This window comes from Cydia pomonella, chromosome 24 (assembly GCF_033807575.1).
Source record: "Cydia pomonella isolate Wapato2018A chromosome 24, ilCydPomo1, whole genome shotgun sequence".
Lineage (NCBI taxonomy): Eukaryota > Metazoa > Arthropoda > Insecta > Lepidoptera > Tortricidae > Cydia > Cydia pomonella.
In genome coordinates this window covers 11,648,749-11,720,837 of record NC_084726.1, presented here as the reverse complement: position 1 = coordinate 11,720,837, position 72,089 = coordinate 11,648,749, and the positions used below count along the sequence as shown (strand labels likewise).

Below are 72,089 nucleotides of genomic sequence, written 5' to 3'. Positions count from 1 at the left end.
ATGGATGACCTCAAATTATTTGCACCAAATAGCCAAGATTTGTTGGAGCTACTGAAAGCCACCGAAGTCTTCAGTAGTGCCATCAACATGGAGTTTGGTGTCGATAAATGTGCGGTTATGCATGTACAGCGGGGGAAGGTTGTAAATTCAACAAATTTACAACTTTCTGAGACAATGTCTTTCAGATCTATCTCTGAATCAGAAACCTACAAATACCTTGGTATGTCACAGTCGTTGGGTATTGAGGACGAGGGTATTAGACAGTCGGTGAAGGAGCGCTTTTTCAGTCGGCTCACAAAAGTCCTTAACAGTCTTTTGTCAGGAGGCAACAAAGTGCGCGCCTTCAACGCCTGGGTAATGCCCCTACTCACATACTCCTTTGGCATACTAAGGTGGACTCAGACCGAGCTGGACGCCCTGGATCGGAGGGTCCGACTACTGCTCACCACACACCGTATGCTACACCCACGCTCGTCTGTTATGAGATTGTACATCCCACGGAAGTGTGGAGGTCGAGGCTTCCTAAATGCCAAAGATCTCCACAACCGCGAGGTGTGCAATCTCAGGAATTATTTCCTTAACAACGAGTGTGGGATGCATCGTGACGTGGTGGCAGTAGACAGGAACCTCACGCCGCTCTCCTTGGCAAACGAGAACTGGCGCAAACCTGTGGTACTAAGTACTGCGGATCGCAGGGCGGCATGGGAGAGTAAGGTGCTACACGGGCGGTTCTACAAGGCCCTCACGGGACCTGACGTGGACCTGCTCGCGTCGGTGAACTGGTTACGATTCGGGGACCTCTTCGGAGAAACCGAGGGTTTTGCCTGTGCAATTGCGGACGAAGTTATGATGACGAACAACTATCGGAAGTATATCCTGAAGGACGGTACGGTCGACATTTGTCGGGCATGCCGCCGTCCCGGAGAGTCACTCAGGCATATCATTTCCGGTTGTTCTCATCTTGCTAACGGTGAGTACTTGCACAGACATAATCTCGTAGCCAGAATTATTCACCAGCAACTTGCTCTTCTATACCGCCTTGTGGACCGCGAAGTACCGTACTACAAGTACTCACCTGCGCCAGTTCTCGAAAATGGTCGTGCCACGCTCTATTGGGATCGATCTATTATTACTGACAGGACTATTGTAGCCAATAAGCCTGACATCGTGATAATAGATCGATCGCAACGCCGGGCCGTGCTCGTCGATATCACCATCCCCCATGATGAGAATCTCGTGAAAGCCGAGAAGGACAAGTCCAGCAAGTACCTAGACTTGGCTCACGAGATAACCGCCATGTGGGATGTTGATTCGACGATCATTGTCCCAATAGTCGTTTCAGCGAACGGTCTCATAGCGAACAGTCTCGACCAACACCTTGAGAGACTCTCGCTAGGTGGTTGGATCAAGGGTCAGATGCAGAAGGCGGTGATCTTGGACACGGCGCGGATAGTGCGGCGGTTCCTCTCTCTGCAGCCCTGACCACCGGCAGCTTGGGCCCTGCCCCGCTGCTGGCGGCACACTAGGTTAAGTTTTTTACAATGTGTTTATATGTGTTTTGTATAGTATTTTTTGATGTATTTTTATATTTTACTTTTATATCCATATTGTAAAAAACATAACCTAAGAAGAAAGAGAAATAAAGATAATAATAATAATATAAAAGCCCTCTTGATTGTTCAAAAACTAATGAGAAAGTTGTATTTTATGCACATGTGGGGCAAAGTAATCAGATGCAAATTTAGTGTTGTTTCCTTATGTTGGCTGGAGAATTGATTTTTAAAATTATGATTTTGAATATTTAGTATTGCATAGTTAGTTAGTACTTTCTCGCATTGGTGAGGTGAAAATGTTTGTTTCACTCGGAGTCAAAGCTTGTGTACCTAACCCTCGTGCCTTGATACCCTCGCAAGGATTTCTCAAACCACTCGCTACGCTCGTGGTGTAAATTTGGAATCTTTCGCTTGCTCGGGTATCAATATTAGCACGAGGGGTTAAACAACAACTTTGCCACCTTGTTAAGACATCATCTACCGTCCCGTGGCGCCCTTATGAAGGGAATTGTGTTTTCCAATAAACTGATTAGTTTCTGTATAAATCAGAACCCCTAGTGTAAATTTATTCGATAGCGTGACGTGACGTACGCGTTTGCGTTAAGTCTCATTTTGTGTGGGATTTAGAAACAGCCCGCCAAACGGGACGGCTTGGAAACTCAAAATCCCATACAAAATACGTCACGTTTCGCTATCGAATATATTTACACTAGGGGTACAGTATATTACTATTGTTTCCTTAGCATTCAAAAATATCATAAACTGGAGAATTTAGAAAAGGTATCGCCATGGCAGGGTGGTCTATACTTGCCGCAAAACTAACTGGCCACTGAGATCATTATGCTATCTCCTTTACCCTTGTTAAGACCAACCAAGAGTGAAAGAGATGCCATTATGACCTGACCGGCCAGATAGTTTTGCGGATAGTATAGTGGTCAAGACGTAGCCGCGTAAGCTGAAGCCGGCCGGCCCGGCCACCGGATGGTTTAGTCACATTTTCTTTAGTATATAATAATAAATATTATAGGGACATTCTTACACAAATTGACTAAGCTCCACGGTAAGCCGAGAAGGCTTGTGTTGTGGGTACACAACGATATATATAATATACAAATATTTACATTCATAGAAAACATCCATGACTCAGGAACAAATATCTGTGCTCGTATATCAAATAAATGCCCTTACCGGGATTCGAACCCAGGTCCATCGGCTTCATAGGCAGGCTCACTACCCACTAAGCCAGACCAGTCGTCATATGACATCTGTTTCAGTGTATGATCAGTAAAAATAATGAAGTAAACCGCAATACACCAGAGCTCACAGAGCGGAGCAACTTCATAAAGTGCGTTATTTTTCCATCTTCCTCGTAAGTTTGCTTTACGCTAGGGTGCCCATACTGTAAGCAAAGATAAGGAAATGCACATTTTCGTAACGTATCATACTATGCGTCAAAAGGATCTAGCATTCTCTAATGCTGTACACACTCGTCGAGAGCCTCTCGCCCAGAGTCTCGTCACCACTCCGATCCAATTGGAAAATCGCGAGACGAGACAAGGACGAGCGAGACGATAAGGTACAAACTCGTTCTCGGCCTGTCTCTGTGTGTCTCTCCGAGTGTGTAGAGCCCGCATAATAGATTAACAAAAAGAAATAATACCGGGTGAGGCCTGTAGCACGATCAAACAATTTAAAGAGTGTACTCCTCAATGTGTTTGTTAATTTTAATTGCTATTTTTCATACAAATTAAGTATTTAGCTTCAATGTTCGCCATCAACAAAATTCGCAGTACAAGGCGACGTGTGACATGACACAGTGCCGCAATCTTGTTATCGGGTCATTCTCTTGATGTGTGCCTGCGATGCGTCTTATCACCGCCAAACCATACTAAAAGTATGAAAAGTTTGACGGAGTTGAGTCTGACCGCAGACATATAGTTTGAGAATGACCCTATTACAACTGTATGCTTTATGGGCTCATCTAGAGCATTGCAACTTCTTAAAGTACGTTATTTTTTCCATCTGACGACCTGTTGGCCTAGTGTTGTTCCTGAGTCATGGGTGTTTTCTATGTATATCAGTATATTTTTATCTATTTAAGTATGAATATCGTCGCTTAGTATCCATAGTACAAGTTTTGCTTAGTTTGGGGCTAGATCGAATGTAAGTTTGTCCCCAAATATTTATTTATTTATATTTATATCTCCTCCGTAAATTTGCTTTGTTCTAGAGTATTCATGCAATTACCAACCAAAACATAAATTGATGTTTAACTTTCAAGATCACTTTAATGGGACTTAATCACTTATAATAATTAATCGCGTGTAATCATAATTATCAACCACTCGAGTATGGTCAATTGGTCATTTTAGACATAAAAAAAAAAAAAAAGCGGCCAAGTGCGAGTCGGACTCGCGCATGAAGGGTTCCGTACCATTTATGACGTATTAAAAAAAATCTACTTACTAGATCTCGTTCAACATTTTACCACTTAGGACACACATTTTATTCTTTATTCTTTATTCTTTCTTTATTGCATCCATGGTTTGTACAGGTGTTACATACTCGTAGTAGTTGTGAGTTTCACATGGACCCTGATAGGGTACAGCAATAGTCTTAAATCTATGTTATGTACTTAATCGAGGTTTTATAACAATGGTTAGTTGATTTTATGCTATACTATTCTATACTAATTCCAATTTTAAATTTTATGTCGACAAATTCATTCACAACTAAGAGATAATATTATTGATAGTTAAAATTTTATATGCAATAAAATTGTAGTGTATATAATATTAATTTTAATAGTAATGTCAAAAAATAAAAAATAAAAAAATCTGATATCATGTAAAATATTAACAATAATGCGATGCGAAATATAGCGATGAATAGATATCTAATAACATTCGTCATTATTTTTATCATCCAAAAAATCATTAAGTTTATAATAGCATTTGTTAAGTAAAAAGTTCTTCAACTGTTTATTAAATTGTTTTTCTGAGGCCTGCAGTTTTATTTCGTCACTGATTTTATTATATATTTTTATTGCCATAATTTTTGGACTTGTTTTGTGTAGCTGTAGTTCTGATCGTTCGGGTGGCGCCAGGTTATGCTTGAATCTACTTTCATATCTCCGAGGTTTGTCGACCGATTTTGGGAAAATATGAGGATATTTTCTGACAAATTTACAAATTTCTAATATATAAATGGATGTCAAGGTCAGGATTTTAAATTTTATAAAATAGGGTTTACAACTGTCAGGTGCTGTTATATTTGCTAGTGTTCGTATGCATTTTTTTTGTAGTATAAATATATCTTCTATATCGGTACTGTTTCCCCATAGGATTATCCCGTAATTAAGCCACGAAAAGGCATATGCATAGTAAGCCATTAGAGCACATTCCAAATTCGTTGATTTTTTTAATTCTCTCAAAGCATATAAAAATGTCGAAAGTTTACTTGTAATTTTTTTTATATGTGCTTTCCAATTAATGTGCGTGTCAATATCCAAACCAAGGAGGGTGAAAGTATCTACACATTCTATAGTCAGTCCGTTGAAGGAGTAATTTATATCTAACGCAGTTTTTTGGTGTGGCCTAAATTGCATTATTTTGGTTTTTGAAAAATTTATTTCTAAATTATGGTCCGTCAACCAGTCAGTCAGTTTTGTCAGTATATTATTTATATTATTTTGCAGGTTTTGGTCGTTTTGATATGACATTAAAATCGAAATATCGTCGGCGAATAGTATACATAGGTCGTCCAGATTCCTAGGGAGATTATTTATATATATTAAAAATAATAAGCATCCGATACAAGATCCTTGGGGAATGGAATGCTGGACTGTTTCAGCGTCCGATTTAACATAATCGATCATTCCAGTTTGGTAGTCTAGGTGTTGTACTTCGACGTATTGTTTACGGTTCTCTAAATACGAGGTGAACCATTTATGCGCTGTACCTCTTATACCTATTTCATATAGCTTATCTAGGAGGATTTTGTATTGTACTCTGTCGTAGGCTTTCGACATATCTAGTAAAATACCGACCGCATATTGTTTGTCATTCAAAATATTTAGCACTTCTTGGATATATTTATATGTGGCCAGTACAGTTGAACGATTCCTTCGAAAACCATTCTGACTTTCATTAAAGATTGAGTATTTTTCGCAAAATGAGTTCAGACGTTTGCACATCGCTAGTTCGAAGATCTTTGATGAAGTTGGTAGTAGGACAATAGGTCTATAATTGTTGGGATCTGACTTAGCACCTTTTTTATGAATCGGCTTTATAATAGAAGTTTTTAATTTGTCAGGGAATATTCCATCAGAAAAGGACTGATTAACGAGCAGATAATACGGTAGGGTCAGTTCATCGGCACAGCTTCTAATTAATTTAGGCGGTAATTCATCGATGCCGTAACTACTTTTGTTTTTCATGTTTCGTATGATCGCCTTTATCTCACTCGGCTCGACCGGTCGCAAGTACATAGTGTTGAGTGTGCGTGGTCCCGGCCGCCCGCGCGGCACCTCTCCCCCGGTGACTCGCCCGACGGATGCAAAAAATGCATTGAATGCGTTTGCTACTTGTTTCGGGTCAGACGTAAGATTAGTATTGATCGCTAATTCAATATTGTGTTGTGGTCGTTTGATGATTTTGTTTGTGCGCTCCTTTATTATTCTCCACATGGTTATAGATACGTTCTCGGAATTTCGTAATGTTACTATATATTGATTCTTTTTAGATTGTGAAATAGCGCGTTTTAGTAATTTTGCATATTGTTTGTAGTGTCTTATGAGAGTTGGATTTTTTGTATAAGTAACTAAAGTTTTTAATAGCCTTTTATGTTTACATGATAATTTGATCCCTTTAGAAAGCCATTTTCTTTTAAGTTTTGACTTAAGTGTTATTAATATTTTTGGAATGCATTTATTTAGCGTTTCTTTTAATGTACTTTCGAAAATATGATAGTTTACGTTAACGTCATTGCTAGGTTGTAGTTTTTGCTTCCAATCTATTTTTTGTAGCTCTAATTTAAATTTCGACACGTTATACGTATTAAACGACCGCTTGTGTGTTTTCCAGACCATAAGATCCCTTTTTTGATTCTTATTTGTAAGTTTTGTGTGTAAAAGTGTGCCTTTATGGTCAGAAAATCCGAAATCATGGACGCGCGTGTTTAGGTATTTGTGTTTAAAATTTGTAAATATCAGGTCTAAACAAGTTGACGAAGTGTTTGTAACTCGTGTCGGTTCTTTGATATGCTGTGTGAAGTTATACTCTAGCATTAAATGTATAAGAGTTGAAGAACTTTTATTATTTTCTAATACATTAGTGTTAAGATCGCCTCCTAGTATAACCGATTTCTTATTATATTTTTTACTTAAATGTTCCAAAACCAATCTCAATTGTGTGTAAAAAGAATCAACATTTCTATTATTCCAATAAATTACAATAATGATTACATTTAACTTAATAAGTTCTATGGCAGCGATTTCAATGACATATTCGACCGAGTAATCCACAATATCCTTTCGCTCCTCGTACAGCAGGTTGTCCCGCAGTAGTATGCAAACGCCTCCGCCCGCGTAGTTCGCTCTGCAGTATGATGACGCGAGGACGTATCCTCCGATGTTAATGATTTCACTTTTTTCTTTCGACAGCCAAGATTCGGAAATGCAAAGTGCTTCGTACTGGTGTCTATTATCGCATTCTAGTAGTGACTCAAGTAACGGTATTTTATTGCTTAGGCTTTGCATATTTTGATATAATATATTAAGGTTGGTGTTATTGATTTTTTTAAGCGCCGGTGATGTTGCGAAATGAATGGTTATTTTGCTCGTTACGGGTATCTAGGCCGGGAGTGTTAGAAATAGTATTGTTTTGTGAACAAGCCGAGTCGAAGTCTTCATGGGTGCTATGTGCGGTCGATGGATAGTTCGCGTCTACGTTAATATTTTGTATCTCGTGATCTGGCGGGAATTGTGGTTCTAGGTGGGTGATTCTTCCGTTTACTACGAGCTTGTTATCACGGATAACAGCATGTTGACCGTTCTGTCGAGCTAATCGTAAATTCGATACTAGAAGCTTCCTATGCTCTAGTGCCTTTCCGGTTAAGTACTCAGAGATAGATATACCAGTGTTTTTAAAAAGCCACGAATTTTGTAGGACATATTTAGCCATTCTTTTACTGATTAATTCAATTTTCAGTGGCCTATTGGTCCTGCTATTTCTTCCTATTCTGGAAGTCTCTTCTATGTATCCAGTTAGATCGATGCCTAGGACATCGTGACATAGATATATAATACGGTTCTCAATATCAACCTCATGTTCATCGCGATATTCAGATAAGCCGTGCAAGACTATTATTTTACTATTATGTTCGTAGGTATCCTGCGATTTTTGATTTATTTGTTGATCCAGTTGGTTTAATTCTTGTTGGAGTGTAATATTTTTCCTTTCTAGGATTTTTATTTTACTTTCTATGTTCGTTATGCTACTTTTTATGCTAGTTTGCTCCGTAGTTATTTGGTTAGTGCATGAAGTAATGTCTGTCATTAGGTCGGCAATCGATTTATTTATCTCGAGTTGTATTGTGTTTTTGAGATCGTTAAGTATTGACTGGTTGTTTTCCCTAAGTTTAAAGTCCAGCAGTTTACTAATACTGTCGAGGGTAACGGGGCTCTCTTTACTAGAGTACACATTTGGTGGAGTTTTTAAAGTGTCCTGGGGTCCTGGGGTGGTATCTGTACGGTCGTGTACGGGATCATCGACTGACATTGTTGTGTCGTTTAGATTTAGTGCAACAGGTTTTCGAATTGGTGTATTATCATTTTTTGGCCGACGGGTAACATTATTGCACAATTCGCAGAGCCAGTTTTTTTCTAGTGTGAAATGGTTGGCCATATAATATGCAGAAGTCATGTTTAGGCAGGATTGGTGACAGTGTCTTCCGCATGCTGTGCATTTTATCATTTCGCTTGCATATTTAATTTCATGATCGCAAACAAGGCACTTCATCTTGCTTTGCTGTGTTTACCTTTCTGCTTGCTGTAGTTCGGCCAATCAGCGCAGAGGAGGGAAGATATCGGCGGTAGCTTTCGCTTTGGTAGAAGCGGGACAGGTGTATGATCGACCAATGGCGAGACAGTGTAATTTGTCGTTTGTTAGTTTTTAAGTCTATCACATCCGTTGGAGCACTTTAAACAACTATTTAAGCACTGATACTGCATATTTTAAGAATAATTTTCATGTTTTTTTAATAACTAGTCACTTAGCTTTCACTTGATATAACTTTTAGTGGGATTTTCTTAGGTTTTATAGCACTTTATAATTTAATTCGCGGGGCGCACGAATACAGGTGTAGTATCTATCGCTCTCGCTCCTACCAACTCTCGCTTTTACCACTTTAGAAGTGTCTCTTGCGCAAACTATTCAGTTTAGAAAAAAATGATATTAGAAACCTCAATATCATTTTTGAAGACCTATCCGTAGATACCCCACACGTATGGGTTTGATGAAAAAAAAAATATTTTTTATTTTATGACTTATTAAAAAAACTACTTACTAGATCTCGTTCAAACCAATTTTCGGTGGAAGTTTGCATGGTAATCTATATGATATATTTTTTTTAGATTTTTCATTCGGTTATTTTAGAAATTACGGGGGGGGGGACACACATTTTTTCACTTTGGAAGTGTCTCTCGCGCAAACTATTCAGTTTAGAAAAAAATGATATTAGAAACCTAAATATCATTTTTGAAGACCTATCCCTAGATACCCCACACGTATGGGTTTGATGAAAAAAAAATTATTTTTTAATTTTTATGACGTAATAAAAAAAAAACTACTAACTAGATCTCGTTCGAACCAATTTTCGGTGGAAGTTTGCATGGCAATGAATATCATATATTTTTTTTAGATTTTTCATTCTGTTATTTTAGAAGTTACGGGGGGGGGGACACACTTTTTACCACTTTGGAAGTGTCTCTCGCGCAAACTATTCAGTTTAGAAAAAAATGATATTAGAAACCTCAATATCATTTTTAAAGACCTATCCATAGATACCCCACACGTATGGGTTTGAAGAAAAAAGATTTTTTGAGTTTCAGTTCTAAATATGGGGAACCCCCAAAATTTATTGTTTTTTTTCTATTTTTGTGTAAACATCATAATGCGGTTCATAGGATACATCTACTTACCAAGTTTGAACAGTATAGCTTTTATAGTTTCGGAAAAAAGTGGCTGTGACAGAATCGGACAGACAGACGGACATGACGAATCTATAAGGGTTCCGTTTTTTGCCATGTGGCTACGGAACCCTAAAAAGGTGATATTTCTAGGTTCGAAAAATCCTTGCGAGGGTATCAAGGCACGAGGGTTACGTACACAAGCTTTGACTCCGAGTGAAACAAACATTTTCACCTCACCAATGCGAGGAAGTACTAACTATGCAATACCAAAGATTCAAAATCATATATATTAAAATCCTCTGTTTCTTGAGGATTAAATAAAATGTTACCTATTTAGGACGTGGTCACCCTACAAAACTCTCAGCCACTCGAGTATGGCCATTCCAGACATTTACAAACACGGAACCATAGCGGGAATACACATTTGTTTGATAACACTTCGCATTTTCAATGCAACTGGTATAAAACATATTTTATTTCTATTTTTATTGCTATTTCGCGCATTGAGCGACCACTGAGAACTCCGAAGGTACGAATAGCTATCGGTAGTAAATAGTGACCTCGAAGCTCTAGAATTAGATCCAATGACGACCCAGAATAGAACAAGCTGGCGAAAAGCGATTAGGAGAGCCGACCCCAACTGAACATGGGATAAGGCCGGAGAAATAAGAAGATTGCTATTTCGCGATGGTGGCAAATAGGTATAAGTCTTTTTACGAGGATATAGGAGTTAAGCATAAGCTTAAAGCTAACGTTATCGCTTGTCAGCAAGCAGGCCGTTTAACATCCTTTAATTATTTTATCTCGAATATAAATTTAACACCACAATACTACCGAAATTGCTACAAAATGTACGATATCTTATCATGACCCATTCCAAAAAATATCTTACAACCATAAGATAAAGATATTTTATTATTCAAGAAGGCATATTACAATGCGCTTATGAACTTCAAATAAAGCTACACCGGCTCTAACCCTACACCTCTGACCCGAGAAGATTTCATACTTTAATTAACCCAAAAATTTCGTATTCGCGACATATAATCATGTCGCGAGTCGCGAAAAACAGGAAAAAAGGAAAATGAATAAGGAAAACCTTATTCGCGAAGTATTTTGCAATTGCACCGGCACCTCAGGGTGTTTCCAACGCATTACGTTTTTAATGAATATGGAAGGGATGTAATTTGTACCGGTATTGGTAATATTTTGATACGTGTTTGTACCAGTAGTTTGAGGGCAATGTCTGGAGTTTAAGAGCTTATAAAAAGTCATACTGGTATACAGTATGTAACAAATATAGTGGGGATTCGTTTAAGAACATATTCACTAGGAAGACACAAATAGTAGAAAAAAAATTTTTTGACGCGAAAAAAAATTCCCCTTTATACAAATTAAACAACAATTTAGAAATAATTATGAGAACTTGTTTAATTACTGTAGAGTGCTCAGTGTATATGATAAGGCTAAAATGCCTGTAATACCTAACTACATAACATGTAAAAAACAATGAGTATGGTAATAGTCTTATTTATTACATACCAAAAACTCTGAACAGCTTTCCCTCCGATGTAATTAATAACATAATTAATAAACCAAACAATACTAAAACTATTGTTAAACAAGCACTGATTGATTTAAATGTGAAAAGACTCACTAACATTTAATTTTGTGGGTTGCATCCCCAGTTCCTTAGTCAAGAGAATCTTTAAAATGTGAGATTAGTACTAAGTATATATTTCTGTAATTGTTTGTGGAAATAAACAGTTTAAATTTTAACTTTTTTTTAAGGTGCAAAGTTTTTTCTCGTCAAAAAAATTGTTCGTCTATTTTTTCCTAATTAGAACTCGATAACGAATATGCAGTTAAACAGCTACCCACTATTTTTGTTACATCCTGTCCTGTATATCCCAACATTGTATCTATCGCTGAAATAGCAAATTTAATGATAACCGTGTTTTTTTGTCGTTTATAATTTCGAGCAAATTTAGAAAGCCTTAGTTCCAGTTGGGGTGGATCGTCAAATTAATTATGTAATTTTATTTCAACTCGATACATTTGCCTTTTGTTAGTCTTTTTATATAAAAGCTTACAAATATGATCATATAGGTACATATCCCATCTTTGCACCGCTCGGATAATATTACCCGCTTATTTTTCCGTTTATAATTTCGAACTAAAGTTATAAGGGGGAAAAAATAAAGTGGAAAAATTACTGCCTTGGGTGAGGCTTGAACTCACGGCCTCTGGATCGACACTCCAGCGCTCTGCCATCTGAGCCACCACGACCACATCCATAGCTAGGAAATTTCCAGAGGCCGTGAGTTCAAGTTTCAACCAAGGCAGTAATTTTTACCTCATTTAAATTTATTCTAAGCTTAATAGCATCATTGCAGATGTTTCTGCTTGTTAAACATTTATTTATTTTATTTATTTATTTAAACTTTATTGCACACATAAAGAAAAATGTACAAATGGCGAACTTAATGCCAAAAGGCATTCTCTACCAGTCAACCATTGGGTCAAACAGAGACATTTGTGTATGTTGGTGCAGGAAACAATAATAACAAATAATAAGGAAAAAATTAAACGTGAAGTCAAATAATATTAAAAATATATAAATAGTTAAATACTACTACTTATATAATGTATAAAAGATAGACTAATACATATAACTATGTACATATACATGATGGTGAACCTTATTTAAGTTCTTCTGACAGAAGATGCTTGCGAAGTAGTCGTTTGAAAACGGGTTTGCTTGGGGCTTGTCGAATAAAGAGAGGGAGGGAATTCCAGAGACGGATTGCCTCAACGGCGAAAGAGTTAGACATAAAACCAGTACGGTGAGAAGGAATCGAGAGTTTGAGAGAACGGGAGGAACGGAGTTCACATCCTGGACGGGGGGTGATGAAAGTGAATTTACGTTTAAGATAACCAGGGGAGGAAGGCTCGAACAAAATGGAGAATAAAATACTCAGGATTCTAAGGGACCTACGACGACGGATGGAGAGCCAATTTAGCTGACGGCGATAAAAAGAAACATGGTCGTATTTGCGAAGTCCGAAAATGAAACGTATGCATTAATTAAGTATGGGTAGCATATCGTTATTGGTGAATTCCAAATATGACTTGGAACTCCGGTAGCCGTCTCAGAAGTGTAACGTTCTTACGGTAGATGTCGCTAGGGTCCCCTAGACCCATATGATGGAAAAATTTGCTAGCTATGGTTGAGGCCTTGGTGGCTCAGAGGGCAGAGCACTGTAATATCGATCCAGAAGTCGTGAGTTCATGCCTCACCCAAGGCAGTAATTTTTCCAAATTTAAATTTATTCTAAGCTTAATAGCATCGTTTGCAGTTTCTGCTTATTACAAATTAATTTAAAGGGGAAAAATTGGATACAGATGGGGATGGATTCTCAAATTAATTATGTCCTCTTATTAGTGTAATAACCTAAAGACAGGTGTATGAAGTGTCAGTCACTTCTCTTTTGGTACCTAAGAGTTTTTATATAATAGATTACAAATATGACCATACCGGTACATATCCCAGCAATGCACCGCTCTAATAGCAAATATTAACCGCGTAGACATTTGAATGATAATTATTTCGAAAAAAGAATATGGCTTTTCTTGGATCCACTTGGAGGTGGATTCTCAAATTTATGATGTCATCTTATCATAATTAATACACTTGCCATTTTGTCAGATTTTTATATAAAAACTTACAAATATGGACAAACCGGAACGTAACCCAAAATAACAATGCTCGGATAATATATAGCGCATATTTTTAAGTTTTTAATTTCAAACAAATTCAACGGGGAAAGCCTTCGATCCAGTTGGGGGTGGATTCTCAAATAAATTATGTTACTTTATTGAACCTTCATACACATGTATTTTGATGAGACTTTTTATATAAAAACTTACAAATATGATCAAACCGGTACGTATCCCAACATCGTACCGCTCGAATAATATTAACCGCGTATGTTTCCGTTTATAATTTCGAACAAATTCAAAGGGGAAGCCATCCAGTTGGGGGTGGATTCTCAAATAAATTAAGTTAGTTTATTGAACCTTCATACACATATATTTTGATAAGACATTTTATATAAAAACTTACAAATATGATCAAACCGGTACATATCCCAACATCGTACCGCTCGAATAATATTAACCGCGTATGTTTCCGTTTATAATTTCGAACAAATTCAAAGGAGAAGCCATCCAGTTGGGGGTGGATTCTCAAATACTTTAAGTTATTTTATTGAACCTTCATACACATGTATTTTGATAAGACATTTTATATAAAAACTTACAAATATGATCAAACCGGTACATATCCCAACATCGTACCGCTCGAATAATATTAACCGCACATTTTTCCGTTTATAATTTCGAACAAATTCTAAGGGAAAAGCCATCCAGTTGGGGGTGGATTCTCAAATTAATTATGTCGCCGTGTAACGCTTGCCACTTGGCAAGAGCTGTTTGAATTTGGAGTTGGCAAAGATTTTACTATTATTTAATCCGGGCACGGGAGATGCGGCGACGTACGGAAGAAAATTGTGTCGAACAAGATGGTCATGTATATGTATTGTTTTGTATACGAGTATATAATTTATTGACAAACTTAATCTATTAAACTTAATATTCGCATCAAACAAAGTTTTCGTCGTATTTCATCATTAAAAAAAAAAATCTAATACCCGAGTTCCGATATATCGATATCGGTCCTTTTCAATTCCGGTATTCCGTGTACCGATCGATATTCCGGTATTTCGGGATTCCGAAATTTCGGTTTTCATGCCCTAATATGGGGTGATTCAGAACGTCAGTCAGATGTAACAAATTGTTATTAATCTTTTGTAATTTTGATATTTCTATTTTTTAGAAAGAAGCTAACAGAAGTTTAAGGTCTAACATACAAAATCGGTAACAATAAACGCAAAAATCAAAACGGTCAGACAAAGATAATATCTTTCTCATTCCGTTCCCAAAATTTCGTTACGACCAGTTTTGGAGGTGTAAAATGTCGAAAACGAAACCTCGATTTCTGAGATTTTTACGCAGGAATTCGCCTAAGCTCGCCTAAGTTCGCCTTTTGTACAGTGTGTGTTTATGTGCAATAAATAATAAATAAATAAGCTGCAGTTGTCCTTATCGCACTAATTATAGGAACCGCCCCAGTCACCGCGAAGGAGATATTTACCTAAACATCTCAAATCTGAGAAGGGTATCAGCTGGTTTTCTATTAACTTATTATAGTGGCGTTCGACTCTCTTGGCTGGTCTTAACAAGGGTAAAGGAGATAGCATTATGATTACATTCGCCAGTTAGTTTTGTGGCAAGTATACCTACTAATTTACTTACTGCTGTAGTGCAGCGGCCCGAAGTAGATCTCGGCCTCCGATACCAAACACCGCCATGCTTCTCTCCAAAGCCGTTTTTGTCCAGTCGACGGCGCCGAGTTCGCTAAGGTCTTTGTGCACTTCGTCTCTCCAGTGGTACAGTACTTGCTATCAGTGTTGGCCGAAAGTTAATTAGAATGGCCATTAATCATTACAAATTGAACCGTAAACTGTAACGGACGGTTACAGTTTACGGTTCAATTTGTAATGCTTAATTAGAATTGACCATTAACCGGTACAAATTGAACCGTAAGCCGTAACGGACAGTTGCAGTTTTCGGTTCAATTTGTAATGCTTAATTAGAATTGACCATTAACCAGTAGAAATTGAACCGTAAACCGTAACGGATAGTTGCAGTTTTCGGCTCAATTTGTAATACTTAATTAGAATTGACCATTAAACATTACAAATTGAACCATAAACCATAACAGACAGTTGCAGTTTTCGGTTCAATTTGTAATGTGTAATTAGATTTGACCATTAAAAATTACAAATTGAACCGTAAACCGTAACGGACAGTTGCAGTTTTTGGTTCAATTTGTAATGCTTAATTAGAATTGACCATTACTTACTTATTCCGTTAGCTCAGCGACCCAAAATGAGACTTGGCCTCCGACACAAGACGGCGCCACTTTTCTCGGTCCTGTGCGTCCTCTCGCCAATTGTCGACTCGAAGCTCGCGCAGATCCACCTCAACCATGTCGCTCCAACGATACCTACCAGAACCATTTGAACCGTAAAACGTAACGGACGGTTGCAGTTTACGGTTTCAATTTGTAATGGTTAATTATCAATTCTAATAAACGTTCGGCCAACACTGCTTGCTATACGTAGCAAGTATAGCATGGCAGAATATTTGCCCGTATATCCCCAACCCCAACTTCTAAGGAGAGAGCTATCCCGTGTTAGCCGCTTCCACAAAATTTACTGTGACGTACAAACGGCTTTATTGTTTGTTCTTATTTATCTGGCTGCGATATGGTTAATACGAGCGGAGATTTAAGGAAAATCTGAGACAAAGTTTCGTACAGTCATGTCTGAAAATATGGGTACGAAAAAAGTGCCAAATATATGTATACACGATCTTATTGCCCATGTATTAAGTTAGTGTATACATATTTTTGCCAATTTGTCTGTATCGATATTTTCAGACGTGACCATACCTACATTAATATAATCTTAAATATAGACTTTTACCTAGACCTACCTAGTTTTACTTAGGTCCATGGGGTCTTATCACGCACAAGTTTTTCTCAATTCAATTCAATTATATTACACAATATGACTAAGTCCAGGACCATCGGCTTTATATCACTACCCTCTAGGCCAGACCGGTTATCAAAACCTATAATTACCTACAATTTCACCCCGTAAATTATAAACAACCTGTATAAAAAACCATATTTCTCTTCTTCTTCTTCCTCGCGTTGTCCCGGCATTTTGCCACGGCTCATGGGAGCCTGGGGTCCGCTTGACAACTAATCCCAAGATTTGGCGTAGGCACTAATTTTTACGAAAGCGACTGCCATCTGACCTTCCAACCCAGAGGGTAAACAAGGCCTTGTTGGGATTAGTCCGGTTTCCTCACGATGTTTTCCTTCACCGAAAAGCAACTGGTAAATATCAAATGATATTTCGTACATAAGTTCCGAAAAACTCATTGGTACGAGCCGGGGTTTGAACCCGCGACCTCCGGATTGCAAGTCGCACGCTCTTACCGCTAGGCCACCAGCACTTCACATAAAAAAACCATATTTAAGTTCTTATTAATGTCTTAAAGATAAGTAGTAAATTGACCAAAGGATATAAAAAAAACATACTCCTGCGAAAGCTGCAACGGTCTCATTAGCACCGTTAAACGCGGTACTTGAACTTAGCTCATTCCAAAAAAGGAAGTTGTCAATTTATTTAAGTAACACTTGTTCCAAGCTAAGTCCAATTTTAAGGTCCTAATTTGATCTACCATTTTTGGAGGGAAACCGTTAAAAGAATGTCAAGTGTTAAAATTACTGTCAACTTCCTTTCAAATGTTAAAATAATGTTAGGAAATCGTTTTGTTGCTACATCGATGGTAGCCGATTGAATTTGACGTCCAACTTGAAATTCAAAGGTTGCGGGTTCAAATTCTGGCCTGTACCAATGAGTGTTTCGTAACTTATGTACGGAATCACTGAATATCATATGATATTTATGATTTAGCTTTTTGGTGAAGGAAAACATTACAGGGTAACCTGCATATATCCGGGACGAAATTCAAAGGCGTATGTGAAGTCCCCAGCCCGCATTGGGCTAGCGTGGGGACTATTGGTCAAGTCCTCACGCGCAATACATGAGGATAGTGACTAGCAATGGTCAGGGACCGGAAAACCCGTTCATTTGCCTTACCCGTTCGAATGGGTAACCCCTTCATATGATAAGCTAATCGTTTGGGTAACCCGTTCAACCGGTTACCCAACAATAATGATAACCCGTATTATTCAGATTAACCTAATCGTAACAAGTGGTTACCGCTTACAGGAGCTGATTCGGTTTGTGTTTTGCGTGTACTAACCGGTAACCTTTCGGTTTAGGGTAAGCCTTACCCCTCTCCCGCGCCTTTCCCCCGCCGCTGCGGCATCGCGGCAGAGATGGGCATTACGTAATAGATTCGATAGCTATATTGTAACTACCGACGTAAAAGTACTTTTCGTTAATGTTGACTTACTATATAGATGCTTATTTGTATCCGGTTTATAACAGGTTTTAGTAAGATGGCGGCCACACACTTTGTCATAAAAATCATCATTTTTAGGTTTTAGGGAGTTCCGATTTCGAAAATGATGACGATTTTGGAATCCAAGATGGCGGCAATGCAGTTGGTCATAAAAGTCGTCATGGATGTCGTTTTATACGTTTTAGGGAGTGCAGAATTCGAAAAAGATGACCATTTTGGAGTCCAAGATGGCGACCATGTACAATGTCATAAAAATCGTCATGGATGTCGATATGTAGGTTTGGATGGAGTCCAAGATGGTGACTATGTACTATGTCATAAAAATCGTCATGGATGTCGTTTTATAGGTTTTAGGGAGTGCAGATTTCGAAAATCATGACAATTTTGGAGTCCAAGATGGCGGCCATGCAATTCGTCATAAAAGTCTTCATGGATGTCGTTTTATAGGTTTTAAGGAGTGCGGATTTCGAAAATCATGGCTATTTTTGAATCCAAGATGGCGGCCATTAAATTTGTCATAAAAGTCGTCATGGATGTCGTTTTATACGTTTTAGGGAGTACAGATTTCGAAAAAGATGACCATTTTGGAGTCCAAGATGGGGACCATGAAATATGTCATAAAAATCGTCATGGATGACGTTATATAGGTTTTAGGGAGTGCGGATTTCGCAATTCATGACTATTTTGGAATCCAAGATGGCGGCCATGCAATTTGTCATAAAAGTCGTCATGGATGGAGTCCAAGATGGTGACCATGTACTATGTCGTAAAAATCGTCATGGATGTCGTTTTATAGGTTTTAGGGAGTGCGGATTTCGAAAATGATGACCATTTTGGAGTCCAAGATGGCGGCCATGCAATTTGTCATAAAAGTCTTCATGGATGTCGTTTTATAGGTTTTAGGGAGTGCGGATTTCGAAAATCATGACTATTTTGGAGTCCAAGATGGCGGCCATGCAATTTGTCATAAAAGTCTTCATGGATGTCGTTTTATAGGTTTTAGGGAGTGCGGATTTCGAAAATCATGGCTATTTTGGAATCCAAGATGGCGGCCTGGAAATTTGTCATAAAAGTCGTCATGGATGTCGTTTTATACGTTTTAGGGAGTACAGATTTCGAAAAAGATGACCATTTTGGAGTCCAAGATGGGGACCATGAAATATGTCATAAAAATCGTCATGGATGGCGTTATATAGGTTTTAGTGAGTGCGGATTTCGAAATTCATGACTATTTTGGAATCCAAGATGGCGGCCATGCAATTTGTCATAAAAGTCGTCATGGATGGAGTCCAAGATGGTGACCATGCAATTTGTCATAAAAGTCTTCATGGATGTCGTTTTATAGGTTTTATAGTGCAGAGTTCGAAAATGATGATAATTTTGGATTTCATGATGCCGACCATGAAATATGTCATAAAAATCGTCATAAATGTCGTTTTATAGGTTTTAGGGAGTGCCAATTTCATAAATGATGACCATTTTGAAATCCAAGGTGGCGGCCACACACTTTGTCATATAAGTCATCATGGATATCGTTTTTAGGTTTTACCGAATGCGTATTACGAAAGTCATGACTATTTTGGAATCGAAGATGGCGGCTATGCAACTTGTCATAAAAGTTGTCATGGATGTCGTTTTATAGGTTTTAGGGAATGTGGTTTTCAGAAATGATGAACCTCAACCATGTGTATCGTAAAGAACTCGTCAAGACATTTAAAATGAGCCTAAACTCGATAGCATTATCGGAAGTCATCGATGAGTTCCACTGACACCTTCCGATTCCACCATCAGACCCTCGCCACCATGTGTATCGTAAAGAACTCGTCAAGACCTATAAAATGTGCCCTAATTCGATAGCATTATTGTGAGCCATCTATGAGTTCCGCTGACACCTTCCGATTCCACCATCAGACCCTCGTCATCATGTGTATCGTAAAGAACTCTTCAAGACATTTAAAATGAGCCCAAACTCGATAGCATTACTAGTAGTTATCGATGAGTTCCATTAACACCTTCCGATTCCACCATCAGACCCTCGCCACCATGTGTATCGTAAAGAACTCGTCAAGACATTTAAAATGAGCCCAAACTCGATAGCATTACTAGTAGGTATCGATGAGTTTTATCGACACCTCCCCATTCCACCATCAGACCCTCGCCACCATGTGTATCGTAAAGAACTCGTGAAGACCTTTAAAATGAGCCCAAACTCGATAGCATTACTAGCAGTTATCGATGAGTTCCATCAACACCTTCCGATTCCACCATCAGACCCTCGCCACCATGTGTATCGTAAAGAACTCGTCAAGACATTTAAAATGAGCCCAAACTCGATAGCATTACTAGTAGGTATCGATGAGTTTTATCGACACCTCCCCATTCCACCATCAGACCCTCGCCACCATGTGTATCGTAAAGAACTCGTCAAGACCTTTAAAATGAGCCCAAACTCGATAGCATTACTAGTAGTTATCAATGAGTTCCACTGACACCTTCCGATTCCACCATCAGACCCTCGCCACCATGTGTATCGTAAAGAACTCGTCAAGACCTTTAAAATGAGCCCAAACTCGATGGCATTACTAGTAGTTATCGATGAGTTCCACTGACACCTTCCGATTCCACCATCAGACCCTCGCCACCATGTGTATCGTAAAGAACTCGTCAAGATATTTAAAATGAGCCCAAACTCGATAGCATTACTAGTAGTTATCGATGAGTTCCATCGACACCTTCCGATTCCACCATCAGACCCTCGCCACTATGTGTATCATAAAGAACTCGTCAAGACATTTAAAATGAGCCCAAACTCGATAGCATTACTAGTAGTTATCGATGAGTTCCATCGACACCTTCCGATTCCACCATCAGACCCTCTCCACCATGTGTATCGTAAAGAACTCGTCAAGACCTTTAAAATGAGCCCTAACTCGATAGCATTACTAGTAGTTATCAATGAGTTCCACTGACACCTTCCGAATCCACCATCAGACCCTCGCCACCATGTGTATCGTAAAAAACTCGTTAAGACCTTTAAAATGAGCCCAAACTCGATAGCATTACTAGTAGTTATCGATGAGTTCCATCGACACCTTCCGATTCCACCATCAAACCCTCGCCACTATGTGTATCATAAAGAACTCGTCAAGACATTTAAAATTAGACCAAACTCGATAGCATTACTAGTAGTTATCGATGAGTTCCATCGACACCTTCCGATTCCACCATCAGACCCTCTCCACCATGTGTATCGTAAAGAACTCGTCAAGACCTTTAAAATGAGCCCTAACTCGATAAAATTATTAGAAGCCATTGATGAGTTTCACTGACACAGGAGATGTGCACAGACAGCAAACGATAAAGAAAGTGACAATCATAGGAGTAATAGGTACTAAACAAAAATATACCAAAATCAATGCAACGCCTTACCATATTAGGTAATAGCATGTGTTTTGAAATCTACGTTGTGCGCTACTTGACTTAACGTACATTTTTGTTTGAATTAGCAATATTAGGTCGGCAAATTACAAAGCCTTTGACAAATACCGACTGCCGCCGCGCACTCGCACGTGCACGTAGGGAATGGAACCGCTGTGTTTCGCATCGAGCGCTACGTTAATAGACCATATGCAGTTTACGTAAAAGCTAAAACAGCTTGTTCGTATTTAATCAGCGCTTGAAGCGATAACCCTTTCCCGGGTTTTTAATATCGGTAAGCGCTAACCTGAATTAATTCAAATAAAAGGATTAGTTTCTTAACCGGTAAGCCAATCAAAAGCTTACCGAAATGAAGCGGTTTTTGGAACACAGCTTTACAATAACCCGGGTTTTTGAACGGGTTAGGGTAAGCGGGTCCGGTCCCTGGCAATGGTACGTATAATAGGTTTTTTTTATACTACGTCGTTGGCAAACAAGCATACGGCTCGCCTGATGGTAAGCAGTCACCGTAGCCTATGGACGCCTGCAATACCAGAGATATTACATGCGCGTTGCCAACCCTTTAAAATCCTGTATACTCCTTTTTAAAGAACCCCATACTGTAGCCCCTCGGGAAAACCTCGGCAGGAAGCTCATTCCACAGCCGAAGCGTCCGCGGGAGGAAATTCCTCTTAAACCGCACAGTACGCGTCCATTTAGGTTCTAGGGTGTGAGGATGAACACCCTGCCGACGGCGGGCGGTGCGGTGATAGAAAGCGGCCGTTGGCATCATGTCAAACAATTCTTCAGAGCACAGCCCATTGTACTCGCGGTAGAACACACACAAGGAGGCAAAGTCTCTCCTTAGACTCAATACCGCTTGTGAGTTTGGGATCGTCGATTCGTACAGCGCGCCTTTGGACTAAGTCGAATGGTCCAAGCTGGCATGCAGGTGCTCCTGCCCAAAGGTGACAGCAATACTCCATAAGGGGAATTACTATTATTTATTATATCAGTTCAGGGGCACCTTTGACCCTCAAAGTTAAAAATACTGGAGCCTAATTAGGGTTCCGTACCCAAAGGGTACAAACAGGAACATTACTAAGACTCCATCCATAAATCAGTTTGTCTGTATGTCTGTCTGTCACCAGGCTGTGATAGCTAGACAGTTGAAGCTGACGCCATCTTTAAAAAAAATTACAGTAGCCAACTCATAATCATAATCATACCATTATCAAAACTAGTATAACAATATCAATTTCAATTAAATTTCATCGGCGTTCGAATACACCCTCATAATGTTAAAACTAGGCACAAACTAACGTCTACGTACAAATTAAGCAAAACACAGACCGGGCACAAAGCTTTGGTATGCTTTGTGTACACGTTCACTAGGGGTGCGCTGTTTCGTACAACTATACATCGGCATCCGTATTTAATACTACAAAATATCCGCTTGACTTTTCATCCGTAACTTTGGCTAGTGTATTTGACATTAAACGATTTTTGTCTGTATATTTCTGTGGTTCAAGTGAATTTTAAACGAAGTGTACTAATGATTGGACATAATAGTCAATTACATTTATTAAATCTAAACAAGCATATAACAAATTAAAAGTAGAAATTCAACGGATCGAAATATAACCATACGTTAAGTAAATTTTACATTTCTATCAACATATTTTTTATATTACTAACTCTAACGTGTTCGTACATATTAACCAAAGCACAGACCAGGCAAAGCTTGGTATGCTTTTTGTACACATTCACTAGGGATGTACGCGTCTGTTTGGTTGTATATATTGGCATCCGAACATCCGATTTATTTTGGCATCAGTAGATTTTTTACAAGCTTTTATTTAGTTTCACCTGTCCCGTTGTCTGTCTGTTATCAAATCTTGCAAGTTAAACTTGACGGTTTCCGATGAAACTGAAAATTTGCATACATATGTAAGTCGGGTGACAATGTTTATTATTATGGTGCAATCAAGTTGATCTGATAATGGAGACAGGAGATGACCATGGGAACTCTGTGGTAATACAACGCAACCTAATTGTGTTTGGGGTTCTTCGGATGGTCTCGACGAATATTAGTTGCCTGTAGATATAAGCTAGTAACATTTGTTTTTCTAAAAACTGTTTTTTTTGAAGGGATAGGAACTAAAACAATATTAGTGTAAAACTACGCGCATAAATCAAACAAGTCTATAAAAATATTATCGGTTAACCGCGATAGTTATTCATGAAATAAAACTATTTGAACGAACGCGATATAGCGTATAATTTATGTAATTAAACCATGTCGTTTTAAAATGAGAACGTTAACTTCGATTGTATGGGAGCGGCATTTTCGCGGCAGGTTTGTGTGACTGTTAACATTTTCGCGGCGGGTTTGTGTGACTGAAAACATTTTCGCGGTGGGTTTGGGTGACTGTTAACATTTTCGCGACGGGTTTGTGTGACTGTGAACATTTTCGCGGCAGGTTTGTGTGACTGTTAACATTTTCGCGGCGGGTTTGTGTGACTGTTAACATTTTCGCGGCGGGTTTGGGTGACTGTTAACATTTTCGCGACGGGTTTGTGTGACTGTTAACATTTTCGCGGCGGGTTTGTGTGACTGTTAATATTTTCGCGGCGGGTTTGTGTGACTGTTAATATCTTCGCGGCAGGTTTGTGTGACTGTTAACATTTCCGGGGCGGGCTTGTGCGACTGTTAACATTTCGTATGCTCCTGACAAAAAAATGCTATTTATATAGCAATCATGACAACTTCATATTTAAGTTTTCCTCACCGCGTTCAAGTAACATAAGGGCCAATTTACACAACTATATCTCCTCCGCTACAAGAGATAGAAGCACCCGGCGGAGCACCGTCTAGTTGTCCCACAATGTGAATTCGCAAAATCTAGAAAGTCACTCGCTGTGTCCATTAAGGTTTAATAAAATAAAGAATTATTTTGTTTCATTCATACCTATATTTATTAAAATCATATAACATATAAACTATATTTATTAAAAATCATATAAAACTCCCTAATCAGACCCTCTCCTTATCAGAGGCTCTAATAGCCTAATCAGACTCATTCTCATCATAATCACTACTCTCATCAGACCCTCCTCTATACGCATATGTCTCCTGACATCTTCTTTTACATGATTTCTTCAATGCTTTCTTCTTAGCACTGACACATTCGTGTTTATCACAACTTTTGTTTGAGGCGTATTTGCAAGCCGCTCTGCATTTTGTGTAAGATGTCTTTTTGCATAATTTCTCAAATCTGTCTCGGAGTATGTTCACTTCGTGGTTGTCGGCGTGTTCAGGTGTTTTTTTCTGAGAACAATAAATAAATAAAACATATTATGGAACAATCCTGCACAAATCTTATTGGACGGCTTATTTAGAAGTCGCATGAGAGTTCTCGCACCCACGCACGCACACTTCTAGTTTCATTACATTGCGGTATTTGATCGGTCGGCTAAATTGGATGTAGCCTCAATAGTCCACAATGTAACTAAAATCGCATTATTTTTCATCTCAGGCTCATTTACATTAAATGAGCCCTAAGGCTGGTTCTTTTTTATCTACGATACAAAGGAATTATCCATACCACAATTTAGAGCAATCAAACATCATAGAGGTCGCTATAAGATGCTATAAGTAAAACAATTCTGTTGTACAAAAATGTATGAAATCAGAAATATATTTATTTGCATTGATACAGTATGGGGATGTTTCGTACATTGCATACAATCAGTCTGTACATTGTTGCTGTTGCTGTTGTGTTGTTGTTGTGTTGTTTTTGTTGTTGTTGTTGTTGTGTTGTTGTTGTGTAAAATAAATGAACCCATTAGTTATAAGTACGGAAATAATATGCCAGATACATTTTTTTTTTTGATTACTTTTTAGGGTTCCGTAGTCAACTAGGAACCCTTATAGTTTCGCCATGTCCGTCTGTCTGTCTGTCTGTCTGTCTGTCTGTCTGTCTGTCCGAGGCTTTGCTCCGTGGTCGTTAGTGCTAGAAAGCTGAAGTTTGGCATGGATATATAAATCAATAAAGCCGATAAAGTCGTACAATAAAATCTAAAAATTTAATTTTTTTTAGGGTACCTCCCCTACACGTAAAGTGGGGGTGAAATTTTTTTTCGCTTCAACCCTAGAGTGTGGGGTATCGTTGGAAAGGTCTTTCAAAACTAATAGGGGTTTTCAAGAAACATTTTTTGATAAAGTGAATATATTCGGAGATAATCGCTCCGAAAGAAAAAAAAATGTGTCCCCCCCCCCTAACTTTTGAACCATAGGTCCAAAAAATCGTGGAAGTAGAGCTTAAGAAAGACATTAAATGAAAAATATAGCGGACATGATCAGTTTAGCTGTTTTTGAGTAATCGCAAAAAGTTTTCCCTTCATAGTAAAAAGACTACTACTTTAATTAGGTACTGATTATGCAAATTTGCCTATTTGTTTAACTCGGGTGAAAGGTACCGTTTCATCCCTTGGTTAACAATTTACTATACTTTAAGCTCCAGTTTAGCTTATTGTGACGGAAAAGTAACTACGGAACCCTACACTGAGCGTGGCCCGACATGCTCTTGGCCGGTTTTTTGTTTGTTTGTATGAGATTATTGCAAAACTCAAAATCATAGCGACCACAATCTCACTAGCAAATGAGTTCGAATTTGGCACGTAGATTACTATTTCATAATAGAATACAGTGCATTATTCTACTTTCTCTCCATACAAAGTTGGACCACCCCTAATCGTTACCGTTTATCGACATCCATTTATCGATACATCCGCTGCCTTGGTCGGCATCTTCCTAACGTAGTATGATTCGCGTGAAATCGGTACAAAAAAAGATCGAGTTTTTTTTCCAATATTTGCGTACAATACATACTCGTTTTGTAGAATTATTACTTTAGTAATGTTTTGACATAAATTGCTGGTCCAAGCGATGCCTATAATTTTATGTTCACGAGAAATTGACGCCATCAAAAAGTTATGTACATCCCGTGATTGTCATGATCACCGAGACCATAATTCATTCAGAGGAGTTTAATTAGCTAATCCTGCATAGATTTTGCAGCGAAAAAATTAAGAAATTGCAACTAATTATTGCGCAAAAACACAAAATAAAAGTAAGTTGCAATTTGGAAAATTACAAAGGTGAACTTACCCCTTTGATGGATCTCTTCCAGTTAACCTAATTAATTAATTAAAAAGTAAGTAACAAGTTAGTAGTTAATTAATTAGGAGTTATTTTTCTTACAACCAAATATTCTCGTGAATTTTAATATTTTCTTCGTAAATCGCTGGCGAAAGTTTTTATTGTAATGTAACTGAATATTTGCTGTAACCACCCAAATATATTTGTGTAAAAATCCGGCCCTGTTTTTTACCTGCTCCTCGAGAAACATAACATTGCTTCCTTGGCGCTAGCTAGCCGTGCGCTCGCATTACCAGTGCAAGCGAGGTCTTCGAATACGTATCTTTGTTTCGGATCGCAGTGTCACAAGTTAAGCTGGTTTAAGAGCGTTTAGTCGCCTACCTTAGACGCACCAATAGAGATCAGACAGCTATTCGGTTAGAATTCTGTATTAGTTCATAATGAATCTTATTCCGTGCTCAATAGAGTAGTAATTCAATAAACGCTACCTATGCGGCTTGACCATTTTTTCATAGTGGCACGCGCCTTTGCGGTTTTTAAACAATAGATAAGACGATAATCCGTAGAAGCTCACGGAGAAAAATAGAAACTATAACTGATATGTAATTTATTATGTAGTTAGTTATTCTATAGTTAATAGCAAAGTTAAGAAATATATTAAAATCTTAATTTTATTTTAAAAAGTTCCTTAATTTAAATTATAGAGGCCTTTTAGTTGTAATGTACCGAGAGAGGACCTCTATTTTAATAGGCCCCAATTAACCAGGTTTTTCTTTATGTAAAGGATGTTTTTGTTGAATTTGGTAGAAAGATGACGCATTTTCTTCATAATCGTTAGTTTTATTGCTTACCTCTTTTCGCGTCGCTTTTCTCTCTTGCTTCCCAATGCCCGAATGTCCTGCGTTCTCTTGCTTTTCAGAGTCTAGAGAAAAGAAAATTATTTGCAAGATATGAATGATTGCAAGAATATTTTCGAAACCAGTCCAACTGCCTTCGAGAATTCGGAGAAATTTTCATATTTAAAAAAAGCAAAAACATAAAGCAAGACACATTGCCAGCTGGACATGTAATGGATGGCAGGTGGATAAAAATGTTAATGGAATGGTGGCTGCTTACGAGCTTAAGGAGCGCCTGGCGTCCGTTGTCTCGTTGGGTGGACGACATTCAGAAGATTACGGGTCACTTCTGGGTGAGATTGGCTTAGGACCGGGACAAAAGGTGTACTCAAAGAGAGGCCTATGCTCAGCAGTAGGCGATAAAAGGCTAATATGATGACGACAATGAAAAGTCAAAAAATATGTGTACCTTCACGTGTATCTACAGCAATATCCAGACCCATTCTGCAGGCAGATTTTTGACCATCGAACTGCTGGTTGCAACCCTCGTGGCCGTATTCTCTAAAGTCGTCTTTATACTTTGAGGAACATTTCCTGCTCTTCGAACACACGTCATTTAACGCAGCCCGTAATGCCTGAAATCATTTAATTTTAATTCGCGAAACGGTTGTGATATCCATCATTTAGTCCGCTTAAATATTTCCTTGACTTGCCGTCATATACAATACATACATACGTATATATACACGTATACGTCACATATATACGTATTCTCTACAAGCACCTGCTAGATACTGTCTAGTGGGACCCCCCCCCCCCCTCTTCCCCCCTGCCCCGCACACATGCAGAAGTATATTTATGTATATTGTATAGTATATTATGTAATTAATTTGTATATGTATTTATAATGATAATTTGTGTAGTTTATAAAAGTATTATATATATTACCTATTAGTTTGTATACTGGCTTAGTAGTATTAGACTTAGTATTTAATTTTGGAATATTTTTTTTCACACTGCACCCACCTTAGCAAATTTCTATTTGGCCCAGTGGTTGACTGGTAGAGAATGCCTCAAGGCATTAAGTCCGCCTATTGTACGTTATACTTGTACTTGTGCAATAAAGTTTAAATAATAATAATAATAATAAAAAAAAAAAAAAAAAAAAAAAAAACTTGACGCCGTCAACGTCAAACGCGTTTTTTACAAAATTTTCCTTTTATTTTTGATCAAATATGTTTTTAATGGCTTTTTTACATTTTATTTGTACTGTTTTTTGCGGAGAGTTACCTTCACATTAATGCGACACTTCGCAAAAGGATAAGAGAACGCAACAATGTAACTATGTACAAAAATAGCCGAAGAACAATGGTCAAATGACAGGAAAAGGAAAATGTTAACACGAAGTAAATCGCGTTCACAAGCGTCTTCTACAACCAGCGCACGCCCACCACCCTTGCCCGCCTCGTCAGCCTCCTCGCAATCGTCGTCGGGCGATGAATTTGCCACCGCGCCCGACACCAGCGAGTCGAGCGACGAGTGCGGGCCGCCGCCGCCGTCGCCACGACCACCTGCGCGACGAGGGCGGCCACCGCTGCCGGCACGCTTGGGGCCTGCGGGACATCCTGCCCCGCCCACGGCTCCCGCTGCCGGTGGTGTAGTGCGTCGCATGCGATGGTCTCAATCCATGAATGAGAACGTCATGCGCGCCTACTATGGGGCTACAGAGGGGGGAACTAAACTATCCGCGTATCGTGTCCGAATTCTGCCTCTGTTTCAGGCTCTTGAACCGAACATCGAAGTGACTGCGCAACGATTATCGGATCAGGTGCGAGTCATCCAGCGGCGAAAGCGGTTGGATGACTCTACACTTGATGGGCTCCGCCTGGAGGCTCTTTCTGCTCGCTCAACCTCCACCTCGGCGCGGGACCCGCCCGCCACGTCGCCGGATCCGGTGCCGGCACCAGACCAGGCACCGAGGGCGCCGCGGGTGGATCTCAGTGCCGACGAGGAGGAGGAGTTCGCGCAGAGTGTGAGTAGTACAGCCAATGAGCAACTGAGGAGGACTCTGGAAGAGGTGATTACGCAGTATCGGTCCACACCCAACACTAGGCCACGATTACCACGTTTGCCTATGAATAGACGCAATCTAGCGCTAGTGGGAGCCCTAAACGCTTTACTAGAGCCATACATACGGACTAGTAAAGATTTAGATGATACGCACTCGATCATGTACTGCGGAGCCATCGCGGCGTGCCGTGTTGCTCGAGTCAAGTTTCCGGACGCTGAACGTGCACCTAGGACCGTCGGAGGTGTCCCTGCATGGCAAGCGCGGATCGAGCGTCGTATCAGCTCGTTTAGGACTCTCATTGCAAAGCTGATCTGCTTCAGGGGGGGCAACCACCGCCCCCGAGTAATGCGCTTTGTGAATCAGGCGTTCGCGGGGACGGGTATTGAGCCCCGCGACTATATTGCCAATCTCACTGAGCGCATCGACTTTCTTAAGCAGAAAGTGTATGCATGGGCAAACCGTATTCGCCGCTACAGAAAGCGTGTGGATCGATTCCAGCAGAATCGTCTTTTTCAGAGTGATCAAAGGAAGGTATACCGAAAGTGGGAGGAAACCAACCTTCGTGCGTCCGACACGCGGTCGCCGGATGCTACTGCCATGACTGATTTCTGGCGTAGCATCTGGTCAGTGCCTGTCGAACACACCGAGGGGGGTTGGATGAGTGCTGTCGAGCGTGAGTGCGAGTCCATCGAACCTATGGGGGCAGTCACCATCAGCCCCGATGACGTAAGTTATGCCATCCGCACGGCCCAGAACTGGAAAAGCCCTGGGCCGGATGGATTGCACAACTTCTGGCTAAAATGGTTCCGATGCTCGCACTCGCGCTTGGCAGCACAATTTCAACAAGCCCTCGAGCTTGGTTCTCTCCCACCTTCCTTAACAACTGGTGTCACCTTCCTGCTCTATAAGTCCGGTAGTACCACGGAAGCTAAGAACTACAGACCCATCACGTGCTTGCCTACACTCTACAAGCTCCTTACATCCATCTTGAGATCAAAAATAAACGCGCACATTGTCGCTAACAACATTTTGGCCTCCGCTCAAAATGGATGTAGGGTTGGGTCCCGTGGTACTAAAGAGCTCCTCCTCATAGACATGACCATTTGCCAACAAATCCGGCGGAATAAGGGGGCCCTCTCTGCCGCTTGGATTGACTACAAGAAGGCCTATGATTCGGTGCCTCACTCATGGCTGGGGAGGGTCTTAGAGCTGTATAAAGTTGATACAGCTTTAAGAGCCTTCCTAAGCGCGTGTATGAGGCAGTGGACCACAGTCCTTCGTCAACCAGGAGGCGGGGATGACCGCCCTGGCCCGCAGGATTTTATAAGGATTGAGCGAGGAATATTCCAGGGTGATAGTCTGAGTCCCCTGTGGTTCTGCCTAGCTCTGAATCCCCTCAGCACTCTGCTGAAGGATTCGGGACTAGGTTGCCGGCTTCGGAGAGAGGGTGAAGTCATTTCTCACCTTCTGTACATGGATGACCTCAAATTATTTGCACCAAATAGCCAAGACTTGTTGGAGCTACTGAAAACCACCGAAGTCTTCAGTAGTGCCATCAACATGGAGTTTGGTGTCGATAAATGTGCGGTTATGCATGTACAGCGGGGGAAGGTTGTAAATTCAATAAATTTACAACTTTCTGAGACAATGTCTATCAGATCTATCTCTGAATCAGAAACCTACAAATACCTTGGTATGACACAGTCGTTGGGTATTGAGGACGAGGATATTAGACAGTCGGTGAAGGAGCGCTTTTTCAGTCGGCTCACAAAAGTCCTTAACAGTCTTTTGTCAGGAGGCAACAAAGTGCGCGCCTTCAACGCCTGGGTAATGCCCCTACTCACATACTCCTTTGGCATACTAAGATGGACTCAGACCGAGCTGGACGCCTTGGATCGGAGGGTCCGACTACTGCTAACCACACACCGTATGCTACACCCACGCTCGTCAGTTATGAGATTGTACATCCCACGGAAATGTGGAGGTCGCGGCTTCCTAAACGCCAAAGATCTCCATAACCGCGAGGTGTGCAATCTCAGGAATTATTTCCTTAACAACGAGTGTGGGATGCATCGTGATGTGGTGGCAGTAGACAGGAACCTCACGCCGCTCTCCTTGGCAAACGAGAACTGGCGCAAACCTGTGGTACTAAGTACTGCGGATCGCAAGGCGGCATGGGAGAGTAAGGTGCTACACGGGCGGTTCTACAAGGCCCTCACGGGACCCGACGTGGACCTGCTCGCGTCGGTGAACTGGTTACGATTCGGGGACCTCTTCGGAGAAACCGAAGGTTTTGCCTGTGCAATTGCGGACGAAGTGATGATGACGAACAACTATCGGAAATATATCCTGAAGGACGGTACGGTCGACATTTGTCGGGCATGCCGCCGTCCCGGAGAGTCACTCAGGCATATCATTTCCGGTTGTTCTCATCTTGCTAACGGCGAGTACTTGCACAGACATAATCTCGTAGCCAGGATTATTCACCAGCAACTTGCTCTTCTATACGGCCTTGTGGACCGCGAAGTACCGTACTACAAGTACTCACCTGTGCCAGTTCTCGAAAATGGTCGTGCCACGCTCTATTGGGATCGATCTATTATTACTGACAGGACTATTGTAGCCAATAAGCCTGACATCGTGATCTCGACCAACACCTAGAGAGACTCTCGCTAGGTGGCTGGATCAAGGGTCAGATGCAGAAGGCAGTAATTTTGGACACGGCGCGTATAGTACGTCGGTTCCTCTCTCTGCGGCCCTGACCACCGGCAGCTTGGGCCCTGCCCCGCTGCTGGCGGCACCCTAGGTTAGGTTTTTTATAATGTGTTTATATATTTTGTATTGTTTTGTAAGTGTTTTTATATTTTACTTTTATATCCATATTATAAAAATCCTAGCCTGAGAAAAGAAATGAATAAAGGTAATGTTGGCGCAACATAAGTACTCCTACGAAGACCGGTTGACGACACATGACGTCACACACATACGTCACGGCTCCCCGCTCCGTGTACCTACATCAGACTGCACCGTACAGCCGAAGCGGCTACACATAATATATATTACCAAAAATACTGTATATAGTTATTAAGTTAATAAAAAAAATACGATAGTACTATCCTGGAGTTCTTCATTCTTCATCAGAAGAGCTTAATTGAGGAGTATATCGAACATTTTGGCGACCGTTTTACTGTTGCTATGTGGACGCATAGCACGAATCTGCAATCTATTGGACAAGAACTTACGGGAGAAGAACGGAGCTGCACAATTACCACCGGAATCTAGAGAAGGCGGAGTGAAATACCTACCGGAAATTGTGATACCTAAGTGCCGAGCGTTAAAGTGATGTGTGCCGTAGCCGACTTCTAGAAACAAAAGGGAGGTTAGCCCGTTCCTTATCCTACCTATTTTAACGTATTAGCCCTGTAAAGCTTCGTTTGTGCGAGCAGATCTCATTTCTATATATTTAACTGCGTTATTTCTCCAGCTAAAGCATTTTTAAACGCACTTAATCAATAATAATAGCACTAGTAACAAAAATAATTATTGTTTTACCGCTAAAATACATTAAGTTACATATTTTTCCTTGTTTACGTTGCTATCTGCATTGAAATAAACATAAAGATCTTTAAAATTGCAAATTACTCGTACGATTTTTGATTGCATAAGCCATTTACCGTTATCGAGACATAGGTACCTGCATTGCCTTTGTGCTTGAATATTGCATTTATATTATTAAATTAAAGTTGCTAATCGTATTATCCTTAACTGTATCGCATCTCTTATCGCATTAGCTTTTGGATATAGGTTTGTTTTACGTAAATTATAGTATTTCGGCCGAATATTCCAGGTTACCCGCCCCGTGCGCCCGCGCCTGCCCCTCAGTCGCCTGCGCCGAGTTCTATTGTTCTGGTTATCAGCCGGTGAGACGAATAGCTGTTTCTTATAAGGCAATCGTACATAACAGGTATTTATTGCACTTTTTATTTAACCGCCTGACCTATATTCGTTATCAGTTTACAATATGTCTGACACAGAATTGAAGGCGAAAAGAGCATCGATTAAGGGTCGATTAACTATATTTAGGAACTATTTAGATGAGTTTAAGAAATTAAAACAGGTATCTAAGGCAAATTTAAATGAAATTAAATTAAGATTGCGAAAAGTGGAATTATTGTTTGACGAATATGATAAGATCCAGACAAACATTGAAGTGGGTGAATCCAAGGTTAAAACGGACGGACAACTAGCTAGCGAGTCGGATTTTAGTGAGCGGGAGAATACAGAAAAGTTATTCTTTTGCGCAATTAGTCAGGCGCAGGAATTGATCGCGGCTAATGAGCCTCGCTCCTCGCTGGATGGGGGCCCGGACGACGACGCGCGCTCGTCCCGCAGTGGGACGGACGCGGGTGGTGTACGTCTACCAACCATACGTCTTCCTAGCTTTGACGGTTCCACCAACAAATGGTTAGAGTTTCGCGATGTTTACATATCAATTGTTCATAACAATGAGAGTCTCAGTGATATTTGTAAGTTTCAATATTTAAAAGCATCCTTATTAGGAAGCGCAGCGTCTGTTATTCAGTCAATGGAAATATCGGCGGCTAACTATACCGCTGCTTGGAAATTAGTTTGCGATAGATTTGATAACAAGCGCCAGCTGATTCACACTCACCTTAAGTCACTTTTTAACGTGTCTTTGTTAGGAAGGGAGTCTGATAAGTCTTTGCGTTTTCTAATTGATCATGTTTCGAAACATTTGAGGGCTTTAAATAGTTTAGGGGAAAAAACAGACAACTGGGACACACTTATTATATTTATGTTTGCAAGTAAATTGGATACTGCCACATGCACGAAGTGGGAAGAGTACAGAAATAGCTTAGCGGAGAAACCTACTCTAGATAATTTTTATGAGTTTTTACGTCAAAGGGCCGATGTGTTGGAAATGATTTCAGCGACAACTACTAGTGAAAAAACTGAGAATAAGCAAGTTAATTATAAGCGAATGGATAAAGTGCAAAAATCATTTGTTGCCGCGGCGAGCGATTCTAACACATCGAGCAACGTAAATATAAATAATGCGCGAGTTTGTCGTGTATGTAATGGTGATCATTTAATTTATAACTGTGAAAAATTAAATCAGATGTCAGTCGATGAGCGAAATGTATTAATAAAAACTTTAAAAGTGTGCATTAACTGTTTCCGTGGTGGGCACTTTGCACACCAATGTAAGGCGAGTCCATGTGTTATTTGTAAGCGTAAACACAACACTCTTCTACACAAAACTATGACGTCGGATAAACAGAAGGACGGAGGTGAGAAGGAGTATGTGTCTGCGCCCATATCGTTATCAGTCAGAGGCGATAACGAAGTCTTGCTGTCTACTGCAGTTATTTTAGTTAAGAACGAGAAAACAAATGCAATGCATGAGGCACGTTGTTTGCTCGACTGTGGTGCTCAATCTAATTTTATATCCGAGGCGCTGGTGGAGAAGTTAGGCATGCAGGGTGAGGATATAGACGTCAACATTACGGGTATTAAAAGTATTTCGTTTGATGTCAAGAAACACTGCGCGGTAACTATTCAAGCGCGTAATCGTAGTGTTAAGGCACCGTGTGCGCAAGTTGATGCCTACATTCTCCCTCAGATAATGAAACCCTTACCATCAGAGGAAGTGGATATTTCGAATATTGATATCCCTCAAAATATCACATTAGCAGACCCAGGCTGGTACAAGCCTGCTGAAATTGACATATTAATAGGCGGTGCGATATTTTGGGACTTAATACGCAATGGACAAATTGAGCTCGGTTACAATAAGCCAAAATTACAAAATTCAATATTTGGTTGGTTAGTAGTAGGAAAAACAATGTTAACTACTAAGAGTAGTAGAACAAAAACTGAGCATTGTGGTTTCAGTAGAGAAATACGCGATCAGCTAAGTAAGTTTTGGGAGTTGGAGGAAGTGCCAGCTGCACCAGTGTTGTCCCCAGAAGAGGAGGCGTGCGAAGAACATTTCAAGCAAAACACACGACGCTTGGCTGATGGCAGATTTTGCGTCACGCTGCCCTTGAAAAGTCAACCAGATATTCTAGGTGACTCATATAGAATAGCAAGGAAACGGTTTGATTCCTTGGAGCACAGGTTTAAAAGGCAGCCTGATGTAAAATCGCAATATGTAGATTTTATCAATGAATATGCGCAGCTGAACCACTTGTCAGAAAGCAAGAAGCCTGAAAAAGCCAATTTTCTGCCCCACCACCCAATTTTAAAGGAGCAAAGCGAATCTACGAAGTGTCGCGTTGTCTTTGACGCTTCAGCTCGGACTGATTCAGGCTACTCGCTTAATGATATCCTCATGGTTGGTGCCACGATTCAAGACGACATTTTTTCTATTCTAATACGATTTCGCCAACACGTTTTCATATTCACGGGAGATATAGAAAAAATGTATCGGCAAGTAATCGTGGAACCTTCGCAGAGACATCTTCAAATGATATTATGGCGTGAAAATGAAGGCGAACGCATAAAGTATCTAGCTCTGAATACTTTGACTTATGGCACGTCAAGTGCGCCGTTCTTAAGCACGAGATGTCTAGCCCAACTGGGCTATGAATGTAGTGATCCTTTGATAAAGGAAGTGATTGTCCATGATTTCTACATAGACGATTTGATAACAGGTACAGATGATGAAGGACAATTATTAAGCCTTTATCAAGGGGTCAACAAAACATTGAGTTCAGCTCATTTTAATTTAAGAAAGTTAAAAAGTAATTCTAAGCAATTTATCTGTGAAGTAATGGAGACAAATAGTTCTCAACAGGATAACTTGAAAATATCCAATCAAAGTAACACGCTAGGCGTGGAGTGGAACCCAAATGCCGACAGTATATTAATAAAATGTTCAAAGTTGCAATTGCTGGATAAACATGTAAAATACACTAAAAGGGCCGTCCTATCTGTAGCTTCAAGTATATTTGATCCTTTAGGGCTGTTGAGTGTATGCGTTATTTTATGCAAAATCTTTTTGCAATCGTTGTGGTCACAGAAATTGGACTGGGATCAAGAAATACCCCAGGCGCCGAACTGTATCTGGACCAGATTTGTCAACAATATTCATTACTTGAAGGAAATAAGTATTCCACGCCACGCCAGCTGTAGAAATGCGGTTGAAATTCAAATTCATGCATTTTCGGATGCCTCTATAAAGGCATATGCAGGGTGTATTTATTTAAGATCAGTAGATGAGTTAGGGAATTGTACGGTTCGACTTTTGTGCGCTAAAACAAAAGTCACGCCTTTGAGGGCCACGACTATCCCAAAATTGGAACTTTGTGCATCTTTATTAGTTTCGCGTCTATGCGAAAAGGTTGTGCAAGCGTTACGCTGTAATATCGCAAAAAGATATTTTTGGTCTGACAGTAAAATTGTATTGGGTTGGTTGCGCATTCCTACAAACAAATTGTGCACTTTTGTGTCGCATCGAGTCGCTGAAATAAATGATAAGTGTTCGGATGCTGCATGGTTGTATGTCCCTTCGGCACAAAACCCAAGTGACCTTGCCTCACGAGGTGTATTTCCAGACGAGCTACAGTCGTTGTCACTGTGGTGGGAGGGACCTGCATTCCTGCAGGATACAATTGATCGGTGGCCAGAGCAAACTGAAGCGACAGAAAAGAGCTTACCTGAGTTACGTGTATATGCGGCAAGAGTTGAAACACCGACAGTACCGATAATCGACATGTCAAATTATTCCAGTTTTCTTAAACTTAGAAGGATATTCGCGTACATGTGTCGATTTATCAATAGCTTGCTGCATAAACAACATTGTAAAGCTAACAGTTTATTAACTGTGGACGAGCTTGAACAAGCTGAGTCAAAATTAGCTTATTTGTCACAAAGACAAAGCTTTCCTAATTACGATAGGAATCCAAAGTCTATTATTGGATCAGGGAAATTAACTCCTTTTGTCGATGACTCAGGATTGATTCGAGTGGGTGGAAGGTTAGATAATTCGAATTATGATTTTAATAAAAAACACCCTATTCTTCTAGATGCAAAACATCAATTCACTAAATTATTATTTAGATATTTCCACTTCAAACTATTACACGCACCGCCACAACTTCTTCTGTCAGTCATTCGCGAACACTATTGGCCTTTAAATGGCAGAGTACTCGCTAGACGTACTTACAACAATTGCACTCGTTGCAAAAGAATGAAAGGAGAAGTAGCTCAGCAAATCATGGGAAACTTGCCAGCTCAGCGGGTAACACCTGGATATGCGTTTGAGGTGGTAGGTACTGATTTTGCCGGTCCGTTTTTTGTGAGTGACAGGAAAGGTCGTGGTGCGAAACTCCATAAGAGTTACCTATGTGTTTTTATAGATTTTAAGATAAATGCAGTTCATTTGGAACTTGTAAGTTCTCTGAGCACAGAAGATTTTATTTTAGCATTACGTCGCTTCATATCTCGACGAGGAATGCCTCGAGAGATATTTTGTGACAATGGGAGAAATTTCGTAGGCGCTAGTCGCGAGATAGGCGAGTTTCTCAATGCTGCCTCCAGTTCTGTGTCAGATGCATTTGTAGATGATAAAATAGTCTTCCATTTTTCGCCTGCGTACGCTCCAAATTTTGGAGGCCTTTACGAAGCAGCTGTCCGGTCTGCGAAATTCCATATGAAAAGGGTGGTAGGCAATACTCACTTAACTTTCGAAGAATTGACATCGTTGTTCGCACAGATTGAGGCAGTTCTTAATTCTAGGCCCCTCTGTCCCATGTCATCCTCTCCAACCGATTTAGCACCTCTCACCCCAGGGCATTTTCTGATTGGAAGACCCCTTGTCTCGCTACCGGCACCTGATTTGCAAGATGTCAATCCTAATCGGCTTCATAGATACGCAAGGATTGAGCAAGCAAGGCAACACTTTTGGTCGAGATGGAGTCAAGAATATATCTGCGAATTGCAGCAGCGTACCCGATGGCAGCAGCGACGCCCCGACATCAAACCCGGTCAAATGGTCTTGATAAAAGACGAGGCGACTTCACCACTGAAATGGCCATTGGGACGAATACAGGCAGTGTATCCTGGAAGTGATGGCGCAAGTCGAGTTGCGGATATACTCACAACCAAAGGCACGATTCGACGAGCCATCAATAGGATCTGCCCCTTCCTTGATGAAGACAAGGCTTAAAGCCAAGGCTTTAAGAGGCGGGAGGATGTTGGCGCAACATAAGTACTCCTACGAAGACCGGTTGACGACACATGACGTCACACACATACGTCACGGCTCCCCGCTCCGTGTACCTACATCAGACTGCACCGTACAGCCGAAGCGGCTACACATAATATATATTACCAAAAATACTGTATATAGTTATTAAGTTAATAAAAAAAATACGATAGTACTATCCTGGAGTTCTTCATTCTTCATCAGAAGAGCTTAATTGAGGAGTATATCGAACAGGTAATAATAATAATATACGTATTTAGTAAAGAAAAAAGTAAAGGGGGCTGCGACCCTCCCTCAGGTTCTTTCCTGGTCCAACAAATATCATTGGCCATTCAGCGAGGTAATGCCGCTAGTATTTTTGGCACTTTTGGTCCGGGTGAAAATCAGATTGGTTTCTATTTGTTTATTGTTTTTTTATTATATAGATACTAGGTAGGCCGTTGACGAAACGTGTTGTGGATATATATTTTGTACGATAGGTGCATAATATGATGACGAAGCGTGTCGTGGATGTTTTTTGTTTGTTTAAGTATACAGTGTGATTTCTGGATCGTGATCCAGAACCACTTTTTATGACTCTGTATATGATCCACATTATCATATGGTAGTTTTTGTTTAAAATAGAATTAGTGATGTTTTTTCTTATTTTTAAGTAAAATTAATCTTATACTAAGTAATCATGGTCACGCTATGACTTTTGACATACGCTGTATGGAAAGCGACAAGACGTCACATTGAGTAGGGTGACCAAATTTTATGCAAAAATGTTTTTTTCTACTGGTCATCTGAAAATTAATCATTATTATTGGTGATAATAAATAATTAGCAATATCATTAGGCTCGTCTTTGAATTCTGTACGATGTAGTTCTCTTACTCCACGACCCCGAAATCACCCGGTGTAAGTATATTCACAAAGCCTGCGTCGTAAAACTAGCCTCTGTCTTGATATGATGTTAAATTGTGTTTTTAATAAATGGAAGTCAATAAAGGTAAAATAAATTGTCAAAATCAAAAAAGATCCAAAAATTTCATGGTTTATCAAGTACTTGGCAATGACCCTGGTGATGGATAGGCTTTCATGGTTCTGACTTGAATTTATCAAGTGCGTTTTGTTGCTATATATTAACATATAAAAAAACAGTCGACCCTTATTTATTGTAAGGCAGAATGTAGCAACTAAATGACCGAATTGGTTTATTTAGGATGAAGCCTATTGCTGATGTTGCTTGTGTAGCCAGAAAAGAAGTTCCTAGAACACTATTGTATACAAGAACAAGTTACAAATTTACGGGTGTAAACGGAATGACTCTTGCTTTTAGCAATGAACGGTCTTTGAGTGCTTTAAGACAACAAAAACTAAAACCTAAAGCTAAAAAAAGTATTACAATACCCTTAAACACTTCCGAATTATCACTAGATGGCATGCATCGGCATAGGCTTGTCGTAAATAACTAGCTTTCTTAACTTCACTTTCCATCGCTCTGTCGTCTTCTGAATAAGAATCTTGAACCACTTCTTCTGATCTGATCTGTTTTGTAATCTGTCTCTGTAATCAGAAATATTAATTACAACTTTCTAAGTGTGAACGATTTGTAATAAACAAAAATTACTGGCAATTGGTTTTTACTTATATCATACCGGTCTCCCGGTGAGTAAGGTTGTCAGAGCTAAACGAGAGTGTTAGTGAAGTTCCAGGCGTACATAGGCTATGGAGACTGCTTACCATCAGGCGGGCCGTATGCTTGTCTGCGACGTAGTATAGAAAAAAAAACTTATCAGAATCTGCTTAATCCCCTTATACATAAACATTGATTTATCAAAGCTCACGATCGCAACTGGGGTACTTCTCAGTAAAGTGCCATCAAATCTTGCTAAATTTCAATTTAAATCAAATTACCTTAGGTTTATTTGAAGAAATATGTTTTTGACTTGCAGTTGTTGCACGATTTTTATGTTGATTTGGTTTTTCTTTTGCCATGTGGATGACTAAAACTTTTTTCTTTGTATAAGGTTCTCTATTAGAATTTTGTTTGTGGTGAGAATCTTTGACATTATCTGCTGAACTATCATCTTCATTAGATTCATTGTCATATTTAACATTTCTTAATTTTATTTGAGTATCAGTTACTAATTTGGATGGGGAGATAGGTTTTCTTTTTATAAATTCTTCGGAATCCGTTTCAAAATTACGGATGTTATCGTTTTCTTTCGATATATCGATAATTTTTTTCTCATCAATTTCACTGGCACCTTCCCTCTCGGATTCACCAGAAAATATATGTGATTTGCCGTTTAATATCTGAAAATCAGTTGTAAACTTAATTCGGCCTTTATTTCTCTTGTCCATGTTGAATTGTTTTTTCTCAGAGTTTGTGTTATAATCAGATTCTACAGAGTCTGATACAGCAAGTTTCTCCAATTTATTATAGTTTTTAATCACATTTTGTATCAAACTTTTGACGCCTGATATATTTTCTTGGAGTTTAGCAATGTCTGGTGAAATATCTTCCATATCTGCTCTTGAACTATTGACAACCTTAAAATTTTAAACTCTTTAACTAGCCGTCGTATTTTTTAAAGGATATTACAATGTTTTTTTTTTAAATATCAGCCAATATCATAATACACGGTGTAAAACGAAGAACTCGAAAGATGTACCACGCACATCTGAGGCCAAATCAAGGAAAAATATTACATAAGTTTAAGTAAATTTCGCCAAAAATATTCTTTTTTTTATCTTATTTTTAATATTTCTGAATGTATTTGCACATAAAAAGTTAATGTTATGGTTTATGGTTAAAGTTTAAACGACATTTTAGTCTTTAAGTTGAAATGTGATCAGGAATACACCGTCAAAATCTTTCGGTTTCCTCGTGCTACACTGTGTATAAAACAATAATGAAGACCTTATTTAAATGAATTGATTATTTATAAAATGTAAATGTGGTAATGTGTGTGTAAATGTATTGAGCTGATGTTTAATTTATTGTAGTAGTTGTCATAGGAACAAGCAATATCTTATTCTATTGGCATGGCATCTTTCACCACAATATACATACCAAAAATATAAAAACAACTACACAAAAACCTGCACATACTCGTATATGTTTCAAAGCCATTATATTCTTTTTAAAATGACGTCCTAATCCAATAAACATTAAGTTATTCAGACGTAACAGTTCATAAGCAATAAAATATTTTATTGTTTATTGATCGATGTTATGTGAAAGAAAAAGATATGTTTGAAGTTGAATATGTTATGTTTGCCTGCTTACAACAGGAGTTAAAATTGTACACACCGCTAAATACTAATATCCGTGATTTGTCGTAGTAATGTACGATTTGAATTATTCAAAGTGAGATGACCTTTAAATCAAAATAAGCACTGATTCGTGCACTGTAATACACGATCTCGTCTACGATCTAGGATCTCGTATTGTCATGTTATCAAAGGTTAGATCAGTCAGGTATGTCAGTTTTGAAATTTTGATACTGTGAGTGACTCATGGTACGGGTACTGAGGGCCTACCGCGAACACTAAGTTTAACAACGTTGAATATTTCTAGTTCAATTATTCATCGGCCTAGGCATTATAAAGGATGCCGGCGTTTAATGAACATCCTGGGCGTCCAAATAGTTCATTGATTTAACCATATCATTCTAAATTTGGAAACACTCCTGGAGTTTCAGGCGTCCAAATTCTACGGTGGCGGCTTACCTTCAGGCAAGCCGTATGATTTTTTGCCATTGACGTGGTAAAAAAGTATTTCTTTTTTTTAACACTTTATGTCGACCTAGGGAATCTAAGGTAGCTAATTTAACCATCTTCCAAGGATCGTAGCGTCTTGTAAATTGGCAGCTGTATGTAGGTCTGATGACAATACAATAATATGGTACTGTTTCCTGATCTGATGATGGAGCCGGAAGATATGAACTGGAACTTCATGATGGAACATCGTATCATAGCTGTTTGGATTTGTTAGAAAAGTCTTGTAATGAACTTTGACCACGATAAGGTTTCAAGGTCTGATGATGAAGCCGGAAGATAGGCACTGGCATTCCATGATGGAATATCGTATCATAGTCGTGTTTGCACTCGTGAGAAAGGTCACGTATTGGACTTTGAACGCGAAAGCGTGTTTTTCTAGTGTTTTTTAAACTATTAATTATTTACCAAAGTATTTGACTGTTCTATTTTGTATTCGTCATTCATTTCATTCCCCTCTTCCTAAAATACAAGAACTAATCGAAATAAACAAACAACTGTTTGATCCATCTGTTCAGCCCCATCGCCCGAAGCCCTTGGGCGCATAAATATCTAATCTGCCTGACTCGATGGGTGATTGGGGAGTCATAAATATGACTGAAATGCGAATTAGAGATTACAAAAGGAAGGTTCCCGATGTATGTGTACTGTGCTTGTATATTTTGTTTAGGATGTTTTTTTATTGTGTTGGTTCATTAACTGTCTTGATGGAATTTCTTAATTCAGATTAATGCATATATGCATCTTTAAATTTTTACAAAAGATTAAAAGTTGGAATCTTGCCCAAAGCGGAGAGTTTTTCTATTTTCCTGACGAGACGTGTCTGTTTGTTAAAAAAATACACCGGAATTTTTATTTGTTTTTGTATGCATGTTCCCCAATTTGGGTAACAAGAATAGGATTTGGAAAATATTTAATTGAAATGGTACATACTTCGCACACGGTCTTGTTAACTTGAGTGCAAAATTTATGAACATACATACTTAGATAAAAGATCAAACAAGTGTTGGCGAATTCAATTATATTAAAATCCAAAACTCATTCATTAATGCACCCGGAGCGCTGGACCAAACTAGCCACAGACTGGCTCCCACAGGATGGATCTCGGGGCAGAAGACCAAAACGGAGATGGCGGGACGACCTTGACAATTGATACTCATTCATTAATGCACCCGGAGCGCTGGACCAAACTAGCCACAGACTGGCTCCCACAGAATGGATCTCGTAGCAGAAGACCAAAACGGAGATGGCGGGACGACCTTGACATTTGATACTCATTCATTAATGCACCCGGAGCGTTGGACCAAACTAGCCACAGACTGGCTCCCACAGAATGGATCTCGGAGCAGAAGACCAAAACGGAGATGGCGGGACGGCCTTGACATTTAATACTCATTCATTAATGCACCCGGAGCGTTGGACCAAACTAGCCACAGAATGGATCTCGGGGCAGAAGACCAAAACGGAGATGGCGGGACTACCTTGACGTTTGATACTCATTCATTAATGCACCCGGATCGGTGGGAGCATTGTTTTTATCACTTGTCACTATGCCCGTCACTTTCACGCACATACTTGTTAGAACTTGACAGGCATGGTGACAAATGATAAAGAGCCGACCATCTTAGCCCTACTGAGTTGTATAATATAAAGGTGTGTGTGAGTTGAATATATGTTTTGACAAAACAAAATTGTATTTTGTTTGGCATTGGACGTGTGAGTGGGCGGTAGAGGTTAAATAGTATCTAGCTGATTTGATTGACTAGTATACATTACCCTGGACCCGGGAACTGTCATCTCGCTTTGTGTGGTCACAGCACAGTGAATGTCATTCAAGATCTAGAGCTGAGCCCAACTGGGGAAGCTGGACCTTGCAGAAAATCGCAGCCAAGTAACACTAGACCCTACACATAATGTTGTGTTCCTGCCGGTGAGTAAGGTTGCCGGAGCTCAACGTGGGTGCGGAGTGTTAGTGCGGCAACTCGCATGTAACATCTCTGAAGTTGCAGGCGTCCATAGGCTACAGAGACTGCTTACCATTAGGCGGGCCGTATGCTTGTTTCCACTGACGTAGTATAACCCTATTGTCGTAATTATTCAATTATATAATTTATTTAAATCCGCTGCATTATCTGCTCTGAAGATTATTAGCTCATAAAAGACTCTTCTAGCACAGCCCTCATAGTTATCCTCAAAGGTTTCAACATAATTATGTAGCAAAGACATCTGAATGGAGAAAAGTTTTTCATTCAGATGTGGAAACAGGATCGAATGGCTACAATAGCTGTAGTGTGGAACGAGAAAGTTCTAGAGGGCGTGGTACAAGGCACAGCATTATATATTTTATTATTTTAGGACTCTTTAGTTAAAACTCCGTACCTCAAAAGGAAGACAGGAGTAAACATTCTGGAAGGCAGGAGTGAGAAGACAAGAAGCAGATGAAAGAATTACTTACTGTATCGCAGTCAAACACACTCGAGCATAGACTATTTCAATACTTGACATTGCATTATACGCAGCCGTATATATAGATCGTAAAGTTTCTGTGTTATGTTTTGACCAATAGGTAGGTAGGATATGTTCGTTAGGTTCCTTCAGATGCCCGAAGGGCAAACTATCTAGAAATAGAAGCCCCGTATTACGGGGCTCCGTCGACTCAGGGAACCAGACAATGATTTTCACGTTTCACGATATGCCTAGGAATTTCATAATCTGGCGGATATTGAGATCGGCCGCCGTCACTTATATCGCTATGTCTTGTTACTCGTACCGCCACCAAGCAGATAACAAAGCAGTTTGTTAAAATAAGTCCGTCTATTCTATTGAAGCCATTATTGTACTTTATGATTGGTTTCAGTTGCTTGTCGCGCCAGCTTCTAGAATGTTCTAGAATGTTTAGTTGGGGAACTAGATTATAATTATGAGAGTTTAGAAACTTAGTTTATTTTCGAAATAAGCTTAAAAGAATTTTGTTTTAGAGTTTTGTACAATTTCCCAAGAAGGACTTTTTTGTTTTTACAAGTCTATAAGAAGAAACTTTAAGCTTACCTGAATTTATGGTAACCTTTGGTCTGTCAGTATTTGTTGGAAAATTGAAATTGAACAATTTTCTCCTGAAAATTTTCTTGAAAATAACTCTCAAAGACCCTCGCCCTATATATTGCCCTTATTGCTCGTTTTCGCAGTACAAATATTGTTACTATATCAGCAGCAGAACCCCACAGTACAAGACCATATGATATCAAACTATTAAAGTAGGCAAAGTAAACCAGTCGTGCCGTCTCTAAATAGTTTCATTTTTCTGACTGCAAAAGCGGCTGAGCTCAACCTACTAGCTTGTCTAGTTACATGAGATCCCCACTCCAGTTTTAAGTCAAGTGTTATTCCTAAAACAACCGTTGTTTCTACAAAGTCAACAGACTGACCATTAAGTTTGATATTAGACACTAAATTTTAATTAGAACCATTAACTAAAGAAAATTTCAAACATTTGTTTTTTTTATTCACAATTAAATTATTAGCAGCAAATCATTCACATACTTTAGAAAGAGTGCCATTTGGCTCAGCAAGCTCAGTGTCTTGTCTGTTTATCTTGAAAAGCAAAGAAGTGTCATCGGCAAACATGACAATGCCGGATTTTCGGCTTACCATATAAGGCAGGTCATTCACATAAACTAGAAACAGAAAAGGGCCTAAAATCGATCCCTGCGGCTTTATTTAATTAGACAGCTGTTTGCTAGACAATCACGGTTCTTTCAAGCCAGGCAATGTTGAGCATGGTAGGCAAAGTTGAGCAAGTTTAAATACATTGTTCGCGACTTTGCAAAGGCCTTTACTTTGAAAGCAGTCAACATGTTTCTGCCAACAATACAATTAAAGTTAAACATAAAAATATTCCATAGAATTAAAGTTACTAGCGCGCTTAAAGTTTGTAAAGCTAGCAGCAATCTTAAAAAAAAAAGCAAATAACTGTAAAGGTTAAACTTTGCGTTCCAAATTTAAACGGAACACAGAAGTGAGCAAAGTGTTGTAAACGCAAATATGAAGAGTTTCAATTCAGGAGTTTGCTTCTCATCCTTATTCTAAAAAGGATTGTGATACACTGGGCAAACGAAATAATATAAGTCTGATTTTCTTCCTCTTGCAATATATTAGTATCGCAATATAGCGGGGAAATACTGCCAGCATCCTTGGCTGTTAGTATGTATGATTTGACCCACACTAATATATTCATATTGGCACTACCCGTTCATTGTTGTAAGTTATTGTTTCCTGCTACCCAAAGGTTGTCTGGAAGAGATCGCTTTTTAGCGATAAGACCGCCTGTTGCTACCTAATTGTAATTTGTGTTCTCTCTCTATTCTTCTTTTCAATATATGATGTACAATAAAGAATATTTATTATTATTATTAACATACATAATAATAATAAATATTCAAAACCATCTATATTCTCTATATATTTTCTCTTTATTCATAGTGTGGGTCAAATCTTGGACGCTAACAAACATTTAAGCAAGGTATCTCCCTAAAAGTTACCCTTAACAATCTATTGCCTCTACACATAACTAATTTAACATGCATACAATTTAAAAATAAACTTAAACGTTTCTTCCAATTAAATCCATTTTACTCAATCAATGAATTTACAGATAAAATGAAAAATTATGATTTTATTATGTAAAATAATTCTAAGCGTAGGTGCTTTTATACTGTATTATATTGATGTATTTGATCATTTACCATTTAATATATTTTGATTTATATAATTTTGTCTACCTATATACCTAATAAGACATTGCATGATTAGTTTTAGCAATGACCTGTATTTTGACATGCTAGATGTAACGTTCTGTAGTTACTTGGCCAAATAAACTGGAAACTTGAAACTTGGACGCTAAATTTTACCCACTTCCCGATTTCCGTTTATGGCACCATCGAGCTGATCTGATGATGGAGACGGCAGGTGGCCATAGGAACTCTGTGATAAAACAACGCAAACTAATTGTGTTAGGGGTTGTTAGAATTGTCTCGAGTTAGTTCGATTAGTTGCTAGGAAAGATAAGTACAGCCAGTGCTAAAAGCTTGTACCAAAAATAAAATTGTTGCCAAAAACTTATCATCAATGCAGAAACTGACCAAACTCATTAAGTTCAAATTAAAGTCACTTTTATAACACGTAATTAAGTTGGTCTCATTTACACACCTTCGGTTAACCTATTATAAAAGAGTTTTTACACTGACACTGAGAAATTATTAATCTCTCAGTGTCACCCCATCCTCACAGGTAGAGTAAGTTGAAAAGTACCAATTCCATCGTCTTTGTGTTTGCATTTTCATACGGAACCCGACCCGCTCTCTAATGCACCGTTTAGTTAAGATTCTGTAAAGTTACGTCCCCAACTGAGCACTGAAGTTTACCATTTAATGAAATAGAGGTTCCAATAAGGTTTTTGTTTTGGATATGTTGATGGACCCGGGTACGTCCTTAAACTACGTCGAAAAGAGAGGTATGGGCATTGTGAATGGCATCTCGCTTTGTGTAGTAGGACACAGAACAGCGGATGTCATTCCAGATCTACAGCAGAGCCCAACTGAGGAAGTACCTCCACCTTACAGCAAACCGCAGCCAAATAACACTAGACTCTACTCATAGTGTTGTGTTCCTGCCGGTGAGTATGGTTGCCAGAGCTCAACGACGGTGCGGAGTGTTAGGGTCGGCAACGCGCATACAACTCCTCTGGAGTTGCAGGCGTGCATAGGCTACGGAGACTGATTACCATCAGGCGGACCGTATGCTTTTTTGCCACCGAAGTAGTACAAAAAACAGCGTTGAACAGTGCTTGGACAAAAATGTAGAACTTGGAAACCAGGTGCGTATAACGGAACGTTACACTATGAACTTCCGTATTATTTCTGGCACATACATATTCTAAATTCCCTTTTCAAATTCAATTCCGCTGGTTTTAATTTTCAATTTGATCCTAAACTTCGATCGAAAAATATCTCTATATTCCGACATCGTTTTCTAAACTTAAGTAATTTATATTCTCGAACCTCATTGTGATTGGGATATTTGTGTTATGATCGACAGTGCAATGCGATAACTCATAATACACGATCACCTAGTTACCAAGCACATCTTCAAAGTACCTGCATCTTAAGAGGCTGTCAACACCCAATGTCCTTGAAATTGATGTTACTTAAACAGTTTTTTAAGAAAGACTATTTGTTTTAGTCAAGTAAGAAAAATATATGTTCATATTAATTATATTTCAAAGACCGTGGTTGTACTCGATACATGATTGAACGAAATCGGCTCGATAGAAAATAATTGCAAAGATTGGTCTTAAAATCACAATTTAACGGTTCTATGTCTTTATTGTTTTGACTTATGGGTCTGCAATTAAAATCACAATTTCAAAACATTTATATCTAAACCGTGGTTGAGTAAAATATTACACTAATAATCCACTTTTTTTTATTCAAATATTTTTCTTATTATTCCCTTGCCCAGGCCCAGTAACATGCGACAGTGCTATCTCATTTACTCCGATACAAATAGACAGTGTGCGCGCTTTAGGTATTGACAGCCTCTTAAGACACATAACTTGTTACAATATCCGCTATGTAACATCTCCTGTGCTACAAAACTTTGGCAACAAATCGCTATGTACCTATCTATTTTGCACATGACTATTTTAAGTGAACTAAACTAAAATCGCTATGTAGCAAAATTTTGGTTTTTAATTCCTATAGTAAAATTGTACAAAAAACTGTTTATTTTCTTCAAGTTTACATGTAAAAACTATTGATCAGTTATAAAAAAAATTGTAATAATTGTAACAAATATGTAACCTACAGCGAATTAAACAGTTTTTTTCGTCTCCTGAAAAGTAGCTAAAAACACCTATGTGTTTTTAGCTTGATAATTGTAAATTTAATAATGTTTAAGTACCTAATCTGTGAAAGCTATATATTTGTGTAACTGAGAGGGCTAACCTCGTGCCTGTACCATCTGCCCCCTCTCACTGGCGCCCCACGTTGGGCGCCAGTGAGAGTAGGGCCTCACTCAACGATGTTGTAAATGAAAAAATGGTGTGTTCATTGAAATAAAAAGGCACCTGTAACAATATGGGCACGAGTTTAGCCCTCTAAGTTACACAAATATATAGACTCTATCGCAGATTAAGTACCTAATCTGAATTATGAATTATACGCACCGGTACTGTTGAGTATACGGTCAAGGAATTTATTACAGTACCATTACGTACCTTGTCAGAGTGGCAATAGTATGAGGTCCCTAACGACTTTCAGACTGATTGTCACTGTGAGAAGGTACGTACGAAATGGCCTTACCTTACCTTACTTAACTACTTACTTTTCCTTTCTTAACTACTTACTTTTCCTTTGTAAGTCTAATCTTAATATCAAAACTTCCGTGAGATACAGACATACCTATTAAATATGTTCAAACGGGTCACTTAAATATACCGTATCTCTGCGCCGTATCAACGCCAGCTCCTGACGACACTCCTCGGTACGGAGTGAAACATATCGAGCGTTTTCGACTTAAAATACGTGAGTGACATATTTACGTAATCTACTCTTAGTGCACGGATAAAACTCATAGATATTTTGCAATCATTTTATAGTAGGTACGAAAATAAGGAAGCTTCAACTAGAAGGAAGATATTATTAAATAAAGTGAAATGAAAATCGTGCCGAAGATGCGCGCATTCTTACGGTATATTGCAATTCCTCTTGATACGAACAAAGTATCTAAGTTGGATGCAATATTCTTGGAGGATTCCTATCCAATAGGGGCCTCCTGGCAAATTCGAACTTACGCCTGATAGCAAAATGATATCTTTATGACGTCATTTCGTTCTCATTCGTCCGTGCGTCTCCTGTGTGTGCGTTAGAGCGAAATGCATAAGTAATTAAAAAGCTACTACTAGGTATAGAAAAAATAGTTTCATAAGTTTAGATAAAGTTTTTATAAATTGTGATATAATAGTACATTACGATACAAGTGCGAAAAATAGGAAATTCGAAACGAGTGGCGATAAATTAAAACATGACCGAAGGGAGTGTTTTAAATCGACACGAGTTGCGAATTACCTATTCGCACATGTATCGTACAACGTTTTACAGTACATATGGCCCTTTAAATGTTCGACACAGTAACGTAATATGCTACTTCTCGCACTAGTGCTATAAAGTAGCCCCATATGTACTGTAATAGTACATTACGATACAAGTGCGAAAAATAGGAAATTCGAAACGAGTGGCGATAAATTAAAACACGACCGAAGGGAGTGTTTTAAATCGACACGAGTTGCGAATTACCTATTCGCACATGTATCGTACAACGTTTTACAGTACATATGGCCCTTTAAATGTTCGACACAGTAACGTAATATGCTACTTCTCGCACTAGTGCTATAAAGTAGCCCCATATGTACCTACTGTAAATATTTATTATAACGATAGCATACCATAAAATAAATAAAAACCGGTAAAGTGCGAGTTCTTTTACTCGCGCACCGAGGGTTCCGTACAAACTTTGAATTATCTCGTGTACCTATAAAGGCGAAAGACTTATGATGAGAAGTACCTACACAGCGCCATCTATCGGCAAAGTGTTGGTTTTCGAGGATAATTCTCTATCATGTGAACCGATTACAAAAATTGTTCTTTTTTTGAAAATAAATAAATAGAAATTTCAAGTGTGTGTGAATACGGAAAAGTTTTTTTATTATAAAAAAAAGTTATCAAGATAGAGGTCTCATTATATTTTTCCTGTAAAATGTATAGTGATGGTAATATTATGAAATATTATGTATGTATGTGTTTGTGTCATAATTTTTCTTTAGTAAACTTCGGAGATAATGAGAGAGATGGTATTTTTTTCACATTTTCCTTCATAATTAATTTTACTCTAGGTCCATGGGGTCCCAGCGCGCACAAGTTTTTTTGCAGAAATCACGAAACGTCTGGTTGACGTAACTGGTGACCGAAGAGCTGGCGGCTTCCTCGCACAACGTATCAGTATTGCGATACAACGAGGAAATGCCGCAAACATCCTTGGTACAATGCCTCAAGGGCCTATTTAAGATATACACTAGTTATAGTAATCATCTATATATATGCATTATGTATATAATTTTAAATAGATAATTAAATTTTTTGACTATGAAAAACAATTAAAAAAATGTTTTTGTATGTACAATTTGAACTCTTAAATGATACCCCACTTGACCTATACTAGACTGAAATTTTACCCCCTCTTCATATTGGGCATTTTCCATAGTTATAGGGACTGCTATGCGTTGTCAGCATTCCGCGCGGCTACGGAAGGCCCGACGCATAGCTCGCTCCTTAGTTGTCTCCCGGTCGTGATTGGTAAAATACACGTCTTAATTAAGTACTGCCGCATTTCTTATTATATACTCCCAGATACCCTATAGTGGTGACCCCGAATGAACATTAATTGAGTGCACCTTGAACTTTTACGGCAGTGAATTATAATATTATTTTGCATACAGACTTAAGTAATAATTATTTTATGGGGATCTGGTTGAGTTAAATTCGTAATCGTCTTGAGTGCGCGTGTGTTTGCGTGTGCTATCGGGCAGACAACTCCCGGCTCCAGGGTCATCGGAAGCAAATTTAAGAGGTGTAGCAGAATGTCTCCGACACCACCAACCCCACAAACAACAACTATTGAATTATCCGCTATATCATTAGCTGCAAAGATACCTGATTTTTGGCAGGACCAGCCGCGACTATGGTTTTTGCAGGTGGAAGCTATTTTAGCACAACAAAAGGCAGGTGATCAATCAAACTACAATATGGTCATCGCAAAATTAGGAAAGCAAGCAATTCAGCAAGTTGCGGATATCCTTGAGAAGCCGCCTAGTGAGAACAAATTCGATACTCTGAAGGCCAGATTGCTTAGTGTTTACGAGGAGACAGAAGCGAAGAGGTTACAGCAATTGATGTCAGACATGGAATTGGGTGAGCAACGACCATCTCAGCTACTGAGGAGAATGCGTGACCTTGCGCGTGATAAAATTCCGGACGACACTTTAGTCTATTTTTGGCAAGGTCATTTACCACCATCGGTAAGGGCAGTCGTAGCGTCAGCAGATTCAAAAAACTTAGAAAGCCTTGCAAGTATTGCCGACAAGGTCATGGAGACGTTTAAACCGAATGAAGTCGCCTCAATTCAGACAACATCGCGCCAAAGTTCATCGAATGATTTTATAACGGCGGAATTAGCGAAGATTAACAGCCGCATCAGTGAATTAGCCAGCTCTAGTGGACGAGGTAGGAGCCGAAGGAGGAACCGCAGCCAGGGACGTGCACGTAGTCGCTCACGCAACAACAGCCGCTCTGGGAGGACCCCTAACAGCCCTGATTGGTTGTGTTTCTACCATTACCGATACAAGACCAAGGCTAATAAGTGCGTGCAGCCATGCAGCTGGAAAGGACAGTCGCCGACGGGAAACTAGACACCGTGCAGACGTTTTCGGCGGAACCCTGCACCTTGGTAAATAATTATCGCCTTAGTGTAATAGATAGAAACTCTGGTTTTAAATTTTTGGTCGATACAGGCGCAAATGTGAGTGTGATTCCAAAAAACTTTAAATTTGCGAAAGACTCTTTACAATCCGTTAAAAATTGCAAGTTATACGCCGCGAATAACACCGAGTTTAAGTCATATGGATACGTCACATTAACGTTAAATTTGAATTTGAGACGTACTTTTAAGTGGAATTTTATTGTATGTGATGTTAAACAACCTATTATTGGAGCAGATTTTTTGCATAATTATAGACTCATTGTGGATTTGTATGGCAAAAAGTTAGTTGATAATTTGACAAGTATTTATGTAATTGGTACGATCATAAACCATACTGACTCATCAATTAATTTAATTAGTACGGATAACAAGGCATATCATTTGTTGCACAAGTACCCAGAACTTTTAAAGCCGTTGTCGTTTATCGAGGCACCTAAACACAATATTTATCATCATATAGAGACGACAGGGCCTCCGATACACCAAAGAACTAGACCGCTGCCTCCTGATAGGTACGAAAAAGCAAAAAAGGAATTTCAAACAATGGTGGAGATGGGCATTTGCAGGCCATCTAAGAGTCCGTGGTCTAGTCCTTTGCATATTGTTCCTAAAAAAGATGGAGAGATTCGTCCGTGTGGCGATTACAGAGCTCTGAACGCGGTCACGAAACCGGATCGTTACCCTATTGCGAGAGTACACGACTTCACCTATCTACTAGCAGGTAAGTCCATATTTTCTTGTGTAGATATTCGTAGAGCTTATCATAACATCATGGTACATCCTGAAGACGTGGAGAAGACGGCCATTACGACTCCGTTTGGGTTGTACGAGTTCCCTAGAATGAGTTTCGGTCTAAGAAACGCTTGCCAGACTTTCCAGCGGTTTATGAATAACACCGTTTTAAGAGATTTTGATTTTGTGTATTGTTATTTAGATGACATACTTGTTGCTTCTCTCTCAGAGGAAGAACACGACGGTCATCTCGAACAATTATTTAAAAGGCTTAGCGAATTTGGTATCACCATCAATCTACAGAAATGTACGTTTAAAGAGAAGAAATTAGAATTCCTAGGTTACGAGATATCAACTGAAGGTTTTAGACCACTGGAAAGTAAGGTTCAAGCTATTAAAGACTATCCTAAACCGCAAACAGTTAATCAGTTGCGAACATTTTTAGGCATGATTAACTTTTATAGACCACATTTGCCACACGCTGTACAACATCAAGAATTATTACTTAGGTACATTCACAAAGCTAAACGCAACGACAAAACACCTATAGTGTGGACACAGGAAGCTGACGAAGCGTTCCGACAATGTAAGATTAGCTTAGAAAATGCTGCTATGCTAGCATACCCACTTGCCACGGTACCTATTTCTTTATTTGCAGACTCTAGCAACACGTGCGTTGGTTCTGTTATACAACAATATGTTGACGGTAATTGGAAACCCTTAGCTTATTTTTCTAAGAAGCTAACTTCTGCACAAATGAAATACAGTACTTACGATAAAGAACTACTAGCTATTTATTTGTCTGTACAACATTTTAGGTATCTGCATGAAGGCAGAGAACTAATTATATTTACAGATCATAAACCTTTGATATATGCTTTTAGTAAATTGAATAGCGACAGTAACAAAGAGATTCCTAGACGAACAAGACAGTTACTTTTCATAAGTGAGTTCACTACTGATATAAGACATATACAGGGTAAGGACAACGTAGTTGCCGATGCATTATCTAGAATAGAGACTGTTGCTCTTCAAAATATTGCGATCGATTATTTCATGTTATCGAAGGCACAGAAAAATGATGACGAGTTAAAAACTTTATTGCAAAATGATAAATTACAATTTAAAGAGATAATGTTGCCTAATTGCACTTATACTGTTTACTGTGAATTATCTACAGGTAATGCGAGACCGTACATTCCTGAGCAATTTCGTCGCGATGTTTTCAAAAGTGTTCATAATTTAAGTCATCCAGGTGTACGAACGTCACGTAAGATGGTTTCTAACAGGTTTTTCTGGACAAACATGAACAAAGATGTAGGTCTTTGGGCCAAAACCTGCGTTGCATGCCAGAAATCCAAGGTCGCGCGACACACCAAATCGACTCCAGGTAAGTATCCAGAGGTAGACAGATTCGAGCACATACATGTAGATTTGGTCGGACCTTTACCAACGTCATCTGAAGGTTGTAGGTATTTGCTTACTATAATAGACCGTGCCACCGGTTGGCCTGAAGCGTTCCCATTACAGGACATATCGGCAGAAACAGTAGCACAAACAATATATGACGGTTGGATAGTTCGATTCGGGTGTCCAGTTACTTTAACTAGTGATCAAGGTAAACAGTTTGAAAGTAACCTTTTCCGACAGTTAATGAAGTACATAGGTACGGAAAAGCTTAGAACTACACCATACCACCCGGAGAGTAATTCTGTCCTTGAACGCTGGCATAGATCTTTGAAAGCAGCGTTGCAAGCGCGTATTAATAGTACCTCATGGGTTACTGAGTTAAACACCGTTTTATTAGGTCTCCGTACAGTACCTAGATTGGATACTGGTGTTAGTGCCGCTCAATTGGTTTATGGTTGTTCCATACGTTTACCAGCCGAATTTTTTTGTAATGTCGATAAAAATGTAACTGAACCACATTACATGTTAAGTAAAATTAAAGAGAAAATACGGAATTTGACACCGAGACCATATTGTCATCATAGTAGTAATAACAAATTCTTTGTTAGCCCTGACCTTAAAACTTGTAGTTATGTATTTGTTCGTCGAATTGTAAAAACATCCTTACAAACGCCTTACGAAGGGCCATATAAAGTAATTTCAAGGAATGACAAGGTTTTCAAAATTCAATTGGAAGACCGTGAAGTAAATATGTCAATTGATAGGTTAAAACCTGCGTATTTACTAAATGAAAAAGTGAATTCATCACAAAAAATAATTACTCCAAGTACACCACAAGCGAGTAGCGGAATCGCTCCGCCTATGCCTAGCGTCGCACCCTATGTGACGCGTAGTGGTCGGATGGTTAAGAAATCTGTTCGATTTTGTGATGAATAAACTTAATCAGAGTTAGTAGGTTATATTTTTGCAATTAAGTATTTTAATGTAACAACATGTAATTTAGATTGCATGATTTTATTAGAAAATATTCAGAACAATTTGCACTTCACTTTAAGCAGCGAAACATATAATACCTAACTAATTATGGGTAACTACGGTAGCAAGAAAGATTCGGATAATACAGATAAATCAAGTACGTTGACGGCAGAAGCATCAATTAACGTTTCTGGGATAGCTACCCAGTTGAATACATTTAGTATTGTTTTAGTAGTAATTGTTATAATTCTACTAGTATTTTTGCTGTACTACTTTTATAGTAGTTGCAAAAGGAAGATGAACAAATGGTTCACCAGACGAGTCCAGGTCCTGGCACAGGATCAGTTGACTTCAGGAGTTAAGGCCACTTCAAGTCAGCCTCAACAAATATTTTTAAAGGTTTAAAGTGCAGTGCGGATTATTATTGTGTGTATAAGTGTCAAAATTATTGTGCTAAAATCATTTTAGTTTTAAGCCAATGAAATTCTATTTTAAGATTGGTATTGAGTACTTACCTACAATGCATTGTACCTATTCTAGAGTCAACTTTATTACAACATTGTACTTAATAAACGTAAGTAATCATGTTACATTGTGTTCTGTTATCGCTCGCTCTTGAATTCCAGGTAGGAGCAGCGCGGTATTGTTTACGAGGCACATTTTTATTTAAATTAAAAGTACAGTCAGATATAATTTAAAATTGATAAGTGGTAACAGACACAATAAAATTAAAAAATAAATTAGATTCATTTATTGGTTTTTTTTTTTCACATTGTTTGACAATTTAAAAACATAATTAGATATCTTTTGTATTATCTTTAAGATTATTTTTGGAATTTTTTTGTAAAAATTTTTTTTGGGGGGGACGACTATAGGGACTGCTATGCGTTGTCAGCATTCCGCGCGGCTACGGAAGGCCCGACGCATAGCTCGCTCCTTAGTTGTCTCCCGGTCGTGATTGGTAAAATACACGTCTTAATTAAGTACTGCCGCATTTCTTATTATATACTCCCAGATACCCTATAATAGTTAATCTGTTCTCATGCTGTAGGAACGTGTATGTGTAATTAAGTTGGGCAAAAACTATTTTATAATTTATTATATTTCTATAAGTATTTTTAATATGATATAGGAGGCAAACGAGCAGACGGATCACCTGATGGTAAGCGATTACCGCCGCCCATGGACACCCGCAACACCAGAGGGGTTGTAAGTGCGTAAGTAAGTAAGTAAACACTTTATTGTACGAGAAAAACAAACATTACTTCAGATGGAACATAATTGGGTAGTAAAAAGGCGAACTTATCCCTAAGAGGGATCTCTTCCAGTTAACCCATACCTAAAAGAGTAATTAAAAACTATATCTAAAGTAGTGCGTTGCCGGCCTTTAAGGTAGGAGAGGAGCATGTAACACCTCTGGAGTTGCAGGCGTCCATAGGCTGCGGTGACTGCTTACCATCAGGCGGGCCGTATGCTTGTTTGCCACAGACGTAGTATAAAAAAAAACTACAATGCCTCAAGGGCCTATTTTAGATATAAGCTAGTTGTAGTAATCATCTGTATATATCCATTATGTATATTGTTATTGTAAATAAATGTGGTATTGTATTTATGCAAAAGTACGGCACCCTCGGTGGGCGAGTCCGACTCGCGGTTGTCCGGTTTTTTTTACACTAAACGTTAGCACTAAGTAACAAACATACGGCCCGTATGCTTGTTTGCCACCGAAGTAGTATAAAAAAGACAGGTTGAACAGTGCTTGGACAAAAATGTAGAACTTGGAAACCAGGTGCGTTATAAAAAAAAAAGGAGGATGCTCTTTTCTTGAAGTTTTGAAGGTCGAAAAACCTCAGGCGACAGTTTACGTTATCTTTTGAGTACATAATAGACATCTATTAGTACTCGTATTATGTACTACTCAAAGCCACCAGAAAGGCAATATACGGCTCCTCCAACACGCTACTGTCGGCGGTGAGAGAGTGGGACGCCAGCCCGCTGCACGAGCGCTGGAGGGGCTACCACAAGCCTATCGTGACGGGCTCAGGGTAACCCGGGACGCAGGCCCTTATTTGAATTTTAATTTAATATAATATATTGTTATTTAAATTTTAGGATGTTATTTAATTTGATTTAATTTTATTTTAATTTAATTTAATTCTTTATGTAATGTAATTATGTGTAAATGTGTATGGAAATAATTTTCTGGATTAATTTTCATTCATTCATTCATTCATTCAAAGCAATAGCGAACCGACTGAGTGAAATACCGCTGTCCACACTCCAGTGCTTGGTCAAGAACCTTTTTGCCCCAACGCCCATTGGTTCACGACTCAATTAACGACTAAGTTAAAGGAACGCCGGTGTACGTACATGTACATAAATCTTTTAAACGCTGAAGTAATTAAAACGGCATGTAAGTTCGCGGTATTCAAAACTTTTCTTAAATTGGAACGCTCTTTTACACGCAGATTTAGCTATGCTGGAACTGGCAAGTTTTTTATTAATTTAGTTAAAATATTACTAAATACTATTACTAATTAGAACGTGAAACGGCTGGTTGACGTATCTGTACCCCTAGTGTAAATAAATTCGATTTCGAAACGTGACGTACGCGTTTGCGTTTAGTCTCATTTTGTATTGAATTTAGAAAGAGCGCGCCAAGCGGGACGTTTTGGAAACTCAAAATCCTATACAAAATGAGACTTAACGCAAATGCGTTCGTCACGTTATGATGTCGATCAAATTTACACTAGGGGTACTGGTGACCGAAAAGTGAGAGTAATACAGCGAGGAAATGCCGCCAGTATCCTTGGTACAATGCCTCAACGGTCTATTTTAGATAGATATATAAGCTAGTTATAGGAATCCTCTGTATATATCCTTCATTCCTACTCCTCCTCCTCTGTACACCCATATTAAAGGCCGGCAATGCACTTACAACCCCTCTCGTGGTAATCGCTTACCAGGTGATTTGTCTCCTCTATCATAAACATTATTAGGAACTTATTAGGAACTTGTTTATTGGCTTTAGATGCAGTGGGTTCAGGCAGTAAAGTTTTTGAAAAATTGTAGCGCTTTTTAACACGCTTTTATTACGTCGACCTGTATGTAACTATGAAATGGAATCTAAGGTAACTAATTTAACCATCTTCCAAGGATCGTAGCGCCATGAAAATCGGCAGCTGTATGTAGTTCTGATGACAATACAATATTATGGTACTGTCGAACTGATCTGATGATGGAGCCGGAAGTCATGAACTGAAACTTCATGGTGTTTGGATTTGTTAGAAAAGTCTTGTAATGAACTGTGACCACGATTAGGTTTCAAGGTCTGATGATGAAGCCGGAAGATAGGCACTGGCATTCCATGATGGAATATCGTATCATACTCGTGTTTGCACTTGTGAGAAAGGACACGTAATGGTCAACGACACCTTCTCGTAACTCATGAGGCCCTCTGGTACTTGCTCCTTGCTAAATTCAATTTTTAGACAGTTTTTGCTCGATTTGGCCACCGTAGCCCATGGAGACTAACAAGCAATGGTAAGCGGTTTTCTTAGTCTATGTATGATGATATATTAAGGGTGTCACATATGCGTTTATGACTTATGAAGCAATTGTTTCTACTATATAACCTAAAATAAATAATAAATTTGAACTATCGTTTTGTTTCGTCCTCTTGACCGCGGTGAGCTGTGATTGGACCGGAGCGTTATTTGAACCGCTACTTTTGATGCTCACTGTACATTCCTGAGGTTCTTTTGAATTGACTAACCCTTCCAGCGCCATACATCCCTGCGAACCCCTCCGAGTTCCCGTTTCACGCGTAAATACGCCCAACTCCAGGTATTTCCCGGTTAACTCAACTTTGGCAAGAACCCGATTTTTCTCATCCGGGCCTCTATCCAAAAGGTCTTTACTACCATATCGCTCTCGTTATAATACGCCTTTCGAATTCTAAAAAGGTCTGTGTTTTGCCTAACTTTTTCAGTGTTGTATTTACAAAAAGTCCTTGTTTCAAAGTTTTTGGGTTTTAGTAAAACAGTGAGGAATCGCAGAAAAATCGGAAGTTTATGGAGGCAATAATCTTTTTTACTTTGGATTATTTATTTTAACCGTTTACATCGACCGTTAAAAGATTCAATTTGTTGTCTTAGAAATATTTTATAGACAGAACCGTTTAATGGTAATTTTAAACCCAATCATTGCAATTATCGAGCACGGCCACTCATATTACAACAAAGAATATAAAATATTACTTTGCTGATCCGCGAAAAGATAACGTGCTAGTCAATCAGTGCTAACCCGTTATACTTACTTGCGTATTTTTACATGCAATTAATGTTAAAAAAAAACAAATACGCGCATAAATATAACAACCCACCACCGAAAATACAAAACTGGACACGTGTTTCGCCTCTCTACGAGGCATTCTCATTAATTGTTCTCATTAAGTTCGCCTTTGTTGTATTTAATTTACTCTGTAACTGTGTTTATCGTGTTTTTATTTCTATGTACAATAAAGTGTACAGGGTGATTTCGGGGTCGTGGAGCAAGAGAACAAGACATCACACAGAATTCAAAGATGAGTCTAATGATGTTGCTCATTATTTATTATCACCAATAATTATGATTATTTTTCAGATGACAAGTAGAAAAAAACATGTTTGCGTACAGTTTGGTCACCCTACTCAATGTGACGTCTTGTCGCTTTCCATACAGCGTATTTCAAAAGTCATAGGGTGACCATGACTACTTCATATAAGATTAATTTTACTTGAAAAATAATAAAAATTGAACTAATTATCTTTCAATCAAATACTACCGTATGATAATGTAAATCATATGTTTCAGAAAAAGTGGTTCTGGATCACGACCCAGAAATCACCCTGTATACATACATACATACATAATTGTAAACATACGCAAGTTAGAATAACGGGTTAGCACTGTGACTAGCACGTTATCTTTTCGCGGATAAGCAAAGTAATATTTTTTATTTTTTGTTTCAATTAATATGGATTTCTGCAAAGTAACGCCTGTTTCTATTCATCACTAATATTACTTTTATGAGGCAAATTAGAGAATCAATCTGTGTTATAGTTGACCGTTAAGGACTGTGAGCTCTCATAGTCCTAAACGGTCAGCTTAAAAAGTTCCGTAGCCTCCCGTAGCCTTAAGCTTTCCATTCTCCCTCATCGCACCGGTTTCCTCACCAACTCATGTACTGTTCAGGCGATACGCCTGTGTAACGACCTTCCACTTAATATTAGAAAAGCTCAAAGTAAATTCACTTTCAAGCGCATGTTGCGCAAGCATTTATATGACAGATGTAAGTTATGTTTCACAGTAGGTACATGTATAATGTATATATGTCATACAAAGTATATATTTAAGTTTATGATTTCATTATATTATATTAATTAGTATTTAATTTGTAAATAGTAGGTAGTGATATCTTACTCTCAAGTACAAAGCCTGCACCTAACAAACCTCTCTTTTTGACCCAGTGGTTGATTGGTAGATAATGCCTTAAGGCATTAAGTCCACCATTTGTACTTAATATTTTATCTGCAATAAAAAATATAAATAAAAAAATTCAACTATAGCAACGACGTCAAAAAATAAGACCAAGAACTAAAAGTAACTGGCAAGTTATAGACATGAAAGGTATAAAAAACTTGATGTTTCTCAATTAAGTGCTGACATAAAAGACGAGGGGCACTTTCTACATGGAATACCTCACATATATTTCACAATTTAAGTTCCTAAACACGCCTCAAGCTTTTCAAACGCGTTACTAACTCTGAAACCTGGAACTTTAGATGGGTTGCCTCAGGGCTGTCTGTCTTACCTTTACTGTACAACGTGTATTTCTGTACGACCGCATTTTCGAAGAGTAGTTAATATAAGCCCAAATGAATTAACTTTCATATGTTTTACTAATAATTAACGACTTTTATTTTACAAGCTTTTAAAGCAAGAAATATTACTTTGCTAATCCGCGAGAAAATAACGTGCTAGTCAATCAGTGCTAATGCTAACCCGTTATACTTACTTGCGTATTTTTACATGCAATTAATGTTCTCACCCTCCCAAACAAGCAAAAAAGTATGTTGCATCATACAGACACAACCATCCTGAAAAGTCTAATTTTGCGAAGCACTTAATAGACAGTGGCCGTGCTTTACCTGAGAATCATTCTTTTGATATGTTACATGCTTGCGAGAAAGGATTGCGTTTGAGTGTTCTGGAACAGTTGGAAATAATTAGGTACAACAACAGGGGGATAATTATTCTTAATGAACAGTTGAATGTTGCGTCATCGCCGGTATTATGATTTTTTCCATCTCACTCACACTTGCACCGTAGGGGGACTGGTCAAGGTGTAAATATGGCGGACCATTCTAGACAGCTCATTCAGTTGTCGGGTGTAAGACCGTCAACATCTCCAGTATCTCCTGAGGATGCCTCGTAGAGAGGCGAAACATGGCTTTGGTGGTGGGTTGTTATATTTATTTGCGTATTTATTTTTAGGGTGGGATCATTGTCTTTTAATCTTGCCTTGCTTGCTTGAAGGTCAGACGGCGGTCGCTTTCGTAAAAACTAGTGTCTACGCCAATTCTTGGGATTCTTTTGGTTGTTGTAGTTGTCAAGCGGACCCCAGGCTCTCATGAGCCGTGGCAAAATGCCGGAACAACGCGAGGAAGATGATGATTGCACTCTGTTTATTCAGGCTAGATTGAAAACCTTTATACAATATATATTTGTATACTTTCCCTGCCATTCGTAAAACAGATTTTCAGCCGAGAAGATTCTGTCCGAACTGTTTTTACTTTAATTAACCCCAACTTCATCAATCTATGTCGAGAGCTTCTTAAGATTTACTCCAGATTTTAGTTTTACTAGAGAAAAAATTACAAATTATACTTGAAATGTTTTGGCAAGGGCTTTTTGGGTGCCCACATTTTTTATTTATTTATTAACACAGAGCATATACATTCTAAAAATAATGACAGTGAATAAAGTCTCCTAGGTACATAATATACCTGTTTTTGTTGTGTTTGGATAAGTCATGAATAAAAACTGTACCATGAAAATAAAATTAAAAAAAGTCAAACTGGCCCGCGACTTCGTCCGAGAAGGTACAAGTCGTTCAAAGTCAACGCCTATATATTCTTTATTCAAATAGCCCTTACATACCCCTTTTACTCGAGATTTTTATAAAAACCGTAGCGCTTTTTAAAGATCAAAATACAGCTAGCCAAAAAATATGAATAGCGATTTTGAGGCCCTTTTAGTACCTTATTGATTCAAAATCTGAACAACTTTCGCTTGACAATAAAAATATTACAAACATAGGTCTAAAGCGGACCATTATTTTATAATAACTATTTTTGCATAAATGCTCTTACCATGAAATAAAAAAAGAGGAAAAAAACATGTGTTTATGCATTGACATATATCTAAGGACGGGCCTTACAGGCACTAAGAATGATGCTAGTTCAGTGGTCTCACTCACGAATTCGAGCCAATCGTGCAGTCTGACGTCACCAGTTGCGACCAATCGCGCGCGTGATGCAAACTCATCAACCAATCGCGTTGTGGCGTTAGACTGCACGATTGGCTCGAATTCGTGTGCGTGACACCGCTGTACTGGCCCCATTCTTATTGCCCCTAAGGTGGTCAATGTGTTTATGGGTGTGTTTTAAAAGTTCACTTAATAATAAATGATAAAAGATTGAAAACCGGGCGACCGTTGCAAAATAAATGCTAGCATCACGTTACCATACAGACTTTTCACCAAAACCAAAGTAAAATACTTAGCTTTTAAACTTTGCATTCAATTCTCTAGCGATACAGATAAACTACGGAAGGTGGAGATAAGGAACGAAATCTCCATGTACCAAAAAGTGTCATCAAAAAACTTTAAATAGGTGGCGCTACAATACCTAGAGTACTTGAACAAAAAAATCAAATCATAGACAGCGCAATTCACTCCGTCAATAACGCCTAGGTCTTAGCTATACTCTAGCGCTACTCTGGAGAGATTTGGAAGTATTATTTATAGCTGACAGCTGGACACTTTTGCAACAGTTCTACCATAAGAGATGCCACTCCTCTTAATTCCACACTTCATAAGATAAACAGTAAAATGTCAAGTGAATATGCCAAAGTAACGACAGCTTTCAAAACTCGAGACTTCTCAGTGAAAACTATAACAAATTTAAAAGTTCCTCCAAAAATCCAGTAGCAATATTGCATAAAACTAGCCTGAAGTGTTGATTTGACTCTGACAGTTTGAAAACTATGCAAAAATACACTAAAAATCAAGCAAAAACCAACTTTATACCTTCAGGAGAAGTTAGAATTTTGAGCTTACCAAGGCAACGCAAGCGTGCTTTAAAATGTGTACACGCAAATACTTATTATAAGTCTTAAGGATTAGAGTATAAATTTGAATGGGCATATGTTTAAAACTTTATAGACTAAAAGGGATAATTTCAACGTTTTTGCAAACTTAAGTTTTCAGCTGTTATCAGCACTTAAGTTTGCAATGGCTTAAGCATAACATTTTGATAGCGGCAAACTCAGCTTTGTGAAGTTTGTGTTTGACCTAAGTTTGGGACGTAGTTAAGTTATATTGCTTGTATTGTGCGCGCGTCTGTTATTAAATTTTGGTTATTGTGGTTATTGTCTAAGACATGCAATGGAATTATATAAATGTTTTTAAATACATGCTTTTTTAAATTATCAAAAAAGGTTGTTGGAGACTCTTATTCGTTTTGAAAGACCTACCCAACGATACCCCACACCATTGAGTTGAAGCGGAATATACAGGTATAAATAGCGAAATAATAGATTGTTAACCAAGGGATGGAACGCACTCATTTCTGACGAGGTAGTTTGGCGCTCGAGCGCAGTGATGCTTTTCAACCGACTTAACACGCTAATTTTCATTTCGGATATGAGGAAAATAAAATACACGTGTTAAAAAAAGCTAAGTATAAACTTTTATAAGTAGTATTTCTTGATGGTAGGTACTTTTAATGTACAATTTAGGTAAAAGTATCGTTATTGTTGGAATGGAGAGTTAAATATCAGAATGGAAATTGTACAAAAAATCCATTAAAAACCTAATAATAAAACCTAATTAAAATTGCGTATAGTAAAAATGCTCTAGAGTAGAAACGTGTCATTGTTTGTACACTTTAAAGAACAACAACGACCCACTTTCAGAGGATGAGAAATGAAAAATAATTGGTTTTTTTTTAACGCATCACCATATCCTGCGAAATCTGCTGGTAAGAGATAGCTCTTTAGCGATAAGGCCGCCTGTTGTTTACCTCTGTCTTTATGTGTTAAGTGTTTGTACGTGTGCAAAAAACAGGATTTGCAAAACTTCAGATAAAAACGAGCAACTTTAATTTCACAAAAAGCTGGTGGTTTAAATTTTTTTTTATCGTCATTATATTTGAACCCAAAGTTTGCCTGGAAGAGATCGCCCCTTAGCGATAAGATCGCCTGTTATCAACCATAATTTAATCTATATTTCGTATATATCTATAATTCGTATGTCAAGTTTCTTTTGGTATATATTAGTAAGCAATAAAGAATATTAAATTTGTATCTTATAATAGTTATATATTTTTTTTACTGTGAATGCTGTGATATATCCCTATACTCTTTTTATTTTGAAAACCTTCAGAATAAATAAATAAAATAAATAAATATTATAGGACATTATTACACAAATTGACTAAGTCCCACAGTAAGCTCAATAAGGCTTGTGTTGAGGGTACTTAGACAACGATATATATAATATATAAATACTTAAATACATAGAAAACACCCATGACTCAGGAACAAATATCCATGCTCATCACACAAATACATGCCCTTACCAGGATTTGAACCCGGGACCATCAGCTTCGTAGGCAGGATCACTACCCACTAGGCCAAACCGGTCGTCAAGAAGAAGAATTAAAACAATAATACTTTTACCTAGCTATGTACAGTCAGCATCAATAGTAGCGGATGAAACAACGCGCCAAAAGTATCTGATATTCCGGATAACTTTTCCAAATATTGATAAATCTCTAAAATTTACATTCAAAAGTATATCTTATACCGTCTTCATTGTTCTACATATAGAACCACCACATTTTGTTAAGCTGTTACAGAACGGTAGATACTTATGAAACCTTGTTTGATCCGCTACTTTTGATGCTGACTGTACCTACTAGTTTTCACTTGTAATTAAAACTGTGTACCTATATATAAATGATCTCCGAAGTTATTAAAAAGATCCCATACAAACAATAATAAATAATAATCGGTAGTTAGTATACGAATGTAAAGAGTATATTGTTCTTAGCAAAGGAAATGCTTCTATTCTGTAGTTCCCATGACGGACGAAAGTTGAAACACAATAGATTTTTGTTAAGCTTGTGTATACCTACAGCGAATGCTAAGCGATATATTAAGAGGGTAGTATAGCACCGTCCATACAAAAAGAGAAAACGTTTTTCCACTTCGAAATATTTTCCATTCTCCGTGATTGCTTAGTATGTTATTTACACAATGGAAAACTATGTTTTCGTATTTAAATTTATTTCTGACGATCACAATATATTCTTATAAATTGACATCATTAGTATTTTGTGCTATAATCATATATTGTGAAATAAATAAATCTAATCTAATCTATAGGTTCCTTTCCCTTCCGTCATCCTTTTCTTCAACATTTGCAAAACAATTTTTTTTTAAAGTTACTCAACTGTGTCGGTGTGTTTTGCATTTTTTGATATTTTTATTTCTTAAGGCGCTAGCGCACTTCAAATATGTATTCGCAAAAACTGTCTAATTTACTAGGCCGTAAAGAGAAGCATGGTATTCAAAACTGACATCAATTAGCCTAAAAAGCAAAACAGTCTGACACAGATGATTTCATCACTATTTAGATCTCAAAATTTCGTTACATTTGGTTAAGTTTTGGAGGAGGAAACAGTCGAGAATATATTATGCTGAAGCGATCGTCATCAAATTAAAGTTAAGATTTAGTTAATGGAAAACGTTTTCTCCCGAAATGGAATTTCATAGAAATATTACCGTTGTTTCGTTAAATTTGAAAACCTATTCATCGCTCGTAAGACTCAGTAAGTTCGTGTTCATCATTTTCTCTCACTAAGTGTAAGTGAGATGGAAACGCCAGGCAAGCACTTCGCGCGGCTATCATGTTTTTTAATTGAATTAGGGTATTTTATAATGTTCGTGGTGGTTTCTATCGTACGAAAGTCAAAAATCTAAGGTCTAATTTACTAGTCTGCAAAGAAAAGCATGGTATTCAAAAGTGACATCAATTAGCCTAAAAATCAAAACAGTTCGATACAGATAATTTCATTACTACATTACATAGAATCATATCAGTTTTATGCACTTTTGTTCGAAATAAATGATTTTGATTTGATTATTAAAATATCGGTTTGTGTTAGGTGCAAGTTTGAATTGGCCTCTAACCCAATGGATATAGGTCTGATTATTATATCTTTCACTATGCACAAGGTTCCAAGATCCACAATAGTGGGGTCATCAGTTCCGAGACTCTGGGAAACTGACCCCAGATGTTATAATTACTAGTTTTATACGGCTCTGATAGTATTAGAGTGATTAAAACATGGTAATTAGAGTTTGTAATGAACAAGGTCAAATTATAACGTCAGATGCTTGTTTATTGTTTTTCACCACACTAACTGGTAAAATCCCTCTTGATTTTTCAAAAGCGAATGAGAAAGCTGCATTTTATCCATGTGGGGCAAAGTAATCAAATGCAAATTTTGAGTTGTTTCGTTATGTTAGCTGGTGTCATTAACTTTTAAATGATGATTTTGAATAATACATTTTGTATTACTTACCTACGTTTGGATTTGATGTTTTTAGTATTTTCCTCGCGTTGGTGTGGTGAAAATTTTTGTGTTTCACTCGGAGGCAAAGTTTGTTTAATCCTCGTGCCTTGAAACCCTCGCAACGCCCAAATTCCACTTTTGGAATCTTTCGCTTGCTCGGCTAACAATATTAGCACGAGCGGTAAAACAACAACTTTGCCCCCTTCTAAAACAAATAGCTGTTATGCTCCTAAAGGTGCAGTAGGTTCGAAAACCGAATTTAAAAAAAAATCTTAGCGCTTTTTTGGTTCACAATAAAGCTACCATTTTAAAAATTATAATAAATTTTGCACAAACGCTAAACATATGAAAATTATTTTCAAAAGTTAGCCAAGCTTCTAACTCTACAAGCCCTGACTTCACAAACTCTTCACCTTTAGTCAAAATATGTGTCCTGGCCGCTTTATTCTTTTATAGCGGACAGTACATTTTATTTGCTTGCGTATCGAATAGAACATATTGTTAACCGAGATATATATGCGAGAATCCATACATGTAGCGAACATTGAATTCAATTCAATATCGTATCATGTGATATGAATTGGGTCACGATTCTCATGTCAAATAGTGTTTTATTCACGTGACTTTTTGAACGGTATATAAAATTAATGTTTGCGCTTTGAAAAACATAATATAATTCTCAGGTCAAAGATCCATGGGCAAACCCAGAACAAGATGGAAATATGTAGTGTTAAAGGACATAGTTAAGTGAGTGCAAGTTATCCGAGAACGATGTCGTGGACAGGGCGAAGTGGAGAAGGTTAAGCAGGAAAGCTGACCCCACCAACATATGGGATACATACTTAGTTGGGAAGAGAGAGAATATAATAATTATAATTTGTGCTAAATTAATATTAAAGGTTAACGATACTCATAATCTGCATTCAAGAGACCAATTCAAACCTACATTCTGACGTTAAAATGATATCTAAATGATTTTGTTACTGTTCGCCCGTGTATCTTGCTCACGCCAATACATGTACGTACAAGTACGTACGTATGTAAGTATAAGTGCGAACGAAACGCACTCGCGAATGACATCATTCAGATAAAGATGTCAGAATATACATTCAAATAAGTCATACACCTAGAATAAAAAAAATAGGTCATACACCTAGAAAAACAAAGGATCTATAAGGGTTCCGTTTTTTGCCATTTGGCTACGGAACCCTAAAAATGCCCAACTCACCCAAAACTATGTCGAAATCCTCACCCATCTTATACTATCGGCCCGATTCGAAGAATGATTAAGACATGATTAAGATCTTTAAAAGATCGATAACTAATCGATATGTCAAAATTGACGTTTATTTCGATTCCGCTGTGATCCCAATAAGATCTATCTACGATATTTCTAACGTCAAAGTGACATTGGTTGCCTGAATCGAGCTGCTTCTGTCAATTATACGACATACAAATGATATCTAAATGAGAACTTATCTAAACCAGAACTTATCGTTATCGTATGTCATTCTTCGAATCGGGCCATAAGTTTGGTTTGATACAAGTATCCGTAACTCGCTTTCAGGTACAGGACGGGCCATTTAAGTTCACCTGTCTTTATATGGCCCAGATGTATCATTTATTATAAGCATTGATATAATATTATATACATTTAGAGCAAATGTTCATATTAAAAAGTAACCCTATACATAGTTATAAGAATTATTTGTATAAAAATGCTATAGTATAAAAACGCTAGCTGCATGTAAACGAAGTACTAAATTTAACGATAAGTATGTTATATTACATTATACTTTAGGTCTTAATTGATTGATTAGTATTAACGCATGTTGTGTTTACCTATTATTGGATAGACACTTACTCATGTATTTTTGGGTTTTTATCTGTATTTTTTGTAGTGTTGTATCTGTTGGTAAACCTTAAATAAATAAAATAAATAAAAAAAATAAATAGTATTATATACAATCGTGATAAAATGGAGAGCTTTTTAGTCTAGTACCGTGTTAAGGCAACGAAGCTTGCTGAGTTGCCTTAGTAGGTAAGAAATTGAAAAGCTTGATTATATCACTGTTGTATATAACTACAATACTGTTTCTATGAGTCAACTAAACTAACACTTTAAACTAAACTTACTAACTAACACTTTAAACCTTATTGAGCTTACTGTGGGACTTAGTCAATTTGTGTAATAATGTCCTATAAATATTTATTTAGTTATTTATTTAAAAAGTAGTATAATCATATAGGTAAAAAAACCAAAAGTATACAGCTAAGATACGCAAGTCGCCGCGGCGTGCGGGCTGCGCTACCTTCATATGCTGCAGCTGGGTGGTCAACGACACGACACCTTCTCGTAATTCATGAGGCCCTGGTACTTAGCTCTTTGCGAAGTTATTATTTTTTCCTTGATTTTTACTACAGTAGCCTATGGAGACTAAAAATCAACGCTAAGCGGTCTTTGTAGTCTATGTTGCGTTATTAAGGGTGTCACATGAAGTAAATGTTATTTGGATATTTGTTCCTGAGTCATGGGTGTTTTCTATGTATTTAAGTATTTATAAATATTTATATATTATATATATCGTTGTCTAAGTACCCTCAACACAAGCCTTATTGAGCTTACTGTGGGACTTAGTCAATTTGTGTTATAATGTCCTATAATATTTATTTATTTATTTATTTATTTAATCTTTATTGCACAAAATAAAAACAATCTTATAGTAAAAAAGGCGGACTTATTGCCACGAGGCATTCCTACTATACACCCTAAAATAAATAAATAATTTGAGATGTCGTTTCGTTTCGTTGTCTTGACCGAGGCAGCACGTGATTGGTCAAATTTTTTATAGTTGACTACAGCGTATTGAAATGAATATTATAGTTGAGTTGGAAGCCCATGCATGAACATATACAGTTTGGGTATACGAAATCTTAATTCAACCATTACAGTAGACGAGTAGAAAAATGTATACTTATTATTTATTATTTAACCTCATATTGCAATCATAAATTATTAATATCATAACACAAGGCGATGTCAATAAATTGTTCTTGAAACAAATTGCTTTACTGAAACTGTAAGGGTATACTTTAAAGGTAACAATGAGAAATATAGAAAACAGCTTTTATAATATATTTATTATCAATAATGTAAACAATGGTTGATATTGTGGAGTTTATGGCTTTTTATAGACCCGGAGCTGAAGCATTAATTATTCCTTTTTGCGCGGAAAGAAGGACCAATATAGGGCATATCATAATTATATCTGCTTACAATGAATAAGACTCACGGTCCGATTCAAACTTTAAAATACATCAAAATATAACGTCTAGATACGATATATCAGTGTCAAAAGTCACGTTTCTTCAAACAAAATAGTATCTTAAAGTTTGAAATGGGCCGTCGTACGTATCCCAAGTTTTAGAAGATTTACTGATATCTAACAGTGTTGGTTTATTTCACTCATTTTTCGCACTTGTATCGTAATAGTACATTACGATACAGGTACGTGGTTAAAACACGACCGAAGGGAGTGTTTTAAATCGACACGAGTTGCGAATTACCTATTCGCACATGTATCGTACAACGTTTTACAGTACATATGACCCTTTAGATTTTCGACATAGTTACATAATGCGCTAATTTATGCGCTAGTGCGGAAAAGTAGCACCATATACACTGTAAAGGTATTTTATTATTATTATTTGTGCTACGTCTATTTTAGAAGTGTTCTCTATACGACATGTTAAAGTCTTCTGCTACTGCAATCCCATTCTTGGGATGTTGTTCTCGAGCGGCCTCCTGTGGCAAAATCTGGAACAAACGTTAGAGTAATAAAGAACTACTTTAACTTTGCATAGCTCCTGGTCTATACCCAGTGCCACCGTCACACTCCATCGCTCAAACATAGGCCGAGAGCTGATAACGTTTATTGCGGAAACTCACAATCACAGGCATTGATTGATTTACGTGCATTTCATAACCCATTAAACTGCTAAGTAGGAAGCTATGTTCAATTTTCTTAACGATTTTACAAGTTTGTTGAGAATTGAGTTTTTAATAGGATCAAGTATTTACTTGGGGATTTTTATTTTGCCGGTTATTCGATAGACGA

General features: G+C 38.2%; 3 protein-coding genes and 1 non-coding gene across 5 annotated transcripts; 1 reads left to right on the top strand and 3 right to left on the bottom strand.

The window, feature by feature from the left end:
• Nucleotides 1-6,960: 6,960 nt before the first annotated feature.
• On the bottom strand, nucleotides 6,961-8,892 carry LOC133531164 (uncharacterized). The gene has a single exon (XM_061869296.1). The coding sequence runs from the start codon at nucleotides 8,330-8,332 to the stop codon at nucleotides 7,352-7,354; it is 981 nt and encodes a 326-aa protein (XP_061725280.1). The 5' UTR covers nucleotides 8,333-8,892; the 3' UTR covers nucleotides 6,961-7,351.
• A 3,068-nt stretch (nucleotides 8,893-11,960) lies between these two features.
• Nucleotides 11,961-12,033, bottom strand: Trnad-guc (transfer RNA aspartic acid (anticodon GUC)). Its single transcript has one exon. It is a non-coding gene; the product is annotated as a tRNA-Asp (tRNA).
• A 9,705-nt stretch (nucleotides 12,034-21,738) lies between these two features.
• On the bottom strand, nucleotides 21,739-43,092 carry LOC133531148 (uncharacterized). Of its 2 annotated transcripts, XM_061869277.1 has the most exons (7): nucleotides 41,652-43,092; nucleotides 40,490-41,128; nucleotides 39,983-40,138; nucleotides 27,758-27,923; nucleotides 27,304-27,374; nucleotides 26,462-26,488; nucleotides 21,739-24,619 (listed from the first exon to the last, which is right to left on the bottom strand). In XM_061869277.1, the coding sequence occupies exons 1-7, from the start codon at nucleotides 41,748-41,750 to the stop codon at nucleotides 24,359-24,361; spliced, it is 1,419 nt and encodes a 472-aa protein (XP_061725261.1). In that variant the 5' UTR covers nucleotides 41,751-43,092; the 3' UTR covers nucleotides 21,739-24,358. The 2 variants fall into 2 exon arrangements, with proteins under 2 accessions (XP_061725261.1, XP_061725262.1); XM_061869278.1 differs by lacking the exon at nucleotides 26,462-26,488.
• An 8,586-nt stretch (nucleotides 43,093-51,678) lies between these two features.
• Nucleotides 51,679-53,290, top strand: LOC133531081 (uncharacterized). Its single transcript, XM_061869180.1, has one exon. The coding sequence runs from the start codon at nucleotides 52,050-52,052 to the stop codon at nucleotides 52,875-52,877; it is 828 nt and encodes a 275-aa protein (XP_061725164.1). The 5' UTR covers nucleotides 51,679-52,049; the 3' UTR covers nucleotides 52,878-53,290.
• The last annotated feature ends 18,799 nt before the right edge of the window (nucleotides 53,291-72,089 follow it).

Bases quoted from the DNA above. Each gene is read 5' to 3' on its own strand.
- LOC133531164 (XM_061869296.1), bottom strand. From the start codon at position 8,332: ATGTCAGTCGATGATCCCGTACACGACCGTACAGATACCACCCCAGGA.
- LOC133531148 (XM_061869277.1), bottom strand. From the start codon at position 41,750: ATGTTTATTGGATTAGGACGTCATTTTAAAAAGAATATAATGGCTTTG. The intron at 41,129-41,651 runs GTATGTATATTG...TAAAATTTTAAG, and splicing joins TAGTTGTTTTTATATTTTTG to GTTGTCAATAGTTCAAGAGC. The intron at 27,924-39,982 runs GTATTGTAATAC...AAATGATTTCAG, and splicing joins TAATTCGGAAGTGTTTAAGG to GCATTACGGGCTGCGTTAAA.
- LOC133531081 (XM_061869180.1), top strand. From the start codon at position 52,050: ATGTCTCCGACACCACCAACCCCACAAACAACAACTATTGAATTATCC.